Genomic DNA, 72089 nt, shown 5'->3' with positions numbered 1-72089 from the left:
CTCACGTGGAAGACAGAGAAACATAAAATACAGTGTCAGACAAAAATAAACTCTAGAAATCTCACTGTAAAATTGAGGCTACCAGAGTGGGAAGGGAAGGGGAAAGGCAGAAAACAAAGTGGGGAGGAGGCTCAGTAGACATTGGTAAAGGAATATGGGTGCCGTGTGGTGGGTATGATGTGGTAACATACCTCTGAAGATGTGTGAATCGTATACAGTGTTATAAGCCAGTGTTACCTCAGTAAATAAATAAATGAAATTTATAGTGTGTGTCTGTAAACTCCAATAATGCTCAACTAAGAATACTACTTATCCTGGATATTCTCCCTGTGCAGCATGCTTTCATTGACTTCATCATTGAGACATGTAATTCTAGTTCCTTAATATCTCTTGCCCCCGCCTCCTGGTGGCCTAGGGGTTAAGTCTCAGCACTACCACCACCACAGCCTGAGTTCCATCCCCAGCCACGAAGCTAACCTACACATGGTGCAGCAGACCTCTCCTATCCCACCCACTGATCACCTTACCAGTGTTTTTCAGTAGATCCACCTGTTCTGCTCCCCGACTCAGTCTCTGGTGAACATCTTATACACATACACACACATACACACCCCTCTGGCCTAACCCCAGTTCTTCTATGAGTAAATAAACCTTAAAAAAAAAAAAAGAATTAACATTTTAAAAAATATATATCTTTTTTTTTAAAGATTTATTTAATTATTCATACAAGCACTGGGCACAGTCAGAAGCATGGGAGGGTGAGAGAATTCACCAGAGCGGGGAACAGAACAGGCAGACTGACAAAGTACACTGCTGAGGGGAGCAGTGGGCGCGGCAAGAGAGGTCTGCATGCCATGTGGGACCCTCGCCGGCAACCGGGCATGGAAGTGGCGCTGCAGAGGCTGTGGACAGCTTCGCAGCCCAGCACTCAACCACTGCGCCACCAGGGAGGCCCTAAAAAATATATATCTTGACCCTCTCTGCCACCAACTTTCCCATTTCCCTGCTAATTTAGGCTACGGCTCATTGACTTTAACTCACATTGAAACCACCTATCAGGAAGGGGAGAAGATGGTGGACAGACAGACACCTAGAGTCATGGCTTATCTCACGAACACTGAGGATAAGCACCTGGAAGGAGCTGCTACATCTAGAACAGAGCTGGGGAAGTGAGGCTCAGTATCTGGGCAAGAAGAGCCAGAAACCATCCAGGAAACAGTGAGGCAGGAACAGTGCCAGTCCACTGGAAGGGCTGTCAGTCCTCCCCCTAAGCCCCCCACCATTATGGGAAAGGAACAGAGCCTGTGCCACAGTTCAGCAAGGAACACCTAGGTGAAGAGACTTGGTTTGGCAGTGGAAAGAACCACTGAGTCATTGGGACATGGTCTCTGTGCTCCCAGTAGTGTCTGTGACCACGGTGGGGAACCCCAGAAGTCACTCCACTCCCCTCCCCCACACTACCTCTAATCTGCACTTACTGGGAGGCTCCAGGAGGTCACAGAGAACTGGCTTCTGGCTTGGTAGCTTGTTAGGGCCATCATGGGGCATAGCCCATAGACTTTTCCATGATGGGTTTCTAGACACATGCTTCCCAGAGGCTAGGGATGCACCCATCACTGCCCCTCCCACCTGCACAACCTGTGCTCACAAAGAAATTGGGGCAAGTGAGCCTGTGAAGGCCCAGGGCAGAAGTAAGTCCATTCATACTGCCCCCACAGACTTTTCAGCTGGGGACTTCTAGACATCAGGTTTCAGATACACTGACAACATTCCTACTCCACCCCCTCTTCCCAAAACTCTGGACCTGTATCCAGAGTCCAGGTCTTCTCTGATGACAATATTGGGGCACCACAGAAACTCCCTGGGCACACATGATCCAACCAGAAGAACTGCAGGGGAGGTAAGTCTTCTGGGATCACTTGTGGAGAAAGTTTCCCTTTCCATCCCAGATGCTTCACATTTCATACAGTCCTCAGAAGGCCCAGCAGATTGAAAGACAACAATTTGCACAATATCCATCTCCACAAGCATCTTTATGTGTTTTTCCCTGTTTTTCCTCCTGTGCCCTGTCTTACTACTGTTCTCTTGGACTCATTTCCAAATAAACTACCAATACACATGTACTTTTCTTGGTCCCCATTTTTAGGGAATCTCAAAAAAAGATCCTCAAACGCTAAAAAAAAAAAAAATGGCCATGTCCTATCATCTAATTTTTGTTTATCTTTAGATCTTTTCCAATGAAATGTCAGCTTCTTGAGGTCAGGAATATTATCTTACTCATTTCTTATGCCCTCGATCAACCACTGTGGCTGATACGTATTGGTCCTTCAGTAATGTTGAGTGATTATGTAGTGATCTTTTCTTAGCATAGGAAAGGGAAATGAAAGGAAGGATCCTTCTGTAAATGTCAAGTTAGAACACTAACTCACATTTGACACCAAAATAAAATCAATATGAATTAAAGACTAAAATGTAAAAAAAATTGTTTTAAAATACTAAGAAAATAGGGCCTTAAGCACAGCACTTTGAAGCAATCCACAGCCTCTGCAGCAGGAGTTCGATCCCAGGCCAGCCAGAGAGAAACCCACATGGCACGGCAGACCTCTCCTGTCTCACCTGCTGCTCCCCTCAGCAGTGTGTTTTGGTCAGTCTGCCTGTTCTGTTCCCCACTCTGTCTCTGGTGGATCCTCACACACACACACACACACACACACACACAGCCTGCATCTCTGGCCTGTACCCCAGCTCTTGTATGCACAAATAAATAAATCTTTAAAAAAAAATACTAAGAAAATAGTTTATAGTCTAGTTGTGGAGGCACTTATATAAGCCATGAGGGCTCCATTAGGAGAATCTTCTAAGGCCTCAGTTGGAAAAAGACAAGTAGAAATAAGCCAGAAGTGCTGCTGAAAGGGACATTGCAGGCATAGGGAAGAGCCTGTGCAAAGGCACAGAGGTGAGAGTGTCAATGGAAGAAACAAAAGTAACTGTCTAGAAGTTCTCCGTGCAGATACTACCCAACCCACAAAGATTAAAACAGCCTGGCTTTGAGGAAGGGTTGTCAAGTCTCATCAGAATGGATGCTGTTTTCTTGGGGCAAGAACTCAGAGTTAGACTTGAAGTCTATGGGGTCTTCTTGGGAGTAGACTAGGATTTTTGTGTGGGGTCAAATTGTTATTGAATCCCTGGGGTGACTATAGTCTTAGACTGAAAACTGGCATCAGATTTGACAAGAACATATAAAAACTGGTCTGAGCCACACCTGATTTCAGGGTTCAATGTTGCACCACATCTACATTTACAAACACTGTCCATTCTCTTTTGACGGCTTCTGAAAAGTTACCTTGTGTGTCAGCCCACTGTGACCAGGGCCTGTTTGAATTGCTACAACCCAGAGTGGCAGAGAAATGGAGTCTACCTCAGGATCAGAGAACATGAAATAAAGCAGGTTTGCGCTTTATTTTTCAGTCTAGATTTAAGTTAATTGGCCACTATAGGTGGTAAATTGTATGGTCTGTGACTATCAAAATTTTTTCCCATACAAAAAATCCTACACTTACATCATGTTTCCCTAAAGAATTGTTCTCCATAATAAAAGGATGGGTTCTTTGCAATTTAAATGGATACCTTAATATAACTTTAAATTTTCTCCTGTTCCAAGATTTGAGCACACTAAATCAATATACTTCATTTTATAACTATGCAATATTTCACACTATGTGAAATATTGTCTCTAAAATCCACTTAGAGTAATAAAGTATGCAATCTGCTGTGAAATCCTTCAAATCAAGAGAAGTGACAAAACACTATGATATTGTAAAGAGGACTAACCAGTATATTCCATTGCCACTTCAAGAACTATAGTGACTTGAATATGATTCCTGATAAAAGTTTTATGAGAGGCTCATTGTCATTTATAATAATGAGGAAAAGTCACTTGGCTTCAGAAACTTGGTCTGTCACCAGAGGGTAAGCATTAAAACTCCCATAGTTTTTAAATCGTCCATTAAAAACACCTGTCTTTGGTCACTTACCTACTTTTTTCAGACATCAGATAGGATAAATTGGAAGAAACTGATCAAATAAGATCACCGGTCACATACCCAAAGAATTTCTATAGTCATGTATTTCCCAAGTTACAACTGTGTTATTTATGACCCTTGTCAAAAATGCCTTGGGGCTTTTACTCCTCTATTCCATAACAGTTTATTTTCCCAAAATTGTGCCCATGTGTCACAGCAAGATCCACAGCAATAAAGCAAGAAATCAGAAAAATCAGCATTTGATATCAACAGTTCAGCATTTTCTGCTACCTGGGACAATCCAGAGGAGATCACAGAAAGGGTCTCTGTGACCTTGCAGCAGCTGCAAATCACTGTGATCTGAATTATAATAGTCTCCTCTTCAATAATATATTACAGACTCAGTACTCTTAGCTATCCTCAGGATTTCTCAGTAGGAACTAAAATTATTCCAGCACACACCACATTTTTCTTACCATACTGCTTCCATCAGTACATTTATGATCTCTTTAAAGCACACAATGGAGGGCACACCTATGCATGGTGCCCACATTTATCCACAAGTGCTCAGATAGATACATAAGCCAATAAATTCTAAATAACGAAATAAAAGAACTAATGAAAATTCTTATCCAAGAGGTAAATGCATGGCTGCTCACGTTCAGAATCGTCCCTAATAGAAACTGAGTGAGAAACCAGACAAACGCAAGCTAGTGGAGGTCAGACGTAAAGGTCAGGGAGAGAAAGTGACTGCTGTGGCGGACAACGCCAAAAGGAGGCCCACGGAGACCCTTGGCATTAGCTAAGGAAGAGTCACTGAGAGTCCCCATATTCAAGTAAGTCTCTACAGGATAGGAGGCCCTAATTAAAAATATAAAAGGCAGTAAAATACAAAGGAAACATAGTGTCCCTTTACACCCAAAAAAAGAAGAAAGTCACACCGAACTAGCAATGCCTATTGCTGGAATTCCTGGTGGGGACCTAGCCAGACTGCAGAGCCCCCAGAATACCTGCACGCGCTTCTCCCCAGCTTCCTCATGAGCTAAATGACTCACAAACAGCAAGGATATTTCAATTGTATCCCTCAGTATAACAAATCACTAGATGCCATAACTGTAAGTAATGACTGATACATATGAAGCACCAACTGAGTGCCAGACATGGCGTTAATTGTTGTCTATTTATGATCTCAATCTTCACCTCAAACGAATGAGGAAATACTACTATTGCCCCTCATTTTATAAACGACAATCCTAAATTTGGTGAATTGGACACGTTAACAATTATCTGTCCAATTCGCAAACATTTATCATCTCCTTGAATTCCTTCAGCTTCACCCCACAATCCAGAGAGGTTTCACAGGAAACAAGTTTGCACCACCTGATTCTGCATCCTGAACCATTCACCGTTCCAAAGCAGAATAGCAAGCTAGAGAGACTGAAAATTGGAGGAACAGCCAAATAAATGCCTCTGAAAATATTGGAGGGCCACAGTGCCTTTGTCGAAAAGAAGCTAATAGAAAGGATCACCATATATAACCTGTGAAAAGGTATTTATTCAGTTGGCTAAAGTGGGTCCAGCTGGCCCACTGTTTGATAAAAGGGAGCTAGTCATTCTCCTCATTGTACGGAAAAGCAAAGTTATACCTCAACTCCAGAGCAGCTCATCCTGGCTGCCGGCTGTTGAAACACTTCATGTGGTCACGGCCCAAGATTAGAGCTGACTGCTCTGACGTGTGCGGAGGCCCCAGGTCATCAGCCCGGACTGACAGCACAAGGAGACTTTCGGCTTCTCAATCCTCCTATCGATGAGATTCATTCTTCTTTGCCAGAATGACAGATTGCCTCCTGTCATACTGGGGGAAGCACAGGCAAGTGCGCACACACTCAGGTGATGTCTGGCAGGAGCCAGGCTCACTCGATGAGCACCAGGTAATATCAGTTAAAGAACTCAGCTTAAATGAGGGTTTTTTTTTTAAATTCACTGGTTTTATTTTTATTTTTTATACATTTTTTACATCTTTTTTCATTTTTGAACAATATGCATTTTCATGTTGGTTATAGAGCCCATACAGTTCCCATCCCCCTTGTTTTGATCCTACTCCCTTCTCCTCCCCCCGCCCACCATAGTGTGTCTTTGGTTTGTAGTTTCTTGTTGATTTCAATTTTTACTTCAGTATAATTAGTCTTTTTCCTGGTCCCTTATTTAGGTTTTCTAAATTCCTGCTATGAGTGAAACCATCCAGTATTTTTCTTTTTCTTTCTGGCTTATTTCGCTGAGCATGAATCCTTCTAGCTGCATCCATGTTGCTGCAAATGGCATGAGTTTATCTTTTTTGATTGCTCAGTAATATTCTATTGTGTATATGGACCATATCTTCTTGATCCAGTCATTTATTTTTGGGCATTTGGATTGTTTCCATAGCTTAGCTATTGTAATAGTGCTGCTATAAACATAGGGGTGCAGGGCCTCCCTTGGTGGCGCAGTGGTTGAGCGCTGGGCTGCGAGGCTGCCGGCAGCCTCTGCAGCACCAGTTCGTTCCCTGGCCGCCAGCGAGGGTCTCACAAAAAAAAAAAAAAAAAAAACACATAGGGGTGCAGGTGCCCTTCTGAATTAATGTTTCTGTGTCCTTTGGGTACATACCTAGAAGTGGAATTGCTGGGTCATATGGAAGCTCCATCTTTAGTAGGTTGAGGAATCTCCACACAGCTCTCCATAGTGGTTGGACCAGTTTGCACTCCCACCAACAGTGCAGGAGAGTTCCATTTTCTCCACATCCTCGCCAACACTTGTTGTTGCTAGTTTTTTTAATATGTGCCATTCTCACGGGTATAAGATGGTATCTCATTGTAGTTTTGATTTGCATTTCCCTGATTACAAGTGATGTTGAACATTTTTTCATATGTCTGTTGGCCATTTGCATTTCCTCTTTGAAGAAGTTTCTTTTTAGCTCTTCTGCCCATTTTTTGACTGGATTATTTTCTTTGTTTTTATTGAGTCTCATCAGCTCTTTGTAGCTTTTTGTGATCAGTCCTTTATCATTAGTGTTGTGTGCAAAAATTTTCTCCCATTCAGTGGGTTGTCTCTTTGTTTTAATTACTGTCTCTTTTGCTACACAGAAGCTCTTTAATTTGATGTAGTTCCAGCTGTTTATCTTTGCCTTCACTATCAATGCTTTGGGTAATGTGTCTTTAAAGATGTTACTGAGGTATATGTCATGTACTGTTTTGCCTATATTTCCTTCTATATATTTTATGATTTCAGGTTTTATGTCTAGTTCTTTAATCCATTTTGAGTTGGTTTTTGTGCATGGTGTGAAGTAGTAGTCAAGCTTCATTCTTTTGCAAGTAGCGACCCAGTTTTCCCAGCAGCATTTATTGAACAAACTTTCTTTGCTCCATTGCATAGTCTTTGCTCCTTTGTCAAAGATTAGTTGACCGGGACCTCCCCTGGTGGCACATCGGTTGAGCGCTGGGCTGCGAAGCTGCCTGCAGCCTCTACAGCGCCGGTTCGATCCCCGGCCACGGGAGAGGGTCCTACATGGCACGCAGACCTCTCTTGCCGCCCGCTGCTCTCCTCAGCAGGGTATTTCGTCAGTCTGCCTGTTCTGTTCCCCGCTCTGGCTCTGGTGAATTCTCTCACCCTCCCATGCTTCTGACTGTACCCAGTGTTTGTATAAATAAATAAATAAATCTTAAAAAAAAAATTAGTTGACCGTAAATCTGTGGGTTTATTTCTGGTTCTCTGTTTGGTTCCATTGGTCCATGTGTCTGTTCTTGTTCCAATACTGTGTAATTTTGATTATTATGGCTCTGTAGTATATAGCTTGAAGTCTGGGAGTGTGAAACCTTCATTTCCTTCTTTATTTTGAGGAGACCTTTGGCTACTCGAGGTTTTTGGTGGCTCCATATGAATTTCATCAATATTTGTTCTATTTCTTTGAAGAATGTCATTGAAATTTTTATTGGAATAGCATTGAATCTGTAAATTGCTTTTGGTAGGATGGCCATTTTGATAATGTTAATTCTTCCAACCCATGAGCCAGGGATGTCTTTCCATTTCTTTGTGTCTTCTTCTGTTTCTTTTAACAGTGTTTTACAGTTTTCTTTGGATAGGTCCTTTACCTCTTTTTTTTAGGTTTATTCCCAAGTATTTGATTTTTGTTTCAATAATAAAAGGGATAGTTTTCTTGATTTCTTCTTCTTTAGATTTATTGTTTGTGTATAGGAAGGCTACTGAATTTTGTGTGTTGATTTTGTATCCTGCTACTTTACTAAACCGATTGTTTAATTTGTTTTTCTGTGGAGTTGTTGGGGTTTGCTGTGTATATTATCATATCATCTGTGAATAGCAATAGTTTAACTTCTTCCTTCCCTATTTGAATTCCTTGTATGTCTTTCTCTTGTCTTATTGCTCTGGCTAGAACGTCCAGTATTATATTGAAAAGCAGTGGTGAGAGTGGACATTCTTGTCTTATTCCAGATCTTTTTTTTTTTTTTTTTTTTTTTTTTTATAGAGGCATGTTTTATTTATTTTGTTTTGTTCGTTTGTTTGTTTTTTTTTGTTTATACATGCACTGGGTACAGTCAGAAGTGCGGGAGGGCGAGAGAATTCACCAGAGCCAGAGCGGGGAGCAGAGCAGGCAGAAGGAACGAAGTACACTGCTGAGGGGAGCAGCGGGCGGCAGGAGAGGTCTGCGCGCCATGTGGGACCCTCCTCCGGTGGCCGGGAAGCAGCCGGGGATCGAACCGGCACCGCAGAGGCCGCGGGCAGCTTCGCAACCCAACGCTCAACCGCTGCGCCACCGGGGAGGCCCTATTCCAGATCTTAATGGAAATGCTTTTAACTTTTCACCATTGACAATGATATTGGCTGTGGGCTTGTCATATATGACCTTTATGATATTGAGGTATGTTCCTTGTATCCCGAGAATTTCAAGGGCCTTTATCATAAATGCGTGTTGTACTTTGTCAAAAGCTTCCCCAGCATCTATTGATATTATCATATCGTTTTTATATTTCTTTTTGTTGATGTGTTGGATTACACTGACTGATTTTCGGATGTTGAACCATCCTTGTGTCCCTGGAATAAATCCTACTTGGTCATGGTGAATTATCTTACGGATACATTGTTGGATTCTGTTAGCTAAAATGTTATTGAGGATGTCTGCATCAGTGTTCATTAGAGAGATTGGCCTGTAGTTTTCTTTTTTTGTGTTGTCCTTGTTCGGTTTTGGTATTAGTTTAATGTTGGCTTCATAGAACGTGTTTGGTATTATCCCTTCCTTCTCAATTTTTTGAGTTTGTGAAGGATAGGCACTAGTTCGTTTCTGAATATTTGGTAGAATTCATTTGTAAGTCCATCTGGTCCTGGGCTTTTGTTTTTGGGGAGGGATGTGATTACCATTTCAATTTCACTGCTTGTAATTGGTCTGTTTAGGTGTTCTATTTCTTCTTTATCTAACTTTGGGTGATTGTAAAGTTGTAGGAATTTGTCCATCTCTTCTAGATTGTTGAACTTGTTTGCATATAACTTTTCATAGTAGTTTCTGATTATTCTTTTGATTTCTGCTGCGTCTATTGTGATTTCTCCTCTTTCATTTGTGATCCTATTTATTTGTGCTTTCTCCCGCTTTTCCTTTGTGAGCCTGGCTAGGGGTTTGTCTATTTATTTTTTTCAAAGAACCAACTTTTGGTTTCATTGATCTTTTGGATTTTTTTTTTTTTTTAGTTTCCATTTCATTTATTTCTGCTTTGATTTTTATTATTTCCTTTCTTCTACTGGTTTTAGGATTTTTTTTTAAAGATTTATTTATTTATTTATACAAGCACTGGGTACAGTCAGAAGCACAGGAGGGTGAGAGAATTCACCAGAGCCAGAGCGGGAGGAGAACAGACAGACAGACATAGGACACTGCTATGGGGAGCAGCGGGCGCAACAGGAGAGGTCTGCGCGCCAAGTGGGACCCTCTCCCAGAGGCCAGGGATCAAACTGGCGCTGCAGAGGCTGCAGGCAGCTTCGCAGCCCAGCGCTCAACCACTGCGCCACCGGGGAGGCACTGGTTTTAGGATTTTTTTTGTTCTTTTTCTAGTTCTTTGAGATGTGAGTTTAGGTTGTTTCTTTGAGTTCTTTCTTGTTTCTTGATGTGAGCCTGTATTGCTATTATTTTCCTCTTATTACTGCTGCATCCCATACATTTAGGAAATTGCTTATTTTCCAATTTGTCCTACATGTTGGGACACTGTGACACTGGTACTGGCAGGCATCTCTTTGGTGTGCTCTTTCTGGAATGTCAGGAACTGGTGGTCCAGTTGAGTCCAATACTGTTATGCCAGAAGTCCAGTAGGGCAGTGGTATGATGGATATGTTAATGGTCGCTGTCCCTGAAAATCTCCTCCTTCTGTATTTGTTTAATTCCAGAAGTGGGTCTTGAGGTCCTATAAACTGCCCTAGCAGTGGCTGGATCCCCCTCTGGGCTCCGACTCATTGCCAGGCGGGGCCTGGCTTGTGGGGGTCTTCAGCTCACCTCTAACTGTGAAGACAGCCCTTTCAGTTCCACACAACAGCTTTGGTGAGGTCCAGACACATGCAGAATTCCCTGTCTAAATATGGCGCATCTGCCAGGAGCTTCCCTACATCTTGGGTCTGCCCCTGCGGTGGCTGGATCCCTCTCTCTTAAATGAGTTTCTAATGGGAAAAGGCAGTTGGTTTTCAGTCTTAAACCAAGGGATGATTTAAAGCATGTGAAAGAGCTGGCAACTTCACTATAAAAGGAATCAACATTTTGTCAATACTTGCCCTCAAAACTATTAAGTCAGATGTAATTCACTGGGGATGGGGGTTTGGGAGGAACCAATGTCATTTGCAAAGAAAGTACAGGAAATGCCCAAACTCTTAAGTGTACAGAAGAAATAGGAGTGTTGGTGGAAAGAAAGTCAGGTTAGCCAGTGTTTAAAGCTGGTCTCATAGCAAATCGAGGTTTCCCCTGCTACTCAAAAGTGGAGTGGCCTATGAAAACTTCCTCAGCTGAAGAGGCATGAAGGGCAAGGAATTATTCATTTTTATAGAAAAATTTTGAGCATTCCCAGACCCTCCCCTCAAAAAAAGTAACCTACCCAATCGTATCAAGTAACACATGAAACTTAAAGTCACACTGACACAGAAGCCCGGCGACATGACACGGCCTGTGAGGCCGGCCCCCTAGGGCTTGTGCTGTCTCCACAGTTGTCATGAACAAATGGAAAAGTTTTTGTTGTAAAAGTGAAACTTTTTGTTTTGAATTTCTTTATGGTAGTGAAAAGGAACTAATGGAGATCGCTCATTAAAGCAAAGTGTGTTTAACTCGAAACTTCAAAACTCAGCGATACCTGTATCTACAAAAGAGAAGGTCCATGTTTATAGCAGAGCCAGTCTCAGTGCCCTTGGCTTGCGCAGCCCTTTGTTACCCAGCTCTTGCCTGCCCGGCTCCCCATCCTGACTAAGTACCTTTCCCTTTGGCTTTCAGACTCTTCCCGACCCTTTTAAACCACCTCTGCACACAGCAGAGCTGAGTCCATAATGCCTGTGTCAGTGAGTCTCTGCAAGTGTCAGAAGAAGTGACAGCAAGTTTAAAGGGACCCAGAGGTACCCAGCTGAAGAGCTCTTTCTCATACCTCTTTTCCATTTTCCCTCTCCTCTTCAACTTCAATTTTCTCCATCTGATCCCTTGCTGTCAACACATTTAGGATTTTTCATTGATAAATATGAAATCTGTCCCCCCGCCTTGGCTACCTAATGGATATTCAGGACAAGCTGCCAGTGGACAAGAAGGGTATAAGTAAAAGGCAATTCATTCAGAGGACTCTACATTCAGGCAGATTATTAATACATATCATTGCATTTCCATAGCAGCTGGGCAGATGTATCATCCCATTTTTCCAGACTTTGCTCACGAATTTAAAATGTGCTGCAGTTTGCCCCATGGGGGACCTTAAAATGCATATGATTTTAGCCATTATAATATTCACATGTGTCTGGTTTCTATCAATAAAGGCTGACAATAAATTTGGTTTACTAAATATAGCAAAGCATGGCACTGTTATCTGCAAATATTGCTCACAGTAGTCAAAGGATCACATAAAATGAGAGGAGGACAGTCATTTTCAAAGTGGAAAATCAAATACTTTTTCTGGGCAGATAAAACACTTGGCAAGAGGACAACACTGCTTTGCATTTCAACCACAAGGGTCTATTCTCCTTAGAGCTGTGCATGATCAAGACCTAACATAGGGCCTCCCCTGGTGGCGCAGCAGTTGAGCGCTGGGCTGCAAAGCTGCCCGCAGCCTCTTGCAGCACTGGTTTGATCCCTGGCCACAGGCGAGGGTTCCACATGGCGTCGACAGACCTCTCCTGCCACCCGCTGCTCCCCTCAGCAGTGTATTTTGTTGGTCTGCCTGTTCTGTTCCCCGCTCTGGTGAATTCTCTCACCCTCCTGTGCTTCTGACTGTACCCAGTGCTTGTATAAATAAATAAATAAATAAAATCTTTAAAAAAAAAAAGACCTAATATAACATAAATAAAATCAGAAACCATTTGGCAATAAGAGTCCTGAGGGATTTTTCTTACCTAATTTTGTCCCACACCATGTAAGTTAACCAATGCTCCGGAAAAACCCTAACCCAATCAAATTTTTTACCAGCCAAGGTCACAGTAAGTTCCCGTGGCAGTCCTACCTACTTCCTGCACAATCCCGACTACCCACAAGTTGCAGGAAGGACTACTATTAGGAAGTCCTGTACCCACTGATCCGAACCCAAATAGGTATCATGATCAAACTCTTTAGCACCCCAGAGATAACCTCAAAGATACTAAACTCTAGGGTCTCCTTAGTGGTGCGGGGTTAAAGTCTCAGTGCTATCAAGCTATCACCTGCCACTGCGACATGAGTTGGATCCCTGGCCAGGGAGCTAACCTAAGTGACACAGCAGACCTCTCCTGTCTTGCCCGTTGCTCCCCTCAGCAGTGTATTTCAGTAGATCTGCCTGTTCTGCTCCCCACTCTGTCTCTGGTGAGTCCTCTCACCACCACCCCCACCTCTGGCCTACACCCCAGCTCTTGTATGCATAATTTTTTTTAAAAAGTAGAGTTGTGCAGGGGTCTCCCCAGTGGCCAGCAGGTTGAGCACAGCGCTGTGAAGCTGTCCACAGCCTCTGCAGCGCTGGTTCGATTCCTGGCTGGCCAGGGAGATACCTACATGGCGCAGCAGATCTCTCCTATCTCACCCACTGCACCCCTCAACAGTGTATTTCAGTCAGTCTGCCTATTTTGTTTCCCACTCTGTCCCTAGTGAATCCTTTCACCCTCCTGCACTTCTGGCCTGTACCCCAGCTCTTGTATAAAATTAATAAAATCTTTAAAAAAAAAAAAAAGTAGAGTTGTGCAAAAGGAGTCACTTCTGTAAATTCTAAGAATGTAAAAATGAAAAAATTAAGAATAACTTAAATTTATAATAATTTCTGGTTAAATATATTTCATGTAATTGATCACAATTTAAAGCATACTATAGAAGATAATTAAATAGTATGGAAATGCACCATGTTTCAAGTTAAAAACCCTAATTTTCAAAGTAGTATGCAAAGTAATTCATATACATAAAATGCTTAGAAGACTGGAAAGGTATATACATCAAAATGTTGAACTCTTTCAGGTTGGTGAGACTATAGATCCTTTGTGTTTGTTTGATTTTCTCCTTTTCCCCACATTTCAACAACACTTTGATATCAGATTTAAAATAATTTACTTATATTTTATTTATTAAGAAAAGTAAATTACGAGGCTGAACATAGGATGTGATTCCAATTGTATGTATGTATTCACTACACATACACACACACACACACACACACACACACACTGTAGTTTTAAGACCTGGATAGAATGCAAGGGTCAACAATTTAAGGACAATGAAGTAGCAGGACAATTGGGGAAGACGATCAGGAAGATTAGCATTTGAAGTACCTCTGAATCAATGAAGAGTTTACCATGTTTTTAACTTCCGTATACCTTTGCCTAGACTCTGAGGGATTGAGGGGTGATAAAGACCAGTGGCAAAGAGGGGCCAAAGGGTGCATCCAGGAGAAAGCTTCCAACTCTGGATCTAGGAGCAGTAAACAGGTGTCCTGTAATGATAATGGTGGCTAAGGCCGTCGACACCTAAAAGTCTGAGGAGTCTTCTTAAACTAGAGGAACTGTACTCCCAAAAGATAAGGCAGGGGGCCTCCCCTGGTGGCGCAGCGGTTGAGCGCTGGGCTGCGAAGCTGCCCACAGCCTCTAGCGCCAATTCAATCCCCGGGTGCTGGCGAGGGTCCCACATGGTGCGCAGACCTCTCCTGCCTCGCCCACTGCTCCCCTCAGCAGTGTATTTCGTCAGTCTGCCTGTTCTGTTCCCCGCTCTGGCTCTGATGAATTCTCTCACCCTCCCGTGCTTCTGACTGTACCCAGTGCTTGTACCAATAAATAAATCTTTAAAAAAAAAAAATGAGGCAGGGCCTCCCTGGTGGCGCAGCAGGTTGAGCACAGCGCTGTGAAGCTATCGCAGCCTCTGCAGCATGGGTTTGATTCCCGGCCAGCCAGGGAGATTCCCACATGGTGCAGCAGACCTCTCCAGTCTCGCCCACTGCTCCCTTCAGCACTGCTTTCAGTCCGTCTGCCTGTTCTGCTCCCCGCTGTGTCTCTGGTGAATCCTCTCACCCTCCCACGCCTCTGGCCTGTACACCAGCTCTTGTATAAATAAAAAATATATATATTAAAAAAAGAAAAGAATAAGGCAAATCCCTTGTTTTTTTCTGTCCTCCTAGTGCTGGTCCTGCATTCAGACACAACTGTGGGAAAGCACAGCAGAGCAGGGTAAAACAGTCACAGTTTCCCAAGATCCTCCCCACACCCCAGGGACCTGGCAAGTACATAAAAAATCAGAGGGAAAAGGGCTTGAAATCTCAGTCCCAGAAGTTGTGGATGAAGCCCTGCACTTACCGCCAAGCAAAACAGGTAAATTGGCAAGACTGTGAATTAGAGTGCTAAGAGACAGCCCCAAGTATCACGCTGTGGGTACCTATATGAGTCAGGCTGACAAGCACTGCAGGAGCTTTGAAAGGAACTGGCACTGAAACCACAACGCACAAAAGGCTGATAAAGAAGTTGTAGTCTGAATCCAAATGGGCCGATTGCCTTCTAATAGAAAATACCAACAACCCACAGATGTTAAACACCCAAAGTCTCATAATACTAAAAATGTCTGATATATAAACCAAAATTATTTCAAATTTTCAAATATGAAGGACAATCTCAACTTTCATGGGAAAAGATCAGCCACAGAGATAACATGGATGTTGGAATTATCAGATAACTTTCGAATAAAATTACTCCACCAAGTAAAGGAGAACATTCTAGAAAGTGCCAGCAAAGCATCAGAAGATAAAAAGTAAAGCTAAATAGAAAATTTCAAACAATAAAAAACTCATCAAAGGGACTGATTAGCAGAATGGAGATGATGAAGGAGCTGGTGTACAGAAAGATTAATGAATAGAAAGTCTATGATTTGAGCAATAAATAGAAAAAAAGATTTCAAAAGAATTAATTTGTGGGTTAAGAGACCTGTGAGACAATACCGAAAGGTCTAGCATTCATGTGATGGGCACTCCAGAAGGAAAAGAAAAAGAATGTAGTGTAAAAAAAAAAATTGAAGAAATAATGGTCGAAACATTCCTGAATGTAGTGAAAGACACAAATCTACTGATTTAAGAAGCTCAGAAACCCCAACAGGTTAAACCCAAAGAAATCTGCAGCCAGACACATCATAATTAAATTGCTGAAAACTAAAGACAAAGAAAAAAATCTTGAAAGCTGCAAGCAAAAATGATGCACTCTTTATAGGGAAATGCAATTTGAATAACTGTGGATATCTCCCCAGAAAGCCTGGAGGCTGGAAAGAAGAGAGTAATATTTTTTAAGTCTGAGAGGAAAGAACTGTCAGAATACTATATGCAGGTTAATATCCCTCAGGGTAGAAGACATTCTCAGATGAAGAAAAACAGAATTCTTGCTAACAAAACTGCTGCTGAAGAGTTGCTAAAGGAAGTTCTTCAGACAGTAGGGAAATGATAACAAAAGGAAACTTGGATCTTTAGAAACAAAGGGAGGGCATCCCCAGTGGCGCAGCTGTTGAGCACTGGGCTGTGAAGCTGCCAGTAGCCTCTGCAGCACAGGTTCGATCCCCAGCTGCCAGTGAGGGTCCCACATGGCGCACAGACCTCTCCTGCCGCCTGCTGCTCCCCTCAGCAGTGCATTTCATCAGTCTGCCTGTTCTGTCTTCCGCTCTGATTCTGGTGAATTCTCTCACTGTCCCACGCTTCTGACTGTACCCCGTGCTTGCATAAATAAATAAATCTTTTTTAAAAATGGTAAATAAATAGACCATAGACCATTTTTCTCCCCTTGAATTCTTTAAAATATGTATGATAGTTGATAATAAAAAAAAACTAACATTGTCTGATGGGGGGGTTTGTTGATATATGTATATATAGGGATAAGTACTTAGCATATAAGAAGTTGAATAAAGGGACCTTATTCTATGTGAGAATAAGAACTTAATTAATGGAAAAAAAAATCATGCTCTGGATGTGGATTAGGAGCAAGGATCTGTGACCTAAAGACCTGTGCCCTCTTTCACCTGCTAACTCCATCAAGGCTTAATGAAGTCTTTCTCACTTTCTCCCATGGCACCTCCTTAACATTTGATTTATAACTATCTAAGGGTCCTCATAATAAACATGTAATAGTAATAATAGTAGTAGTAAACATTTATTAATCACCTTCTGTATACCGGATACAATATTAAGAACAAGCATTAATTTTATTTTTTTAAAGATTTATTTATTTATTTATTTATACAAGCACTGGGCACAGTCAGAAGGTGGGAGGGTGAGAGAATTCACCAGAGCAAGAGGGGAAAACAGCAGGCAGACTGATGAAGTACACTGCTGAGGGAAGCAGCGGGCGGCAGGAGAGGTCTGTGCGCTATGTGGAACCCTCGTCTGGCGGCCAGGGATCGAACCAGCACTGCAGAGGCTGTGGGCAGCTTCGCAACCCAGCGTTCAACCGCTGCACCACTGGGGAGGCCCACAAGCATTAATTTTAATTCTTAGCAAACCTCTGTGAAATCGATATTATACCTGACAAAAGAGGAAAAACAGGTTCAGTGTACTACATCTGCTTTATTGACAATAATTAGGCTTAGAAGGGCGCTGCTAAATTTTGTCCAACCTGGAACATCTTCTGGTCTCTTAGAATCTGAGCTGGAATGACCTTAGTCAAGTGTTTTTGTTTTTGTTTTTTAGGTAACATTGGTTTACAACACTATGTATGATTCAATGAGAAAAGTTTCACATCCTCTCAGATGGATGTTACCACACCACACCCAGCACCAAGGGAGCTATAGGTCCTTTATCATAGATGATTGGGCCCCTCCCTGCTTTGTTCCTATCCCTACTCTCCCTTTTCCTCTAGTTACCTCAATTCTGCATCATATTTTTAGGTTTGTTTTGGTTTGTTTGCTTTGTTTTGGTTCATTTCCTTTGTTTCTCTAGATTCCACATGAGGGAAATCATTCAGTATTTGTCTTTGTCCTTCTCACTTATTTCACCTTGCATAATTCTCTCCAACTCCATACATGTCACAAAGGGCAAGATTTGTCTTTTTTATAATTGAGTAGTATTCCTTCATGGAGACATACCACAGCTTAATCCACTCCTCTGTCATTGAGCACTGTTGTTTTATTTAATAGTTTTTCACTCTTCAGAAGTTTTTAGTTTGATGTAGTCCTATTTGTTTATTTTTGCTTTTGTTTTTCTTGCAGTTGAAGTCAAGTCCCCAAAGACATCCCTGAAGTCAATGTCATGGAGTGTTTTGCCTCTGATTTTTCCTGTGTATTTTATGGTTTCCAGTCTCATATCCAAGGTTGTAATCCATTTTGAGTTAATTTTTGTCTGAGAGAGTAGTCTAGTTTCATTTTTCTACCTGTGGCTGACCATTCTTCCCAGCTCCTTTCTCCATTGTGTCCTCTGGGGTCCTTTGCCATAGATCAACTGTCCATGTAAATGTGTGATTTTCCTGGGTTCTCAATTATATTTCATTGGTTTGTGTGTCTATTTTTATTCTCTTACCATACTGTTTTGAGTACTATATGTGCCTCTACTTTAATCCTCTAATTCTACTTCTGACAAAATTGAGCTAGTTTGGTTTATTTCAAAATTGAGTTCAACCCATAAGGAAGCACGAGCCAATAAAAAGTTTGTAAAATGGTTGCCTTTGACTAGGGCTCTTAAGCTTCCTCTTGGTTGCCAAATAACATCCAGGAAAAGGCTACAAGGACTGGAGGCAGTTTTGTGCAAACTGCAGAGCCATTCTTAATTCTCACTGAGACCAGAATAAAACAATTTACGTTTCTGAGCATCAATGACTTCCACTGACCTTGCTGTTGAATGTTTGTGATTTCAGTGCTGCAGCACATTCTAAGTTCAAAGTAAGATGGATATATCTTAGTAATACATGTTGGAGAAAAATCAATTTCTATGATAAATGGTGTGATTCTGGTCTTGTCTTGGGGCAGTGTGGGCAGCCCTGTCGGAGCACAGCGTCCACTCCTAAAAGCCTGGCGCTCTCTCTGAGCACCATGAAGTGCTTGTTCCCTTGGAAGTTTTTAGGCCTGATTACAGTGCACAGAGAAAAATGGTATCTAACCATGCAATTATAATACCTGATATGGTCAGAATACATCCACCAACATTCATATTAAAATCCTTGCCCCCTGGGCCTCCCCTGGTGGCGCAGCAGTTGAGCACTGCAGCCTCTGCAGCACCAGTTCGATCCCCAGCCACCGGCAAGGGTCCCACACACAAAAAAAAAAATTCCTCACCCCCTCCCCCACAAATATGATGGCATTAGGATTTGGAGCTTTTGTGGTATGCTAAAGTCTAAGGGTGGAGTCCTCATGAATGGGACTAGTGTCCTCACAAAGGAGGTTCCAGAGAGTTCCTTAGCCCCTTCTACAGAGACAGTGGCCACTATCAACCAGGAAAAAGGCCTTCATTCAACCATCTTGGCATCCTGGTCTTTGACTTCCAGGCTCCTGAACTGTGAGCAGTAAATGACAGTTGTTTATAAACGACCCAAACCATGGTATTTTGCTATAGCAAATGTGTCATGCTGTCCTGAGACCAATTTCCCAGCACCAACAAGCAACATGAGCTGCCCGAAAATTCAACTCAATTTTGACAGTATCTACCTGGAGATAACATCAGACTCCACAGGCTAAAGGATCAGTTTCCCAAAACCACCCTACACATCAGACACCAGCAGCCAGACCAGGATGCCACCTGGGCTTCTGGTCAACAGGTGGAGGTTCCCAAACTCCATCCTCATACTTCAGGTTTCCAACCTAAGCCCCAGATTACTATCCATGCTTCTGACTGGCTGTAAGTTTCCAGGACACCCCTGTCAGGTTTGATTAATTTGCTAGAATGGCTCAGAGAACTCAGGAACCCTGTTTAGTCACAGAATCACCATCTATTACAAAGAACCCTACAGGATATGATTCAGCGGACAGATGCATAGGGCAAGGTATAAGGAAAAGGCAAAGAACTTTGGTGCTGTCCTCCAGGCACACCATTCTAGCGAAATGCCCAAATCACCAACCTGGAACATCCCATAAGTCCCCTTCTGGGTTTTTATGAAGGCTTCATTAAATAGACATGACTGATAAACTCACTGGCCAGAGACAATTCAAGCTCCAGTCTTCTCTCCTCCTAGAAAATCAGGGGACAGGACTGACAGTTACACCCTCTGCTTGTGTTGATTTCCCTGGCAACAAGCAACGCTGCCCAAACCCCTCCCATCAGGTGGTCTCCAAAATCACCTCATTTACAAAACAAAAGATATCTTTAACACTCTCAACACAGAAAATTCCAAGGCTTTGGGGGGTGGGGGAGCTGTGGTGTTGGAACTGGGACTGAAGACCAAAATGTGTGTGTGTATATATATATATATATATATATATATATATACACACACATATACACATAGAATTTATACAAATATACAGACATATATATTTCCCATAAATCACAATATTGCCCACCAAATAGACTAATACATTATCTGAGGGAGCTCTCAAAAACAAGGTCTATTGAAGGACTCCCTGGTGGTGAGACACAGGGCAAGCTAGGAATTAGCAGTTTTAGGGACAGTGCAGGAGGGGACCTCTGAAGAATTTAGGGAGGCTTCAGAGATAAGGACAACCAAGGGAATGTAACCAATTCCACTGGGAAAAACAAACATCTCAGGACCAAGAACAACATTGTTAACGCTGGTCCTGGTTTCCTTTGGGTGGTAAAGGGAGGCAGAGATTGGAGAAATGGAGAGTGGTTTAATTTATGGTCACATTAAAAGGGCAGCTGTTTAACTTCAATGCAGGGATGCCCATCCAGAGGACTGGGCCATAAAGATAAAGATGCAACAAATGGGGAAAGACAGACCTGCTAGACAAGGAATGTGAAGATCCCCCACTCAGTAGCAAATTAAGTGAGACAGCCGAGAACTAACCAATCACAAAGAGGCTGGTGGAACTTTAGAATAATTAGGGAAAGAAGGTATATATTCCCTGAGATACGACTCCACTTTGGCTTCCTTGCCCCTCCCAGGCCTGGTTTCCTGGCCTGGGAGTCCCACTTTATTTCTGCTCTTTTTCTCCTCAATAAACTTTTTCTTTCTCAAAACAAACCTTCCTCTTCTTGCTTGCTTGCCTGAGCATCTGCGAAGTTCCTGCTGCGGCTTCGTGAGACACCAACCCGTGGGGGTCTAGTGACTGGGACTCAGCGCTGCCCTGCAGCCTGGGATCCATTCCTGGCTGGGAGACTAGGCCTGACAATTCCGGTATCAGTGGTACAAGGAGTTAAGATGCAACCTATGAAGCTATTTGCAGCCACTGCAGCAGAGTTCGATCCCCAGCAAGGGAGCTACCCACATGGTGCAGCAGACCTCTCCTGAATCGCCCGCTGCTCCCCTCAGCAGAGTATTTCAATCTGCTTGTTCTGTTCCCCACTCTGTCTCTGGTGAATCCTCTCACCACCCCCAACCTCTTTGGCCTGTACCCCAGTTCTTGTATGCATAAATAAATCTTTCAAAAAGCAAAACAAAAAAACAAGGTCTATTGTATTGGGCACTAAAGTGGAGATAGAATTTGGACTTGTAGAAATGAGACTGTAAGGGATGGGGTAGGGGCCTCCCTGGTGGCGCAAGGAGTTAAGCCCTGCACTATGAAGATATCCGCAGCCTCTGCAGCACAAGTTCGATCCCTGGCTGGCCAGGGAGCTACCCACATTGCGCAGCAGACCTCTCCTGTCTCGCCCACTACTCTCCTCAGCAGTGTATTTCAGTCAGTCTGCCTGTCTGCTCCCCACTCTGTCTCTGGTGAATCCTCTAACCACCACCCCCCCCCCACACACACACATCTCTGGCCTGTACTCCAGCTCGTGTATGCATAAATAAATCTTAAAAAAAAAAAAAAAAAGGTATGGGGTATAGATGTTATTCCAAGCTGAGAGGGCAAGAGCAGAAAGGGGGACCAAATAGCAGGGAACAGAGTTTGACTAGAGCAAAAGAAGAAAAGCACAAAGCAGCCTGGTAGGCCTGAGGCAGGAGAGCAAGATGTGAGAAGAGACAAGGGAGAGAGGCAGGCAGAGTCCTATTCAATCTTCCCTGCTTGTCTCCCACATCCCTGTGGGGGCCACTGAAAGATTTTATATGCAGAGGAACTGGTCAGTAGCCTTGAGTTTAGAAAGACTACTGTGTACAAAAGGTAGAGGGGGGGGAGAGAGATAACAGGTTCCTGAACAAGAACAGATGAGGCCTGAAACAAGGCAGCAGTTGTGAGGACAGACATGATTTCTGGCATCAGTGAGAACTATTTACAAACTGAGCACAAACTGCTGGGAGTGGGAGTTGGGTAAGCTGGGGCCTACTGGTCACATTGTTCTGCTTTGAGCTGCTACTGGATGCTGGGCTAAGGGAGATCTTTCTTAATGCCAAGTCAAGTTCTACGGTCTTTACCATTACAAACCAACCCCAGACTACTGCCACGCTGGGCTTTCAGAAAATGCCCACCCTCTCCTGGCGAGTGTACTACTTACGGCCTTGGAGAAGGCACTGCCCTCTGGACCTCTCAAGGAACACGAGCAGGAAGCTCTGCTTTCCACCTGGTTAAAACTCTCACCCGCGTCTGCAGTGGCAGCCAGGCCCGGAGCAGGCTCTCTATTGATTCAGGCCAATGGGTAAAGGAGGAGTTCTCAGGCCTTCAATGGCTTTTTCAGGCTTTTAATGGTTTTTCTACACCATTTGTAGTGAGGCAACCAGGTGCAGGGCAGGCGGTGGGGCTGCGGGGCCTAGCAGGTTAGCAGGCCTCTTAGCCCCCCACCCCCCTACAAATCTACTCTTTCTGGGCTCTCTGGCATTCTCTGGTAGCCTCTACTGTGCCCGGCTGCACAGGCTCAGTCTCCGGCTCAGGTGCACCCACTCACGTATGCCCACACCCCGCTCCAGGTGCTGCCATCAGGCACACATGGGAGACCACAGGTGTCGCTCATTGATGCTAATGGTGGGAGGGCGGCAAACACCTGATCACTTCCATTTACCCTACAGCGTCTCCTAGAGCAAGACAGCAGCAGCCAAGCCCCACCCTATGTCTTTGCCAGAAAGGCTCCCGTATCAATTGACCCTTTCCCAGTACTGATATCCTCCCAGCCCCAGTGCTCCACCCACACTTAACTAAGGTCAGGTCCTGAGGATGCCTAACTCCGAGGTCTTGGCAATTCTTTCAGAATGTGTGATCTCTTCTCTGCATTTGGCTGTTTTACTCTGATTCTGGTTCTGGTCTGGAAGCAAATCATGGTGCGGCAGATCTTAAGAAGGATAGAACCCTCTTGCCAGATCATACTTGCAGCTGTATCTGGCAGATTCCTGTCAGTACCACATGCCGTGAGCTAAGAGAATTATGAACCAAAGCTTAGGAAGCACCCAACACCAAAAGGCATTTATTTGCTGAGCAATTTCAAACATAAGCACAATATTTAAGACAGCTCAAGAATGCTTTAGAATTCAGCCATTGTTTGAGAGCATTTCCTCAAGCCTCTGGCCCACCCTTTCTGGCCCTCCAGGCCTTCATTTGCCTCCTCCTCACAGCTAAGAGCATTAACAGCATTGGCTCCCAGCCACAGTTCTGTTGGCCTTGGTCTGGAAAATGAGGAGCCAGTCCTGCTTAGAATACAAAGCAGGAGACATTGGGCTGCGTGAAACCTGAGAGCATACTCAGTCATTTTAAAATCTTGTTATTTTTGCAGCCCCAAGCTCAAGAAATGGATTCAGAAAGAAAATGAAAAAAATAACAAGACAGATAGCAGGAGTGCAGCCTCCCCTAAGAAAGGCCATCAGCTGAAACCGATTTGGACAGCTCAGTTCAGTCTCAGCTCGTGAACTTCCCTTTACCTCAGAAAAGCCGTCAGCACAGTGCGGGTGTAGACACACAGACACACACGTTTCAGTGATAGTCACCATGAAAGAAGTAAAGGAGGCTTACTTCCCTCTATTTTTTTTTAAAGATTTATAAATAAATTTATTTATACATTTATAAATAAATTTTATTTATGCAAGCACTGGGTAGTTAGAAGCACGGGAGGGTGAGAGAATTCGCCAGAGCCAGAGCGGGGAACAGAACAGGCAGACTGACGAAGAAATACACTGCTGAGGGGAGCAGCGGGCGGCAGGAGAGGTCTGTCGCGCCATGTGGGACCCTCGCCGGTGGCCGGGGATCGAACCGGCACTGCAGAGGCTGCTGTGAGATTTAGCCACTATTCCTCCATCTTGTGTATAACCGCCATCTTAGTATTTCAAGTTTTGCTTACTCAAGACTAAATAGCCTGCATTCCAAAGAGGGTTTATGACCCCCCCACCCCACTCTGGTCTTATCTCAGACGGCCAGCCGCAGCAGAGCCAAGTAATGGGTCTAACTGGCCATAAAATAGAACCGAGCAATGCAGGCCACCAATGGGGTCAAACTAGCCATAAAATAACTGTGTACCCACCATTGTTAAGAAATGCACCTGTGTAAGTGTTATAGAGCAACCCCGATATTAAACGGGTTCCTGGCTGTGGGTCCTCACCCGCGCGCTTTAAAGGGACTTATGAATACTCTACTACAGACACACACAAAAGGTTAATAAAAGGTTTATTTACAAGAGAAAAAGAAATAAGGAAAATGTACAACTCAGGGAGAAAATAGGGAAATAAAGTCTTTAATGCGTCCTACCCGATCCGACGACCTGGAAACCCAAAGTCACTCTCCGAGCTGGCCGGACGCTGCGAGCTGGCGGGAAGCCCAAAAATGGAGAGCCCCCCCAAAGCTCACGTGTCTGCCTTTTGTATCCACCTGGCTGCTTAACCCCACCCTCAGGTCCCAGCCACCTTCCCTTTGGTGGTGATGGGATTTGGAGTTCCCAGTGTCTTTGGCTTTGACCTGGGGTGGGGGTGGAGTCCACAAAGCCTATATGGAATTTGCTTTGGGACATCCTTTTCCCCCTAACATAATCAATGAATGATGCACCTATGTAACTAATGAACGATTGCCAACATGATTTAATTTTTAGAAATCTACTTGTACCCCTATATAAGATCCCTGTTCCCTTGGTTCAGGGCTCCTGACCTCCGCCGTTACATCGGTGTGTGTCACGAGCCCAGACTTGAGCCCGTAATAAACTCCTTTGTGTTCTTACAGCGGCTGTCTGTGTGTCCTTGGGGGCTGCACTGGTCGAAGTTGGGCACAACAGCTGCAGGCAACTTCGCAGCCCAGCACTCAACCGCTGCACCACCAGGGAAGGCCCTTGCTTCCCTCTATATTTAAGTGATAATCTCTGGGGATTTGATATCTGAAACTTACCATCTTCTGAAGAAGTCTTAGGTGAAACTAGTTGCTCAGTTATCCTGAGCCTTCAATATGAATTTTTAGGAGACACTTTGGGTTACTGAATCTCAGGAGAAAAGAGGAATATTCCAGAAGCCACTCCTGGTGCCCTTGTTTAATTAAAGGAGCCTCTGAATTCTTACACACCTCATATTTTAAGTGTGACAACCATAGAAAGGGGAGGTTCTAGTTTCCCTGCCCTGCCCAAGGAAGGGTGGAGCCGAGCAGCAAGAAGCTAGAAAAGACTGGAAGAACTTGGGAAAAGGAGAGATGATCTGGAAGAGGTACATGGAGCAGAGAGACAGGTGAAGAAGCCATCCTTGCTTCTCAGCCTTGGATGTGTAACCAGGGATAAGGAAGGACACATTTTAAAGAGACAGAGATGTGGGTGAGAGACCCGTGGGGAGTCTGACATTGGCAGCTTTTATCTTGACTTATAGTACCATTTTGCTCTTTTCCTCTGGACTTTCCTGATCCCATCTGCCCCTTTTCTATGGTTCCCTGCCAGAAGGTGCCTTTGACTTGTGGCAAGCTTTCTCAGGTCTCAGTGGCCCTGCTTTGAGCCAATCATGTTTGGGCATTTACCCACGGGGGAGTGGGTAAATGGGGTTTCATGGGGGAACTATTTTAACCATATTCTTTCTCCTCTCTCAATTGCATACTAATTGTATTAAAGTTCCTTTCTGCTGAACTTATCGCTAAGAGTATGTTTTGACTTTATGCAGTGGATGGTCCTGAGGTGCACCTCAGTCTGCCACTAACAGTATCTCTCTACCTGCCTATATTTTTCTAAACCTGGACACGAAGGATTTGAAGCCCTAAAATATTTGAAGAGCCATGACCCAGAGCTCACCAGAGTGCCTGCTCCTGAATGTTCTAAAAATAAAGTGACTTGTGTGCACCTCAGAAAGCACAATCTTACCTTCCAGCCAGCACATTCACCTGGTGGTGGAGAAAACAATGAAAGGCATATTCTTGAAACCATAGTGGTCATGATAGTCATTTCCTGTTTTTTTTTTTTTTTTTAAGATTTATTTATTTTTATACAAGAACCGGGGTACAGGCCAGATGCGCGGGAGGGTGAGAGGACTCACGAGAGACAGAGTGGGGACCAGAACAGGCAGACTGAAGAAATACACTGCTGAGGGGAGCAGCAGGTGAGACAGGAGAGGTCTGCTGTGCCATGTGGGATTCTCGCCGGCCAGCCGGGATCGAACCCGCACTGCAGAGGCTGTGGACAGCTTCACAGTGTGGCGCTCAACTACCTGAACGACCAGGGAGGCCCTCATTTCCTTTTTCTGCTTATCTGACAAGAGCAGCTGCAAGATGGTCTTGCAACAATGGACCAAAAACCCCTACTCATTTTAAACATGAGAAAAAAATTGATTTTTCATCAGCTGACAAGATGTGTTTCAGAGCATAGGCCCAAAAGAGTACTCACTGCCCTTGAGGTGACCTGTCATTCCCTGGATGGACAACAGCCTTGGACGTTGGAACTAAGATGCCTGAATTACAGAAGTAATTCTTCAAATTTTGAACCCATGGAAGGAGGAAACTTTGGAGACAGACGCTCTACCCCTATGGTGGTAGAGACCAATACTTTGCCAAACCATGAAACCAATGTGGATATGGTGATTCCAGCAGCAGCAGCAGTAGCTCCTCACAGAGGCAGGAGGTTTTAATTAACTGCCAGGAAACAAAGCTTAGCAAGAGAGGAGAACCAGAGAAGTGACAGGGAAGCTATAGGTTACAACAGATTTGTGAACTCAGCCAAGCAGTGGTGGCAGGGCCTAACTCCTACAAAAAGGGCATGTTTTAGATAACACTCATACACATGGGCAAAACCTCAAGGACTGCAGATTTTTTTTTTTTGCACCCATGCTGTTGACTGCTAAATGTAGTAGTCTGATCATGACAATGAATAAATTTGTTTTTTAAAAAATGTATAAATATGTAATAGCAACATTAGATTAATCTTTACTGGTACCATTTATAGGTAGTCCTACTCACATATACACCACTTACTTACGCAGCATCTTTGTTTACATTTCAAAATTTCACCTCACTAAACCACAGCATGATGTAAACAAGAACACTATTAACCTAATCAAGATTAAGAAGGATATTAACACTCCTGTCAAAATCAAGGAATTCCTTATGTTATTTCCCCCAAAAGTCATCTAGCAGCAATATTAAACTGGTGAACTCAAACTCTTCAAATGCAGTTCAGAATGATTTTCATGAGTTTGAACTTACATATACAGTTAAATTATCTATAAAGCAAATTAAGAATGAGTGAACCATGGGAAAACACATCTTAGTTGTAAAATATGTGAATATTCCTATAAATGCAAACTTTTTAAAAATTTATTTATTTATACATGTAAGAACCTGGGTACAGATGTGCGGGGGGTGAGAGGATTCACCAGAGACAGAGTTGGGAACAAAACAGGCAGACTGACAAAATACACTGCTGAGGGGAGCAGCGGGCGCCACAGATGATGTCTGCCGTGCCATGTAGGACCCTTGCCGGCTGGCTGGGATCGAACCAGCACTGCAGAGGCTGTGGACAGCTTCACAGCATGGTGCTCAACCACCTGCACCACCAGGGGAGGCCCTAAATGGACACTTTTTAATTAAAAGGTTGGCTAGATACAGGGTAAATTTTAAAACCATGTCAACAGACTAAAAACCTACTTTCAAAAGCCATTAAAAACTGTTATAAACTAGTACTTACAGTCAATTGCTAGAAACTATAAAATCAACCTAACAAAAAAAATCATTAATAGATTTAACTTTATTTTTGAAAGTCTTTTAGGCAGAATCAGTGAAAGTGTATTTAACAAAAACAAATTTACCAACAAACCCAAGATTAAGTAGGGAAGCCAATTATATTTTAAAAGAATTCTTTTATTACATTTATACTTGACTCCTGCTTCCACAATTATAATTTCACCCTTTTAAGAGCACTGACTTTTGAAATTTGAAAAAATTTAATTTTAAAGATTACATTAGTAAATAAACATGAGAAAATACTATACAGATAAGTAGTGAAAATAAAAAATTTAAACACAAAAGGAACATAATTTTGTGGAAATGGTTCTATTTCATAACCCACAAAATTAGACATTGAAAATATAAATGACTCATTGAAATGTTGTTATTAAACCATCTCTCCAAAAGGATTCATTTTAATTGCTAATTCAACTACTAAAGATTTAAATCAAAATCATATTATTTCTAATAATTTCTTTCAAGTTTAAAAGCCTATTATTACATATCATAATCCTTAAATTTGAGTATCTTCAGTTCAGAGCCAGTTCAGGGTTTATTTTTTTAAGTTGTTTTTTTTTTAAAGATTTATGTATTTTATACAAGAACGGGGGTACAGGCCAGATGTGCGGGAGGGTGAGAGGATTCACCAGAGACAGAGTTGGGAACAGAACAGGCAGACTGACAAAGTACACTGCTGAGGGGAGCAGTGGGCGAGCCAGGAGAGGTCTGCTGCACCATGTGGGACAGGATTGAACGGTCGCTGCAGAGGCTGTGGACAGCAACACAGCGAGGCGCTCAACTGCCTGCGCCACCAGGGGAGGCCCTATTTTTTTAAGTTTTAAGGTAATGACAGCAACATATATAGGAATAAAAAAATGAGTATTAACAAATTTTTTTTTAAGATTTATTTTTATTTATTTATGCATAGAAGAACTGGAGTGTAGGCCAGAGGTGTGGGGTGGGGGTAGGGGGCGAGAGGGTGTGTGAGAGGATTCACCAGAGTGGGGAGTGGAGCAGAACAGGTGGTAGCAGTGGACATAGGTACAATGGATTGGTAACAATGGAAGTGATTTTGGAGATGGTGGAAGCTACAACAATTTTGGCAATTACAAAAGTAATTCTTCGAATTTTAAACCCATGGAAGAGGAAACTTTGGAGAGAGACGCTCTAACCCCTACAGTGGGCCACCAGGGGAGCACCTGCAGTTCAGCGCCTCGCTGTGAAGCTGTCCGCAGCCTCTGCAGGGGCTAGAGCCCCAACAGTGTACTGAAATACACTGCTAAGGGGAGCAGCAGACGAGACAGGAGAGGTCTGCTGTGCCATGTGGATTAGCTCCCTGACCGGGATCAAACTCATGCTGCAGTGGCTGGGGACAGCTTTATAGCGCTGAGACTTTAAGCCCTACGCCACCGGAGAGGCCCACAAATTATTTTCTTGGGGAAAAAAACCCTGATTCTATACATTTTTAATAGAGCATGTCAAAATTTAAGCATCTTGGGCCTCCCTGGTGGCACAGCGGTTGAGTGCTGGGTTGCGAAGCTGCCCGCAGCCTCTGCAGTGCCGGTTCGATCCCCGGCTGCTCCCCGGCCACCGGAGGAGGGTCCTGCATGGCGCGCAGACCTCTCCTGCCGCCCACTGCTCCCCTCAGCAGTGTACTTCGGTCCTTCTGCCTGCTCTGCTCCCCGCTCTGGCGCTGGTGAATTCTCTCACCCTCCCGCGCTTCTGACTGTACCCAGTGCTTGTATAAATAAATAAAAATAAATCTTAAAAAAAAAAAAGTCTTTAAAAAAAAAAAATTTAAGCATCTCACAACTCCTGGAGATTAACATAGTATATACTGAACCTTTTGGGAAAAAGCAATCTGAATAAACACAGGGGAACTAGCATCTGCAGTTATAAGTTAATTAGATTAAATGGAACCTAGTAACTAAGGAGACAATTTCAGAAGTTAAGGATTTGTACTTGTTTTCTCACATGAAACTTGCTACCTTGAAGGACCATCTTGTATTACTAGTTCTGTGTCCATTGCTGAGAAGCAAGAACAAGAGGACCAACAGAATTTTTCTAGAATGATGAAGAACAATTACAATTTAAAGAACAGACTATACTCTCTGCATAATCAAGCTACAAAAGGATAACTTCAGAAGGTATCAAGAGTAAAATGGCCGTCTTCTTGGCCTTACCTCAAGTTTTCCTCACAACATCTACCTGGGATGAAAAAGTACACTCTTAAAAACAAAATACCTTGAAAGAAAAAAAAAAAAAAAAAAAAGAAGTATATCAGTTCTTACAAGAGAACAAAGAGAAAATGTCTCCCCATATTCCACCCCAGTATCTTTAGACTCAAGAAAGCTTTGCTTCCTTAAGCCCATTTAAGAAAATGATTTCACTTTCTCCAGAGTTCTTGTATTTCTTCTCATGCCCAACTTTTACAAATCAGTCTCTAAAATTAGCAGGATTAGTTCAAAGCTAAGTATCATTAGCAAGAAAATAATTAACAGCAGGAACCAAGTTAAATATGTTAATTACTAACATAAAAAACATTTAATAGAGTCCAGAATACAAGAAAACACTCAAACTTTAAATGATTGTTTTATAGACACCACACAAACATGCACTCTCCATGGTGAAACAATATCTACCTCAACTAAGACAAGGTGATAAAACTAATGCTGTTTTGAAATGCATAAACAAATACTTTCCTCTAAAATACTTAGCTTTATTAGAGAAATGGTACTAAAAATAACAAAGATTCAAACATTTGCTCTATTCTACTTACATATCATAAATAAGACAGTTGTTGAAGCAAGACACACTCCTTTCACATTCTTTCCATATGCACCCAAGCATTCTTGTATCAGAATAAGCTGTTTACCAGCCAACCGTATGTGGTTGAATGATTAAAATGACCATCTATACTTTACATAGTAAAGCATTTTCAAAAATTTTAATATACACAGTGACAAAAAAGGAAAAAAAAAAACACAGTAATTCTGAACACATGAAGTGTAATTAAGCAGCTTCATAATCAAACCAGGCTTCATTACTCGCAATAAGGGCAATTCTTTCCATTCTTCACCAAATACTCTCAATAGTATTAACATTAAAAGAAAACTCAAGTTGAAACCAAGTAACTGACCCGCTACTCAGTTTTTTAAATCTATAAAGTAACTCCATGAGGTAAGGCAACTGAGTAATTTGATTGTATTAGGATGCATTAAAATTATACTTGATTTTTTTAATAACATGCTAATTAAGAGGTCTAACTTTGAAATATAATAATGAAAAGTTCTGAAACTATGAGTTATGGATTTTAAGGGAAGTATCAGCAATGTTGTCACTTGCTACTTGCGTACTCTGCAAAAAAGTGAGCCTCAGAATGATGGATGACCTATATTTTAAACTCAAGTAAACAGAGCCTTACACATAAAATAATCTCACGCATTCTCTTTAAGTACAATTTCTGCACATCATTTGAGAAGATGATTGAGAGGTAATAATTAAGGCCATCCAATGTAGACAACTAAAGAGTTTACTTTGATTTAAATAAAATGTTTCATTTTCAGTTATCACAGTATAAAACTGATGGTCCCCAAACTGCAGTTACTTTAAGCTCTGAAGTCATTCCTGAACACAGGACTTCCCTTTCAGACCAGGTGAACAACGAACGAAGCTCTTCTGACATAGTACTTGCACACTTCTCTATGGGAGTGAACGGAATATCCATCTACAATCCATATGAACTACGAGTGACTAGCACATATAAAATTCTAGAAAACCACGTTGTAGAAGGCACTAAAGCTTCAGCTTGTGCTCCCATAGCCCATTGTGAAAACCCAGTTTTCTTTTTATAATATGGCACCTTTGCCATCTACAGCTGACAACACACACTGCAATATTATTCATAAGCTTGGAAATGTCCAGAAAGTTCAAAAAAAAAGCTTACTTGGTGGGGAGACCCAATGATTCTAAACACAGAATACTAATATGTTGTTATTAGTATTCAACACAGTTGCTCTTCTTTTTGAAACAGAAAAGTAGCATGCATTGTCAGTTGTTTTTCAATCCACTTATTTAAGCAATTTTTAATCTGTAAAACTATTTTAAAGAAAAACTGCTGTCCTAGACAGTGAGCAAAAGAAAACACAATAGTGAGAATTTAACAATCACTATAAGTTCTGTGAAATAATGTTAAAACTTCTTATATACTCTGCACTTACAAGGGTGTGTATATATTTGCACCGATTTCAAGCACATCATCAATCTATATATACTGAAATTAAATGACAAAAGTAAAACAATACAAAATTCAGTAACTAGCATTTGTTTTAAAGAGCGTCCAATGCTTATCTCCAGTCTTTATGGACAGGACAAATGTGGATCTCTGATGTCCCATTTACTTATAATGATTCTTGGCAAACACTAATAAACCACATGACAAGTGTGTTAGCCACCATGGAAATGCAGATTTCAGATGAGGAATTTGGGAAACATCTGTTATTTTTATGATGTCCATTCTTTTTTCCCCTACTCAGTAACAAGATGGCCACAAAGTCACATAACAACTAAACAAGCTGTTAGTGCTATCTTTTTACTCAATAGGATTCTTCACTGCTTAGCATCTTGTTGAGAGAATTAAAAGCTTTGGATTTTATTCCAGCGTGTGTTTAGAGGTGCATTTGTCACTCCTATACTGCTTCTGTTTTGGTAGAGAGGTTTTCTTCATTTGGCTGACAATTCCCATTTTGTTGCACTTTGTTTTCCTCAGTCCTAGGTGCATCCTTGTCATCTGCTTCTTTGCCCACACTTGAATCTGGTTCTTTATTGTGCTCCTTCTCCTACAGTGAATATTAAGGGATACATTTAATATATGCCACAGGAGTTGCCTGTTCCTTACCTATGGTTATGACTAAAATATTTAACTTTATCTTTTGTGAATAAAACTGGATATTTTCTTCCAATACACCTTTTCATATAAACAGGATATATAAACATTGTCAATATGCCCCTTACCATTCTCAGGAAAAATGAATCAATAGAAATTAAATTAGAATACAATAGGTAAGCAAATTTCTAAACAGTGTTATGTTATGTTATGATGATGCTAAATCTCTTTAAGCGTAAATAAAACTCTAAGATGAAAGCTCAAAAACTCATAAATTGACTTAAAAACATATATTTTACCATATAAAGGAGTTAACCCAATCAAAAGTACTTGAGATATGAATCAAAAAAAAATAAAATCCCTTATTTGGTGAATGTGGTTTTCTAACTAATAAACCTAATTTTAGTATATATTCCAAAACCAATGAAAATGAAACATCTATCAAATTTGCTAGAGCGAATATACTGTGGAAAACAGAGCAGATATCTTAGTAAAATTTTTCTTATGGTATGCCATTCTCTAAAGCAAGAAATGCACCGTTGGTTGTAGATGTGTTGAGATCTGATACACTACGTTCCTGAATCCCATACTACATTGTAAACTGATGTTTCTGCAACTCAAAAAAAAAAAAGGCCATGTATTTAATAAAAATAAGGAATATGACTTTAATTTTTAGCTCTTATCCCCCCAAAAAATTGAAAATTATCAATTTATCAAATATTAATTGAAAAACAGAGTATATAGGCTCCACTCAAGGAACTTTTAGTTTAAAACTAGTTCCATGCAATAAGGAAGAATAATTTCAATTATTAAACACTAATGACTATTGCTTACTTTAAGTGAAGTATTGTTCTTCTCCAACTTTTCCTTCCCATCTCTGTCATTAGAACTCTTTCTTGTAGAGGTTGAATGTTCTCGTTCTCTTCTTTCACCAATGTGGTCCCTTTCTTTTTCTCTCTTTTTATCCTTCTTATTTCTGCTGTAAGGATATTGGTACTATGTCAGTTGGCCTCTAAAAAATTGAAGACCTACTATATTTTTATGTGATGTGAATGTATTATAAACAAGCATCTCAGTAACCTGATTTGAACAAGTTACATGAAAGGCTCCTATAACTTTATCTACTTCACCCCATACTCCAAATAATTTTTAAGAAATAAACAATTTTGGGGCTCCCTGGTGGCACAAGGGGTTAAGTCTCAGCATCAGGAAGCTATCAGCAGTCACTGCAGCACAAGTTCCATGCCAGGCCAAGGAGCTAACCCACTTGGCACAGCAGACCTCTCGTATTTCTCCTACTGCTTCCCTCAGCAGTATATTTAAGTCAATATACTGTTCTGCTCCACTCCCCACTCTGTCTCTGGTGAACCCTCTCACCACCCCACCTCTGGCCTCTCACCCCATCCCAGCTCTTCTATGCACAAATAATAAATCTTTTAAAAAAATTCATTTCTGTAGAGGCTATCAAGTGTTCACATAAAACACAATTTGGTTCTGTCAATTTACTAGTTTTGAAATATTCAAGATTCATTTTCTACTATAATTAGAATAAAATAAAGCTTAACATAGTGCTTTCTTACCCACCTTCTCAAAGCAAAAAGTGAGTAAGCAAAAAAAAAATGAAAAGAATACTCCCAAGTCAGGGCTGAGTGATTACTGGCAAAAACTTGAAACTTCAGATAACCTGTGTTATAAACCCTCACTTACCATTACAAAAGGGTCCCACCAATTTAAAAGTAAAAATTAGACAGAAGATAGAACAAGTTCCATATATAAAAATAATATACCCTTAATACTGGGGGAAAAAATGATGCTTTCATATCATAAGCAAAACACATAGCTTCTATTTAAAAGAGCCCTTTTTTTTCTTAATTATCCTTAGTTTAGAAATAAATACAAAGACCAATAGAACAAATAAAAGACAGGAAATAAACCCAATTATATGTGACATTTAGTATAATAAAGGTAGGATCTCAAATCTCTGGTGAAAAAATAGTCTTTCATAAATAAAAGATTTGACGTGCAACTTGATTATCATTTGGGAAATAAAAGTGAATCTTCTTCTATATATAGAAGACTTCTATATATAGAAGTCCAAATTAGAGACCTCATAAACAATTGCAATAAATAATACAAGTACTAGAAGAAATCATGGATGGATTTTTTAAAAACTCAGGTGAAAAGATTTTTTAAACCAGTCAAAATTTCAGAAAAAAGATTGATAAATTTGCCTACATAAATTCTTTCAAAGCAAAGAACACCAGTAGCATAAAGAAAAATGATCAACAAAAAATATTTCCAGCATACTTTTATCTTTATATATAGCTCTTAAAAGTCAAGGGAGGGCCTCCCCTGGTGGCGCAGCGGTTGAGCGCTGGGCTGTGAGCCTCTGCAGCGCAGGTTCATTCCCCGGCCGCCGGCAAGGGTCCCACAGGAAAAAAAAAAAAGTCAAGGGAACATGTACATCAAACAAAGCTAAAAATTCTCAATAATAAATTTAACCAAGGAGGCAAAAGATTTACTGAAAGACATTAATAAGTGGAAATACATCCCATGCTCATGGATCAGCAGGCATATACATTAAGATGCCATTCCCCAAAAGCTATCTACAAATATAATCCCTATCAAAATTCCACTGACATCTTTATTAGCAGAAATAGAAAAACCCATCCTAAAATTCAAATGGAACGTCAAGGCACCTCAAATAGTCAAAACAATCTTAAAAAGAACAAAGTTGGAAGTGGGCCTCCCTGGTGGCGCAGCGGTTGAGTGCTGGGTTGCGAAGCTGCCTGCAGCCTCTGCAGCGCCGGTTCGATCCCCGGATGCTCCCTGGCCGCTCCCCGGCCACCGGAGGAGGGTCCCACATGGCGCGCAGACCTCTCCTGCCGCCCGCTGCTCCCCTCAGCAGTGTACTTCGGTCCTTCTGCCTGTTCTGCCCCCTGCTCTGACTCTGGTGAATTCTCTCACCCTCCCGCGCTTCTGACTGTACACAGTGCTTGTATAAATAAATAAATAAATCTTAAAAAAAAAAAAAAAAAAAAAAAAGAACAAAGTTGGAAGATACACAATACCTGATTTCAAAACTTAATATAAACACTCACGTATATAGTCTAAAGACTGCAGATAAGGGTACCCTTCAATGGAGAAAAGTGTCTTTTCAACAAATGGTACTGGGAAAATTGAATATACACATGCAACAAAAGAATAAAGTTGGACTCTTACCTTAGTAAGTCAAAATTAACTCTCAATAGATAATACACCTAAACATGTAAGATAAGACTATAAAACTTAAAAGAAAACATAGGTCAAAATTTTTCATGACATTGGATTTGACCATGAGTTCTTGGATATGATACCAAAAGCACAAGCAACAAAAGAAAAAAATACATTGTAACTTCATCAAAATTACAAACTTTTGTGCAATAAAGGATACAATCAAGAAGAAACAGTTCACACAACGGTAGAAAATATTTGCAAGTCATATATCTGGTAAGAGATTAATATCCAGAAAGTAAAGCACTACTATAATTAAAAAAATCAAATAATCCAATTCAAAATAGACAAAAGACTTGAACAGACATTTCTCCTAAGACAACAAAGAAAAGCTCAATAGACGCATAGAAAGATGCTCAACCCCACTAGTCATTAGAGAATTATCAATCAAAATGAAGAGTTACAAACCTACACTTCTAAATAACATGTAATGGTGTAAACCAACATTACCTTAATAAAAAATTAAACAAAAAACCCCACAATGAGATGTCACCACAAACCCATTACATGCCTATAATCAGAGATAGACAATAAAGTATTGGTGAACATGTGGAGAAATAGGAACTCTTGTACACTGCTAGGGAATGTAAAATGGTACACTCTGAAGACAGTCTGGCAGTTTCTCAAAAAGACAGAAAGCAATTACCACACTAGGTACATGCCCAAGATAAATGAAAATATGGGCCTACACAAAAACTTGTATATGAGTGTTCATAGCAGAGGATCCGCAACCAATGAATGGATAAAAATCATGCTTTTAGCCCATATAAAGGAATGTTATTCACCCATAAAAAGGAATGAGGTATAGTCATGCATTGTATAATGACTGGAATATACTCTGAAAAAAGCATCCTTAGGCAATTCATTATGTGAATGTCATGCAGTGTAATTATACAAACCTATGCTAGAAGGCTTAGTCTACCACATACCTAGGCTATACATGATAGCCTACTGGGACCACTGTAGAATATGTGGTCTGTTGTTGACTGAAATACCAGTCAGGTGATACATGACTACTGACTCGTGCTACCACATTAATGAATCTCAAAAACATATGCTTACTCAAAGAAGCTAGATTCAAAAGACCGCACATTTTATGGGCCCATATATGAAATGTCCAGAACAGTGAAATCACAGGAACAATACATAAATTAGTGGGTACCAGGAATTATGAGGAGAAACTGCAAATGGATGACATAATGAAAGTTCTTATTTCCAAAAGCAACAAAAAGTAAAATAACAATGAGAAAACTTAGAAAATGCATAGTATTTGTATAAAACGCTTAATTAAACCCTCCTGAAAAGCACAGTCTTAAAAGGACAGTGCTGAATAAGACATACCACAATTACTGGACAGGAAAACTCACCACCATAATGCTTTATTTATTAGTAAATCTATCAATTTTCCATGTTCATTTATAATCTTACAGCAGTGTAACACAAATCAACAGGTTTTATTTCCAGGATATTAGACAACTGACAATTCAAATGGAAAAATTAAATATTCAATGGTCAGGAAAGCTCAAAAAAAGTGCAATGCGACAGTATGTGGGGGAGAATGGCCTTATCAGATATTAAAAAGTACTATACAATCTGAATAATTAAAAACATGGGAAACTGGTACAGGAATCATCAATGAAAGTAATTCAACAGTATAGAATGCCCAGAAATAGATTCAAACACAAACAGAAAACTTGGTGTATGACAAAAGCTACATATCATATTAGTGTTAGAAATACTGAGTTTGTAATTAACAGTATTAAAATGGGAAGGCCTCCCTGGTGGCGTAGAGGTTAAGTCTCAGCATTATCTCCTGAGTTCAATCCCTGGCCAAGGAGCTAATCCACATAGGGTACAACAGACTCTCCAGTCTCGCCGGCCACTCCCCTTAGCAGTGTATTTCAGTAGATCTACCTGTTCTGCTCCCCACTCTGTCAGTGGTGAATTCTCTCACCCCCAGCACCTCTGGCCTACACCCCAACTATTCTACGCAAAAAAAAAATTTTTTTAAAAAGTATCAAAACAAGAGAAGTATTGGATTCATATGCCTAAGTATACATAAGAATAAACAACAGGGCCTCTCCAGTGGCGCAGCGGTTGAGCGCTGGGTTGCGAAGCTGCCCACGGCCTCTGCAGTGCTGGTTCGATCCCCAGCTGCTCCCCTGCCACCAGAGGAGGGTCCTACATGGCGCGCAGACCTCTCCTGCCACCCGCTGCTCCCCTCAGCAGTGTACTTCAGTCCTTTCTGCCTGCTCTGCTCCCTACTCTGGCTCTGGTGAATTCTCTCACCCTCCTGCGCTTCTGACTGTACCCAGTGCATGTATAAACAAAACAAACAAACAAAAAAAAAGCCTCTATATATATATTAAAAAAAAAAAAAAACACAAATGGATCAAAGATTTAAATGAAAGAACTAAAACCATAAAAATACAAGAAGAAACAATGAGGAATTCCATCAAAACTCTGAATAGGAAAAACCTTTCTAACTTTATAACTTAAAATCTAGAAATCACAAAAGAAAAAAATTGAGAAATTTAATGCCATAAGAGAAAAATTAAAATCTTATAAAATGAAGTCCCACAGCAATTTCTAAAAAGAATGACAAACTAAGAATACTTGAAATCAAATCACTAATTACTTCCCTAATACAAAAAGAGCATCTTGAAATTGAGGAGGGGAGTGCATAAAAAAGACCAACAGAAAAATGGGCAAAGTATAGACAATTCACAGAAGAGAAAATACAAATGGCCTTCAAATAAATGAAGAGCCAGTAACTCTCTGTTATATGAGACATGCAACTGAAATTTTAATATGCTCATACAATTTGTCATCTATCACAGCACAAGAATTTTGATGATCTGTTTAGTTACAGGGAAAGAGGCATTCTCTTATATAGCTGGTTAAAGATCAAGTAGCTGTCAATCCTAATGAAGAGCAATATGGATAAAACTCTCAAAATTACAAAACATACTTACTCTGACCTAAATAATACCATGTCTGGAAACATTTCATACATGCTATCACTACTAAATGGTGTTAAGTCTAAAGTAATTCATTACAGCATTGTATAATTTATAATAAGAAATTATGTAATTTCTAATAATACATACTAGAATAAGAAAACCTATCTTTTTCAGGTTGGTTAAACAAACTAGGTATTGCCCTATCACAAAAGCCGATGTAGTTACAAATATGAAGACGTGTTCTCTGACAAATATGGAAACATCTGGTAGTTAAGTGACAAAAACAAGTGCATAACAGTACATATTTTGTGCTACCTTGTGTAAGAAAGGTGAGATAAAAAATTAGATATTATCATCTTGTATCCATACATAAAACTGGAAGGCTATACAAAAAAAAAAAAGTCATTACTTACAGAGTAGATGGGTACACTGGTAGAAATTAGGATCTACCAATATATAACATGTTTTTTTTGAAAGAAATATTTTATTTATGCATAGAAGAGCTGGGGTACTGGCCAGAGGTGTGGGGTGGGGGAGCAGAGTGAGAGGATTCACCAGAGACAGAGTAGGGAGCAGAACAGGTGGATCTACTGAAATAAATACACTGCTGAGGGAAGTAGTGGGCAAAACAGGAGAGGTCTGCTGCACCATGTGGGTTAGCTCCCAGGCTGGGGATCTAACTCATGATGCAGTGGCTGGCAATACACTGAGACTTTAATCCTGTGCCACCAGGGAGGCCCCCAATATATAACATTTTATACTGTTTTAATGATGCTACATATTTTGCCTTCAAAACAGAGTATTTAAAAAAATAGAATGAAAACAATTCCTCCCCCTGCTTCCTTCCTAAGTTTCAGGAAATGTTTCCAACCTACCTCCTAGGAGATGGAGACCTAGAAGATTTCCTTTTTATGGTTTTTGATGTTCTTGGTGATCTGGAAGAACTTTTGCTCCTCCTCCTACGCCTTTCTCTGAAAGCCAAAAATACATCATTTAAAAAACCCCAGCAATTTAAATAAAGGGCGATTCAAATATACAAAAACAAGAACCTTTATGCTCTCAAGTGAATAGTATTCTTTAGAGGTCATGTTCTTTATGAACAACATTCTGTTATCTAATTTTAGTGTGGATTGAAATTATGAACCCTAAATTCCAAAGGCTGATTAAAACATCCTCCAAGCTTTTGTATTAGGGTAAGAGTAAAGAACTGCCTTTGATCTGGTTTGTTTGAACAACTGCTTGAGCAGAAAAATTGTTTCAGATTCTCTCAAGTTTAAGTCTTCTTCTTCCTCAACGTCTATAACATATTTTGCTTATAAGATCTTCTATCATACACTTAGCTCCTTGCTGCCCCACTGTGGATTATTTTATAACAATAGGTCCTTTTATAAGAACTGAAAGATAAATGAATTGCAAATATGAACTTTCTAGACCCACTTTTTTTAGATTATCTCTAGAAAAGCATTCATATTAATTCATGTTAGAGAGAAATACTTTTTACTTTTCACCTATCATTTTATCATTGCTCTATTAATTTAAAATTGAGTGGACGAGTCACTTAAGCATATGTAAAACAGTTAAAACTTCGGGTTTGAAAATGACAAAGTAAAAAATAATCACTGAACAGATTATCAAGAGTTTAATATTATTAAAAACTATTTTGCTTAACAAATTAGCAAATAATGCACACTCTATATTTATAAGGATAATCAACTTAAAAACAACGATTTTAAGACATTCGTTAAGTCAGGGGATGAGGTACTTAAGAAGAGATATTTATTCAATGATTAGTGTATCCAATGCTCTATCTTACAAGGAACTCTGATAATCGATGGTCACACAAGCTGAAAAAAGAAATCCTCCGGAATTCAAGTTATCCTTAATATCTCAGTGAGTTATCATAAGGTAAAGGAACATTCTGTCTACATTTTCCATTTATAAAACAAAAACTACATAAATGCTCACAAGTGGTATATATGCTAGATGTGAAGTTGAAAAAAGTTCAAGAACTTTGACAACACAAATAAATCAATCCCAATTCTACCTAAGGCTCCCTCTTCCATTACCCAATTTCCAAAACATCCCCCAAATTATACTTTTGGACTACTGTGATATTAGATATTGATATTTCACTCAACCAATGCCATTCTGTAACAATTCAGCACAATAAGAACTACATTTTTCAGTGTGGGAAAATCAGATTTAAAAGTTTAAGCAAAATAGCTCTGCCTGTAACTTGTGAGATAGAAATAGTAACTGTTCAAGGAAGCACTAAGCACAGGTGAACATCTAACACTAACAGCTGAAAATGAGTTAAGGCTGGATAGACATCAATTTAAATGTCAATGACGGAGAAAGATGGTAGCTATAATATAAAGAACTGTTGCCTAGACCTAGGTTTATATTGTAGCTCCACACTTCATAATTTGCACAACTGGAGGCCTATTACTTAATCTGGGTTTCAGTTTTTCCAACTGGAAAATGGAAATAACTCAAACCTTGCAGCATTGTTTTGAGAACTTAATATCTTTTTTTTTTTTTAAGATTTATTTATTTATACATACATACATACATACATACATACATACAAGCACTGGGTACAGTCAGAAGCGCGGGAGGGTGAGAGAATTCACCAGAGCGGGGAACAGAATAGGCAGAGTGATGAGATAACTGCTGAGGGGAGCAGCGAGCGGCAGGAGAGGTCTGCGCGCCATGTGGGACCCTCCTCCGGTGGCTGGGGAGCAGCCAGGGATCGAACCGGCGCTGCAGAGGCTGTGGGCTTCGCAACCCAGCGCTCAACCACTGCGCCACCGGGGAGGCCCTGAGAACTTAATATCTTTAAAGTAGCAAGTATAGAGCCTCCCTGGTGTCAGCACAGGGTTGAGCTCAGCGCTGTAAAGCTGTCCGCAGCCTCTGCAGGGCGGGTTTGATTCCCGGCCGGCCAGGGACATACCCGCATGGGGCAGCAGACCTTTCCTATTTCACCCGCTGCTCCCTTCAGCAATGTATTTCAGTCAGTATGCCTGTTCTGCTCCCCCACTCTGTCTCTGGTGAATTCTCTCACCCTCCCACACCTCTGGCCTGTACCCCAGTTCTTGTATAAATAAAATAAAAAAATAAATCTTTAAAAAAAAAAAGTAGCAAGTATAGTGTCTGGTATATAGCTGCTCCACAACAGATATTTTTCTCCTCTTTCTTAGTCTCAACTTTACTGATGGCATTGAAAGGTTTTTACTTATCAAAAATTTCTTTTAAAATGTAGATTAGAGGACAATGTTGAAAACAAAAGTATTAAGTACAGTACTGGAGAAGTCAAAATATTTCCCATTTATTTTATTAAACAAATACAAGTACTTGAAAAGCAGGGAAATGCAAAAAGATTTTTAACTCTTTACCTCGCTCTTCTAAAAGCATGAAATAATTCCAAACTGCTGAATCTTTATGAACTAATGTTAGTCAGCATTTATTCTCTAAGATCCAGAGGTTTATTTAAGATCATTTTTAAGACCGAAGGTGAACAAATGAAGTTTATTAAGTATCAAGCAACTTAAAAGTGGCCATTGAAAAATTTAAGCATTTCAGAAAAAATAAATTCAACTGAATTTAAAAGAATCAAAACATTATTTGGTATTGTGGAGGACAACATAAATGGTCACATAAACTTAAAGACATGTTTAACACAATCGACCAGCTAAGTCTGATTAAAGATGCAACTGCAAGGCTGAATTGCTACCCACAGCAAATAAGGTTAAGCTAATTATTCAGTTTCGGGTCCAATGAGCTTAAATCTGGCAGTGATCTGTTTACTTTAGGCCCCATTTTAACATCTCCTGTCACTGTCAACTTTAGCGAGTTCTCAATTAAATTTAGTCTCCACAACGAAGGGAGAGAGCTACTAAACTCACAGTAAAGGGCAGAGCAGATGAAAGTTTTTCTCCAGTATTCAGTTTCTTCATGTTTTAAAGATTTATTTATGCATGCATGCATGCATGCATAGACGAACTGGGTGTAGGCCAGAGGTGTGAGGGAGGGGGGGAAGGTGGGGACAGCACAAGGTGAGAGGATTCACCAGAGACAGATGTGCAGAATAGGCAGACTGACAGAAATACACTGCCGAGCAGCAGGTGAGAAAGGAGAGGTCTGCTGCGCCATGTGGGTCAGCTCCCTGGCTGGGGATCGAACTCAGGCTATAGTGGTGACAGCACAGAGACTTAACTAGGCCACCAGGGAGGCCCACTCATGTTTTAAAACAGAGATAATAGTCTAACAGGCTTATTGTGATGAATTACATAAGCTAGTCATGAAAAATTCTGCTGAGATGTAACATCTGGCATTCAGTGAAATTCTTGCAATTATCCCTTAATTCCTAACCAAAGGCTAGTATTAAGAATAAATTATTAAAGCACGAAGTTTAAAAACTAGGAAATACAAACACTCTTTTGTCTCCTATTATTTTCAAAGAAAAAATATTTCCTGGTTAAAATATCTTTGTGATGTTTTATAATATATGTATTTTTTATATTTTTAAGATAAAGATTAACACAAGTTAGCAACTTTCATTTATAGTCACAATACAATGAAGTTTAAATAATCTGGAATCAAGAAGGATCCTCATTTTATAACTATTACATTAGTAACCTGCTGCCACCTGGTGGAAGTGTACCTATTAATAGAGAACAGTCCTCAGAATAAATCAAACCCTTAAAACTGACCAAACTAAAATTTAAAGGTTACACAGCCAATAAAATAGAGCAAAAAACAAACAAGCAAAAAAACACAAACACTGCAAATTTTGAAATTATTTTGTATATTAAAATTTACCACAACATTCTTAAGCATTAGAAAAGCCTAACAGGTCAATTCTTCTGTATTATATTATCAAACCCCCCCACCCCCCCAAAAAAACAACCACAAAAAACTTGGTTCCCGGCACCCCATCCTTTAAGAAAAGAGGAGGAGGAGAGAAGGAGGAGAGAAAAAGGAGGCAGCAGCCACTGCCAGGTTAAAACAGTAAATTACAAAGGATTGTTAAAACTTTTAAAGAGTTTTGCCCAGTATCATCATTACTTCTCATGGGTTTAATACTGCTAGAGAAATGTATACTCTGCAATAGCAGGAAATGGTCTGCTATTGTTGTACTACTTGTATAGAATAATGTTTCCCCCCCATTAAAATCTGATTTGTTATAGTAAACACCTTGGTAAAAATTACAAGCCTTAACAAACCTGCTGGAACTACGAGATCTTCTTGATGCATTGTAACTTCTGGGTGGTGTTCTGGATTTCTTATCCTTCTTTCTTTTCTCATCTATATCTTTGGATCTGTCCTTTTCTCGGTCCTTTTCTTTGTCTTGTTCCTTTTCCTTCTCTTTGTCTCGCTCTTTTTCATGTTCTTTTTCCCGTTCTCGCTCTCTGTCCTTTTCCTTGTCTTTTTCCCGGTCCTTTTCCCGTTCTTTGTCTCGGTCTTTATCTTTGTTTTTACCCCGTTCTTTTTCTTTTTCACGTTCCTTTTCCCTGTCTCTCTCTTTTTCCCTTTCCTTTTCTCTATCTTTTTCTTTCACTCTTTCCTTTTCCTTCGTCTTTTCTCGGGTGTCTTTTCTCTTGTCCCTTTAAAAACAAATAAATTCACAACTACAACAATTCTACTCCACAAAAAGGATCTATCTTTTCTTTCTTCAACAATTATCAACACAACACAGTATAACAGTTACAGACTTTACACATAAATTTCCATATAACTCAAGTATACATGAGACAATTACGGGAGCAAATTAAGTAAATAGAAACCTCATGAGTTGTACTGACCTGACCATGAGATTCAAATCAATGGCAACCAATACTGATCATTACTAAAACAATCATGGAGAAAAGTTTTATTTCTCCCACCAAAGCCTAAAGCACAATTTTTTAAGAAATGAAGCCATGAAAAAATTTTCCTAAAACTCACCGTGAACGCGAACGACTCCTTGACTTCCGTCTCTCTCTTGATTTAGAGCGTTTTTTATGTGGGCTCTTAGATCTACGCCTATCTTTTTGTCTTGAACGTGACCTATTATGTGATCTACTCCTAAACAAAAAGAAATTGTTAATGTTAAAACTTTTTCTAAGAATTTCAATTTCTGAAAAATCTAAGTATCAACATTTTAACTCTCTGGTATGTAATGTTTCAGTTGAATTATGAAGATTTCTCCCATAGTTCAAGTTTTCATGTCATAAATTGTCTTCAACTCCTGATTTTCATGAAATGTGACTACTTGTAATTTTACCTTATCTTGACTGGGAGTAGTGATTATATGGTTCAATAGTTTCTATAAATGGCTGTGAGCTGTTTATCTTAACAAACATACTAAGAATGTATTAGGAAGCACAGTACTAATGATGGCGCCAGTGTGACAGAAAAATAAACATCATTATTCACGAGTGAAAGCTAAATATAATAAAATGTTGTGTATGCAAGTCCTTGATTTTATAACTATATAAACACAGCTATTAAAAGAAACTTTTATTGGGCCTCCCCGGTGGCGCAGCGGTTGAGCGCTGGGTTGCGAAGCTGCCTGAAGCCTCTGCAGCGCCTGTTCAATCCCCGGCTGCTCCCCGGCCACCAGAGGAGGGTCCCGCATGGCGCGCAGACCTCTCCTGCCGCCTGCTGCTCCCCTCAGCAGTGTACTTCGGTCCTTCTGCCTGCTCTGCTCCCCGCTCTGACTCTGGTGAATTCTCTCACCCTCCTGCACTTCTGACTGTGCCCAGTGCTTGTAAAAATAAATAAATAAATCTTTAAAAAAAAAAAAAAGAAACTTTTATTACTGGAATTCTTGAAGGAAAAATAACCCCCTGAATTAACTGCTTATATAATATGATTTTTTTATAATAAGGTACTCTGGAACTATTTGTTAAAATGTAACAAAATAGAATGCACACAACTTAAATAACAAAGTGATGAGGCTCACCGGTTTGTCAGTCAGACAATCTAGCTGTGCACTCAACTCTGCCACACACTACGTTGGAGAACTCTGGCCAGGCACTTAACCTCTCTAAGCCTGAATTTCTTCATCTATAAAGTGGAGTAAGAATCATACCTACATCTCCTAGGACTGTCATGAGGATTCAATATTAGGTAATGTATGAAAAATTGCCTAGCAGTCTCTGGTATTTAACAATAGACATAAATGAAAACTTAACTGTACACTGATCTTAACGCTACATTTTGAATCTAAGAAGGTAATGCAGTTTGTTGAAATCTTTATCACTAATAACTTAAGAAACTTAAGTGTCAAACAGTAACTATAAAGACAAAACTGCAAAATATAGATCACTTTTAGTCCCTGTTCAGATATTCATATAAAGGGCAATGGATTTTTTTTTGTTGTTTGCCTTAGTTTTTTAATTTAGATGTAATTGAGATACAACATTAGTTTTGGTTGCACAGGTTTATGATCTTAAAAGCACTTGCTTCTGGGCCTCCCTGGTGGCGCAGCGGTTGAGCGCTGGGTTGCGAAGCTGCCCGCGGCCTCTGCGGCGCCGGTTCGATCCCCGGCTGCTCCCCGGCCACCAGAGGAGGGTCCCACATGGCGCGCAGACCTCTCCTGCCGCCCGCTGCTCCCCTCAGCAGTGTACTTCGGTCCTTCTGCCTGCTCTGCTTCCCGCTCTGGCTCTGGTGAATTCTCTCACCCTCCCGTGCTTCTGACTGTACCCAGTGCATGTATAAACAAAACAAACAACAAACAAATAAATAAAACATGCCTCTATAAAAAAAAAAAAAAGCACTTGCTTCTATACACTTAACAAAAAATCTTAACCTGTGTTCTGCTCTAGTTAATTTGCTGAAAATGTAAAATTTTGCTTTCCTCAAAGCAATTCTTTCCAACCTTAATTAAGCAAAGAAAATCCCTTTCAAAAATGAAAAATTATTTTGACATTAAATATGTTCATGTCTTTTAATCTCAACTACAAGTTGGCTGATTAAGAATGCTAAACGTTTCAAGTGCAAATTTAATCCAAACAAAGATAAACATGAGTTATTGTTAGCAGCTCTCATTTTTGCATAATGTGGAAAATTATATTTATAAATTAACTGTAAATAAAGGAAAACTTACCATTATGTTGCATCAAAGTTCATTTTTAAGTCAGTTGTTTCCCATTAAAGCATTATAAAATGTCTTATTCCTATGCTGGTCTGTAAAGGTTACTTAACTTTATAATTATAGTTCTACCCACTTTTTCTAACACTGTCCCTATGAAAAAAACATAAAAAATTTGGACAAAATGAAAACATCTCACCAGTCTTAGCCCAAGGTCACAGCGACAAAAACCCCTCCTCCCTCTGAAATGTAAGGAAAGGAAAGGAAGAGGGAGAGAGTGTGAGGGAGGTTCTAGAAGTCTCTGCAGGTGATGAGAAAGGAGGGTGGGCCAGCTTCAAGAGCAAGAAATCCTGCAACCCACGTTCTTGCTTAGTTTAGCCTAATGGATCAAAGCCTGAGTGGAGGGTTATCAGACTTCATTAGCAGGGGAGTCAAAGCCAAGAAAAACCTGTCCTAATCCTCCTTCCTGGGAGTCAGTCCTTCCATGTAAGCTCTGTAAGTCAAATGTTTCTAGATAAAGAATTTTCCCCCCTTTAAAGAGAACGCATTCACTTTTGTGTATCTTTATTAGTCAAGGCTAAATGTTTCTATATTCCATGGAAAAAAATAGAATATGGTGACAAAAGATAAAAATATACGTAAAAGAACAGAGAATGCCAAGAACAAGTAATTTCTAATACTGCACAGATCTACATGAAAGTACTCCCATGATGAACAAAAATTAACATATTTCACTTCAGAATGAATAACCTTCCGCCACAAACCCAGAGAAACTAAAAATGACTATATATATATATATATATATATATTTAGAATAAGAACAAAAATATTAAAGTTAAATTGTCATAATTTCAAAAAAACAAAGAGCAATTCATAGAGATATGAAAATGATGTTAATCATTAAGTTTCACTTTTTTTTGAATCTAAGAAAACCAGGAAGGTATGAGATTGGGACATGGCTCCTACCATCAACACAATGTAAGATTCGGATCATTGATACATTATTTTTTTTCCAGAGGAAAAAATCTCTTCAGCTGAATTTTAATTTCCTTGATATCCTCTATAGTTACCACATCCTGTCAACCTTCCATAGCCTAGTACTACCATTGCTAAACCACTTTCCTTGTCTAATTCTGGATTCTGTTGCACTGCCTTAATGCCTATACATGAAACAACCAACTTCCTTCACTTGGCTTTAAATTTGCCTAATTGTAAGGTCTTGAATGAAGGCAAAAAAAAAAAAAAAAAAAAAACATTATCTCAAAAGAGATTTTGGAAACTAAAAATAGAGAAGTATATAGCTGGAAATATAATCACCAGAGAACAAAAAAGGAATATTGTTTTCCTATCTCATTGCTTCAATTCACCTGATCATCACAGAAAAACAGAATGACCTAAGCTTACTGTAAGATTCAACATACAGGATACTGGCTTCTTATTTTCCTCCCCTAAAACTCTGCTTTTCAATATCCCAACACCATGCAGACACATACAGGCATATTTTTTCCTATCTCTTCCTTTAAGCATAAGCATGAGAATACATCTTATGTACAAATAGGACCCACTCTACACATCCTTGCATTTCAAGAACAGCCCTTTCCACACCTTGAAGAATGATGTTGCAAAGTTACATTTTGGGTGCCCTTTGCACCAAACACAGCAGATTAGAAAAAGAAAAAAGAAAGAACAGAAACAGGGCTTAGTCGCAATACAATAGCTGGAGCCAAAGTTACAAATTTCTCCCACATTTCAGGTTCCCAAAAAGGCTGCAGAAGGCCACTGACAACATGTACCAAAGTGCCCCAACATGATTCATTGTAGAAGAGATAGATAACTACTTGAAGCCAAGACCTGGGATGATGCTCCCAAGCTCTTGAGTTCACTGAGACGAAAAAAGTCACAATGTCACAGTATTTTCAGCTTTGCGATAGATGTTACTTCCTTTTCTCATTAGAAGAATGAAAATTTTCTGCCAATTCTGTAAAAAGACTAGTTTAACTCTTAGGAAAAACAGGTATAGGTGATATTTAGACAGAAAACCAACTTCCAAAACTGAAAGTTAAGTAAAATTCAAAACTTAAACATGAACTAGATAAAAGTTTATTCTTAACTATAGTAATAGAAGTAATATTTAATGGTAATCATGTTTCCTGGTAAGCACCACTAAAGTTTCCAGGTTCTGACAAAAACTCATAATTAAAATCAGGCCTCCCTGGTGGCGCAAGGGGTTAAGACGCAACCTATGAAGCTATCGGCAGCCACTGCAGCACAAGTTCGATCCCCGGCCAGGGAGGCAACCGACATGGTGCAGCAGACCTCTCCTGACTCGCCTGCTGCTTCCTTCAGCAGTGTATTTCAATCCATCTGCCTGTTCTGTTCCCCGCTTTGTCTCTGGTGATTCCTCTCACCTCCCACACCTCTGGCCTATACCCCAGTTCTTGTATGCATAAATAAATAAATCTCAAAAAAGAACTCATAAAATCTTTATTTAAATACAAAACCAAAAAAATAAAATTATATGACAGCAAAAATTCTCACCTGTGTTTTGACTGCGATCTTTTCCTTCTAGAATGGGATTTTGAACTAGACCTGGATTTTGAACGAGTGTGGGAACGAGATCGACCGCCTTTTCTTTCATTGCTCTTTCCAGACTCTGGGAGGAAAAAACCACTTTGCAGTGTAAGCTCAGAACAATTAAAGATCCCAGTTAATAATCAGGCACAAGTGGAATATACCACATATAGTGCAAGGGGCCTACTCTCTGTACATCCTCCTCCTGTGCAATTATCCTTCAGAAACATCCAAGAAAGTCATTGCATAAACTCGTTGAGTGCAGCCACCCTGCAGCAGTACATATAAACCAGATGATTATAAACAGCTGTTCGTAATATTTTGTTGCTGCCATAATGTACGATTATAACATGTCTGTAATTCATGACAGTGAATTTCTCCATTTATTTTGCTAGAATTGAAACTTAAATTCTGAGTGCTAATTTAGAAAATTTCCTTAAATGTTAACCATCTAGACATCTGTAGGCTGGATTTTTAAATCATTTTAGTTAGCAACATATAAGTTTAACTTGGTGTTCCTTTATACCTTGCTAAAACAGATTTTCCTAAATAATGAGCTCTCTTCCATTTTTAAAATTAAAACTTTGAAGGAAAGTACATCTGCTTAATCGTAACATCTTAAATATATTTATTCTTGTTTTTAGTCTCAAATAAAATTTAGACTTTAAGTCAAACAGCTTTAAGCTATAAAAATATAAAGAATCGATTAACTGAGACTAGTATGCCTCTAATTGGTTTCATGGGAAAAGACAAGTTATGCTTAGCAGTTCTTTAAACTTTGACACTAGTAAGTCACTTACTCTTTGAGTTTCAGTCTTCTTATTTGTAAAATGAAGGGGCTAAACAAGATATTTTCTAAAATTCCTTCCATTTCTAAAATTCTATGATTTTAACTGTGAACTGTGTAACAATGCTATGGCCTTACCTGGTTCAATAGCTGCTGAGATAAATGACTGAGCCTCTCGAACTCGCTTCATTACTTCTTCTAATTCCTTAGCTGCAGCCTGAGGTGTCATCTCAGGGGGTTTTACTATTGCATTGTTGGAGTGATTTATTCTAAATTAAAAATATTAGCATATCACAAATACATAATACATTTTACAAAACATGAAGTAAATGTTTTTATGACACATGCATTTAAACATATATCTGGGGACATTTTGAAAGCACACTAATAATAATACAGCTAAATAACCAAAAACTACCTCAAAAATCATGATTCATCTCATTCCTACTTGCCATTCATTACCTCTTTTTTTTTTGTTTCAAAGATTTTATTTATTTATACAAGAGCTGGGGCACAGGCCAGAGGTGTGGGAGAGTGAGAGGATCCACCAGAGACAGCGCAGGGAGCAGAACAGGCAGACAGACCGAAAGCACTGCTGAGGGGAGCAGCGGGCGAGACAGGAGAGGTCTGCTGCGCCATGTGGGTATTTCCCCGGCTGGCTGGGAATCGAACTCTCACTGCAGAGGTTGCGGACAGCTTCAGAGTACTGTGCTCAACCTGCTGCATTAGCTCTCATTAACAGAGTCCAAAGCAAGAAGGAAAAGAGAAAAAAAACTAATCCTTAGTGGTCTAATATACTTCAATAGACCTGGACAAATCTTTTCCCACACAGCTTGGAAATATTAAAAATTAAAAAAAGGAAAAAAAAGGGCCTTCCCTGGTGGCGCAGGTGGTTGAGTTCAGCACTGTGAAGCTGTCCACAGCCTCTGCAGCACAGGTTCGATCCCGGTCAGCCAGTGAGGGGCCCACATGGCGCAGCAGACCACTCCCGTTGCGCCTGCTACTCCCGTCAGCAGTGTATTTCGTCAGTCTGCCTGTTCTGTTCCCCGCTCTGTCTCTGGTGAATCCTCTCACCATTCCGTGCATCTGGCCTGTACCCAGGTTCTTGCATAAATAAATAAATAATCTTTTTAAAAAAAAAAAGGAAAAAAAGATAATGAACTAAAAAAGATGGGAAAATGAAAAGGAAGCTGTGCAAACAATTAACCTTAGACCTTGACTGAGTCAGACATAGCTTCAAATGTATAGGCATCTGATAAACTATTCCCCTACTAGGTAAGAATGGTTTCTCTGATGAACATAAATGAATCTGCTCTGTCTTGTTTTAACCCTTCCACGCAAATCCTAGGGGCCTCCCTGGTGGTGCAAGGGAGCCACCACTATAGTAGCAGCACTATGAAGCAATTCTCAGCCACTGCAGCACAAGTTCGAACCCTGGCCACGGAGGTCACCCACATGGCATAGCAGACCTCTCCTGTCTTGCTCAGTGCTCCCCTCAGCAGTGTATTTCAGTAGATCTGCCTGTACCCACTCTGTCTCTGGTGAACCCTCTCACCCACCCCCGCCACATCTCTGGCCTACAGTCCAGCTCTTGTATACATAAATAAATAAATCTTAAACAAACAAACAAAAAAACCCAGCAGAATCCTAATCAAACTGTACAGCTAAGGTAATTACTCAGGCAATTCAGATCAAACTGTTGCCTCAATAATCCTCATGAAATAAAATTTCTGGTTTTGAGCACCTGAAAGGCTGCATCAATTTTTCATTTTGCAAAGGTATGAGCAAACTATAAAACACAAAATGTGTGACTTAAACCATCTCTGGACATTTAATATGATTGTCTTCCTGGGTTTTATTTTTACCAAGATTCTTATTCTTATTACTGTTTACTACAAGTTCAAAATATGTTAAACTGCCCATCAGTCTAATCACAATGCAAAACCAATCTGACTTGTTAAAAAGTGTATGGAAAAATTACTACAATCATTATATAGGGCATACGAATAATATTAACATTACATCAGACCTTACAAAATAGAACATAAGATGCTTTCAAATACAAATTTAGTTTGAAAGCTGATATGTATCTCATGTATTTCATTTATACTTAACACAGTCTTCCTTCCATAAATTGCCAATTACTATTAAAAAAGGAAAAAAAAACCTTAATTACACCAAAAATACTTTAAATTTTTTCAAAATCATTAAAATTTCTTTGCTGAGGATTTCTTACTTCAGTGGCCTGTCTCCAAACATAACTCCATTAAAAGCAAGGGCCCTCGGTACTGAATTTTGGTCTGCAAATTCCACAAAAGCAAACCGAGTTGGCTGAGTCTCATCACCTGCCATCCGTACAAACTTCACTTCTCCAACTTGTTTAAAAAATTCAAGCAGTTGGTCAGCTGTTGTTGTCTGAGGAAAAAAAGTAACACACACACATATATATATATACACACACACACACATATATTTGAAAAATAAAAAATCAGGTAGACCTACATTAATCCATATGATTTTTAAGGAGAAAAAAAGAATTAGTTACTACTGCTCAATTTCTTGTAAAATTAGGTTACCTGGGAATTCAAATTGCCAACATAGACTGTTCTTCTAATTTCGTCAATTTTGGAAGGATCCACATTTCCCATAAGTGGTGGTTGTGGTATCTCTCCAAGTGTTGCAATATTGGGATCCAGTGCTGCTGCTGGTATAGCTCCCAAACTGCTAAGGGAAACACCCAGCTATAAAAAAGAAAGAAAGAAAAAAGAGCACATTATTTTCTATTAGTATTAAAAATACCATTTTCTTTTTTTTTTTTTTTTTATGCATAGAGGAACTGGGGTGTAGGCCAGAGGTGTGAGGTAGGGTGGAGGGGTGAGAGGATTCACCAGAGACACAGTGGAGTGCAGAACAGGCGGATCTAGTGAAATACACTGCTGAGGGGAGCAGCAGGCAAGACAGGAAAGGAAGACAGCAGGCAAGACCCACTTATGTGGGTTAGATCCCTGGCCATGTGGGTTAGCTCCCTGGCCAGGGATTGAACTTGTGCTGCAGTGGCTGCTGATAGCTTCATAGTGCTGAGATGTAAGCCCTTGCACCATCAGGGTCAGGGAGGCCCTAAAACAGAACTTTAACACTAAGCTTGGGGGCTAATTTAACAATGAAATCACCAAGAAAAAGCATAAAAATAATACAGAAAACACAACACAAAAAACATAACAAAAAAGGATGCTTGTTTACAGTACTAGAGCTTAAACATGACAAAGCACTGCTCTCTTTGACCTCATCTGGAACATACTATCAAGCCATTTTTTTGTTTTTTCTTTGTGCAAAAACACAGCAAATACTGATTTCGAGGTTTCAAATAATTTTTAAACAGTAGGTAAATTCACAAATACAAAATTCAAAAGTAATGAGAATCAACTGTACCTTGCTCATTCAACAGCACATAGATTATATAAAGGAGCTCCTATAGTTAATAACTATAGCACCTAATTTTTGCCAGGTTATTAATTTAATCCCCTTATCAACCTGAAAGACAGGTGTTACTATCATGCTAATTTTACTGATAAAGAAAAAGATCCAAAGAAATTAAATGATTTTTTCCAAAGCTACTCAGGTACCAAGTGGTAAAGGCAGGGTACCATCATGAAAAGACTAAAAAACTGAAACAGGGACAAAAGTTAACCTACAAAGAGAAACCAAAAATAAAACCCTTGCTTATACTATGTTTAGAAAAGGACAAAAACAGGGGCCTCCCTGGTGGCGCAAGGGGTTAAGTTGCAGAACTATGAAGCTATCAGCAGAGGGAGGTGACCCACATGGTGCAGCAGACCTCTCCCGTCTTGCCCGCTGCTACCCTCAGCAGTGTATTTCAGTAAATCCACCTGTTCTGTTCCCCACTCTCTCTGATGAATCCTCTCACCTCTACCCCCTGCCACCTCTGGTCTGTACCCCAGTTCTTGCATGCACAAATAAATCTTAAAAAGAGAAGAGGACAATAGCATTACTAAAGTCAGTTTCCAGTCAAGCATTAAGGAACCTATTTTTAATTGACCTTAACTAGCAAATATAGAAAAACTCAGAATTTGAAAAATGAAAATTATACAGAAGACCTTTCAAAGAAAAAAAAAAAAACCACTATAACTTTCACCTGTAGTTTGAAGAGCACATTTTATAAATGCCAGTATGTTGCAAAACTACAAAGACTTAACAAATGTTAAGTAACAACGCTTCCTAAAAGTGAAAACACAAGTTTATGAAACCAGTATTACTTATGTTTGTCATAACAGCTAGTGGGTATTTTTCAAAACATGTCAAATTATGCCATACCCCTGCTAAAAACCCATGAAATGCGGGCCTCCCTGGTGGCGCAGCGGTTGAGCGCTGGGTTGCGAAGCTGCCCGCAGCCTCTGCAGCGCCGGTTCGATCCCCGGCTGCTCCCCGGCCACCGGAGGAGGGTCCCACATGGCACGCAGACCTCTCCTGCCACCCGCTGCTCCCCTCAGCAGTGTACTTCGGTCCTTCTGCCTGCTCTGCTCCCCGCTCTGGCTCTGGTGAATTCTCTCACCCTCCTGCGCTTCTGACTGTACCCAGTGCTTGTATAAATGATAAATAAATAAATAAATCTTTAAAAAAAAAAAAAAAACAAAAACCCCATGAAATGGTCTCCAATTACCCTTAGAATAAAATTTAAAGTCTTTTCACTGACCTAAAAAGTACCATATAATCAGTGCCCTAGCTATCCCTCCAATATTAAAACACATACTATCCTCCCCTTCACATACTGTACTTCAACTGTTCTAAACCATTCTGTACCCTGAGCACTTAGGATTTTCCCAGGGCTTTTTAGTGTTCTTTCTGCATGGAAAATTATTCTCCAGCTTCTACCAGATCAATTAATCCCTCCAAGCAATTTTCCTTGACATTCAACAGAGCTTCATTTGCTCTCTACATATCACTTGGTTTTCTACCCCTGAAAGTACAACTGACTCTTAAACACAGGCTCAAACTGCGCAGGTCCAGTTATAAGTAGATTTTTTTTCAATAAATACAGTTGACCTTCAGTATGGACAGGTTCCACTTTCATGGATTCAACCAAACTGTGATGTCAAGTGGAACATCCTCAGATTTGGGTATCCTTGGCGGAACCTTTAACCAATCCCCCAAAGACACCAAGAGACAAAGATCAAGTTTGGGGGAGGACTCAAAAATTGTCCTCTCCCTAATCCTTTTGTTGTTCAAGCATCAACTGTTTTTTTATAATCTGTGGTTATTTTGCTATTAATAGACCTTAGATTTGCTGCTCACAATCAACATTTCAAGTTATATTATAAAAAAAATCTTAGTTCAATACGGGTGAGTGATCTCTAGTGAGTCAAGACTATGCTGAACCTATCTCCAAGAGTTGCTTCTCTAATCATACTCCCTCCCCCCTGTCTTCTATCTTATAAAATATACAGATGACTAAGGATTAGACCTATTTTTTTTTTATGTACAGGAGAATTATTGCATTCTGTAGCTAAAATATAAACATGAGTCTTATTACTTGTTAGTTTTGCTTGGATTTAAGCATTAAATAGGCCTTTCTAGGTGGTCCCAAGCAGTCAATGCCTTTGACCTATACATTTTTCCACCAGGATATATAATTAGAGCTCTGGAATACACTTTTCCAAACCATTTATTCAACATCTTTGTTTTTCAAATTTAAGGATCTTTCAAATCTTTTTTATAAACCTTTTCCTGTCTCCTTACTATACCATTCTTCTATAGTTGTGCTATTTATTTAATATGATGGTCAGTAGTTAAAATCTAATTAATGAAAATGAAATGCCTCACTCCCACTAGCCACATTTCTAGTGCTCAGTAGCCAAATTACTAGTGGCTACCATACCTGATAGCAAAGATACAGATATTTCGATCATAGTGAACTTTTATTGAATATGGCTGCTGTGTAATAATACAGCTACTCTTCTTTAAGTAAGTCTATTTCCTACCCCTGAGCTAAAGGACTTAAGCTGTCCTGTTAGTCTCTGATGGGTCAATGACAATCAGGATGCCATATGTTAACACTTTAACCTTCTGAAACACAAATCCTGGCCACCCTAAAGATGTGGCTTTAAAGTAGAAACTTCATGAAAGGCTTCACTGTAATGAGAGAAAGAGGAAAACTTTTTAATATCTGGAAAAGAAATGTTCTAGGCAGATAAGTACATAAAAAGCCCTAAGGCAGAAATATGCTTGGCATGTCCAAGAAACAACAAAGCCAACAGAACTGAAGCACAGTGAGCCAGGGAAAAAGGTAGAAAGAAAAGGTCAGAAAGGTAGTCAGGAGATAAAACAAATGGTCAACTTTGCCCTGTTTTCTAACTGAAATTATTTTCCATGAATTAAGTTTTGTAAGAATTGATAATGTATAACTGAATCAAGATAAAAACACTTCCCCTCAGGGCAACAAATTATATAATAAAAATTTTATATAATTGATAAATAAACCCAAGATAATATTTTCTGGGCAATGAAAAGATGATGACCCAGGAACTAACATGCTAAAACGTACCCAAAATAAAAAATTCAGAAAGCCTATTCCAAATGATGAGATGAAACATTTTCCCCATGGATCACAATACAGGTCTCCAGCGGAAAAATGTAATGTAAACAATTAAAGATGTTAAAATTTTGCACTTCAAAGTTTCAAAGACCACTTATAACTTAAATTAATGACAATCATAAAATTTATCAGTTCACTCTCTATTAATCCTGTGCCACAAAGCTAGTCCCAACTTTCAATTAAGGTTTTATATTTTGCCATGGGTTTATTTTTGAAGAAAAATGACCCCTCTTTTAAAACAAATGACCAGAAATTTTATATAAAAATACCAAGAGCCAAATCATATACATAGCATTGTAAACTAATGTTAACTCGATTGGGGAAAAAAAAAAAAAAAAGAGTGAAGGAAAAAGGAAACCACCAAAGGCTTGTAACAGCAAAATCTTTTTTAACCCCACTGGAAATCACAAAGGAGGCAATAAACTACTATTTAATCCCAGTTAATGAAAAAATACGTTGGCATGGTTTTACCTTGCTACATTTTGTCAATCTAGGACAAATCCTTCTCAGATATCCTTTCCCACTACTAAGGCCGTGGACCATTTATTTTTCAAATGGCTTTAGTTCTACAACCTAAGAAAAAGTTTCCCCATGTTATCTAAAGTATGGCAACCAAAAAGTTTATACACAAAAGTGATAACCTAGGGGTTATCCTCTCCAGAGGTTTTTTAAAAAAAAGATTAAAATACACAATATTGGGTCCTCCCTGGTGGCGCAAGGGGTTAAAACACAACTTATGAAGCTATTATTAAGTCACTGCAGCATGAATTGGAGTTTGATCCCCAGCTGGCAAGGGAGCTACCCACATGGTGCAGCAGACCTCTCCTGACTCGCCCACTGCTTCTCTCAGCAATGTATTTAAATCTGCCTATTCTGTTCCCCACTCTGTCTCTGGTGAATCCTGTCACCCTCATCACCTCTAGCTGGTACCCCAGTTCTTGTGTGCATAAATAAATAAATCTTTAAAAAAATAAAATACATAATATTTTAAACTTATTCCTCTGAATACACATTTCAACGCTTACCCCTTTTACAAGAGGTTGTATCCAGTACTTACTGTAGTCAAGGGATTTGGGGTTGGTATGGGAAGCAAGCCTGCACCAGGCATCAGACTTGTCATGGTTGGAGCAGGAGCCAATAAAGAAAGAGCTTTGGATTCCTCTGGGATTTTACCTGCAGGGGCAAGTTCAAAACATTACAAAAAGCAGAAACACCACGCAAACTTTACACTATGATTTTACAATTACCCTTGCACTTAAAAAATAATAATAATAAATGAATCTATCAGATCCGTATAAAGAAATAAATAAGAACTTAAGTCTTTCCTTTTATCCTGCTCTACTAGGAAAAATAAAAGTGAGCAAAATTTCAAAGACTAACAATCTCATTAATGGAATATTATTTTAAAAATTGAATAATGTAGACAATTATTTAACACGTTGAGCTATGGGTCACCTGTACTGGAAACTTAATGTTCATGAACCAAACGATATCAAGCATGGAGGCTTTCCCAGGACGGTGTTTTCGCGGTGATCGAAAGTTGTGTTACACATGACAACCGTTCGTGTTGGCTGCATCACTAATAGCACACAGAACATCAGATACAGAAAAGAAGAACATTTTTTAAAGTTTAATCCCCAGAAATGGCAAATAACCAAATTAGTCAAAAAAAAGAAAAAAGAAAAAACAAATATGTGCGAATTGAAATTTGTTCCTTATTGAGTGCTCCTACACTGTTATTGAAACTACCTATTTGTGATGCAAACAATTTTGATAATCTTCCAATAGACTCCATTCAATCTCAAGTAGACAGAAAAAGATAAACGCCTACTGCATGTGATCAACTTCAATTTAAACGGGAACCTAACCCATTCAGTTAACTAGGCATCTCACCAGTATCAGAGATTCCTACTGAATCCAATTCCAAAAGTGCCTTGGAAAACCTCAAATTTTTGAGAATGATTAACCAAAAAAAAAAGTTCCCTGGTCTCACTACTGACTTTTACAATCAATACTTATCTGAAAAAGGGTGGCTAATGCCTCAATGTCTTGCTCATAAACATTTTAATTGCCCAGTAACAGTGGCACTAAAGTAATCTTACACACTAGTAAGAAAAAAATCTGATGACTAAAAAAATGAAAAATTTACTCTAAAATGAGCACATCAACTTGCCATATATAATTACTAAATTCTACTCTATTCATTTTCCTGGTTGTCTCTTACCCACCCCACCCCCCAAATATTTCTTTAAAAGCTGACTACACATGGCTATTTTAGAGAAACTACTCATTAAGTATGCATAAGTATGTGGCAGCTGGCTATGCATTTTCACTATGAATTCTTCAAAAATAATTTAAAACACAGTGTACAAAATCATGCGAGACTGAAAATAGCATATGGAGTAAATTTTCAAAAGTACCATGCTGGTTTTCAGCGGTAAAATCTATTTAAAACAGATCTGTAGGGATAAATTTCTCAACAATAATATCTGAATAATCTCTAAACATGGATGGAATTCAAGACAGATCTTAAAACTTGCTTTAAATAATGCTTAACTTCAACTTATAGAAACAGAAAATTACATTTTATTAACTAGCAAATGTCTACTTTTTTCTAAGCTTTGCAAATTTCCTACATCTATATTACTTTACTAATGTAAAAAACAAAGTTATTATTCAATGTAAATTCTGCACAAGCACAGATTTTTAAACATGCATAAATAAAGGCAGGCCTTATTGAAGACATCAAACAACAATCTATATTTATTAGTTACTATTAATATATTAACACATGTATATGTATACCAACATATATACTATACTATTTATATTGCTACCAATTTTGTTATTTTTTTTTAATGTTTGTGAAACCTGAACACATATTGATAAATCAATTGAGGTCCTGAGGTGTAATCCTAATTTATACAACTAAATAAAAAACTGAGTTCCAATCCAGTAGATCCAATCCAGAAATGTTCCCAATTTAACATTACTTGTCAATTAAATTAGAACTATCCATACAAGACAGTGTAGAAAGACTCCACAAACAAAAAAGTATTCAACACAGGCCAAAAGCTGATTAGTAAAAATTATAAAGTCTTTCACTTTTGGCTTTAAAAAGTAAAAATTGTATGCTTCTCCCAATAGTAATAAACTATTATAAATATTAAATCTAACTGTAGCACAGTATTTTTTCTTATTCTAATTACTATTTGAGATACCTTAAGGGAAAAAAAGGGCATTGCTTAATTTCCAAGATAGAATTTTATCAAATTTACCTTGCAAATACTACCAGAGTGTATATAAAAAGCATTTAGCAGACTCCCCAAAAACAACTGAGGGGAAAAACATCTCTCACATTATTAAAGGCCTGTCCTAATCTCAGTATTCATTTGGAGGTTAGTAAGCACTAAAATGTTTTCAACAAAAAATTCAAGCAGAGAAACACTAGTAAATTTCTCAAATATCCATTCCCCACATAGGTAATGAAGTCTTTGTAAATCAAGGAAGTTTGTTTCTACAATGAGTGACCATCACAAAAGTGAAAGGCTCTTTTTAATCTCTACCCCCAGATTGTTGTTATAAGAAATTTATGTATCTTCCTTGATTTTGCATGCCTAAAATTCTAAGGGGAAGGATAAAAAAATAGAAGGTTATCAGTTGGTTTTTACAAGAGTTGTAGACTTTGGGAGAAAAAACCTGCAAAAATGTTGCACTGAGATCACAAAGTGTTCCTAAGAATCTTACAAGTGTTTTAATGTTTCAAGAACAGAATGTACCTGGATCAGTCTATAAAGACCAATTAAACTCACACTGGGTTTCACAACTCTGCATTCTAATTTACTGAATGAAAATTTATTTTCTCTTTTAAGGTTAAGCTCTGCTAATTATCTCCCAATAAAATTTGTAGCACAATGTTATGTACCCTTAATGGAATACCATTTACAAAGAACTGGAAAACCAGCTCACAAGTTAAAGTGAAAGAGATTTAACAAAACAAAAACAAAAACAAAAAAGGGACAAAATAAAGAAAAAGAAATGAAATTAAAGTAAAACAATAAAAAACAGAGACAGGGCGTCCATCTTCTGCGGTTCAGACTCCGATCTCATTTCCCCAATGAAGTTTTCACTTGACGGCAGGTTTAGTGGCATGGCAAACAATGCCTAACTCAGGCAAGTGTAACAGGTCTGCCTTGGCCAGTCTAGTCATCTAATAATGCACAAATATCACATAGAGAAAACATACAAAACCAAATTAATAGTCAAAATCCATCTACCAGAAAATGTGGACATAAAGTTATGACTGATGATTAGGCTGACACCCTGTTATGTTTGACCTTATCTTTCTCTAAGTGTTAACATTTATAAAAGGAAATCTGAGATGCACGAAACAAAAAAGGTCATGAGTATTATGAAAGCATATTTTATTTTGATATGGCATGGTTTAATAACAGTAGCTAATGCTCAATATGTAGCAAATTATTACACATCAAACCTTACTTATAACAGCTTAGGATCTTCTCACAATACTGCCTGCATTTAAAAAAAAACAAAAAACAGCAAATTGAAAGAAATTGAAAAATCTTTTCTCAAATCTTTTCCTATGGTTTTCTTATTTCTTTCATAATGCTGTTTCTGTAACATCAAGGAAAGAATGCAGTCAGTGAAGTGAACAAGGATGACTGCTTACAATACCACAGTTATTTCTTCTCTCATAGACCTTACTATTTCGTTGGACCTTTTGTTTTGGTTTATTTCAAACTCACTATGCTTTTTTTTTTTTAGGACAATAATGTTATTACTTTGCTTGTAGTGCATAATCAGATCTCCAACAGCTCACTGTGGCATACTTCAGGCTCCATATTCATCTCTGTTGCATTTAACTAATGAAAACCATGTATCTGAAAGTTTTTCTAATACCAATTGTTTTATCAGTATTCTAAAATATTTACTTGCAACTAAATTACAAAAATATGCTTAAATCTCCTCTTCCCAAAATAATAAAAATCTGTCTCAAAATGGAAATATTAAAAATATTTAAACTATTAATATAAACGTGCATTCATCTCTCTCAAGTAAAATAAGCAAACAAAAAGGAACTTTACATGTTCAAAATCGTAAATATATGACAAATCACAGTAAAGGTTTTTCAGATGTATGAAAAATTCTACTGGAATACTCAAGGTTCCAACAAAGCAACAATAATAAAATTTTTACTTCTATTAACAAGATCCTATGCTGTTGGTGGCCTAATTTTCTGGTAGTAATATTCCAATTTAATAAATCCTCTATTGAATTTATTTTTTCCCATGCAATCTACTTGTGTGAAACTGATACGAACCTGGTGTTCAGAACTGAACCATTACCAGTTCTTTTCCAACCTTACTCTCCATTTTGGGCTCTTTGACCCTTACAGAATAGTAGATAACAACAGAGTTATCAAGTAATTAATTTCAACCCGTTTTTGTCTCCCTACCCCACACTCTAACCCCTAAGCATGGGAAAAATACTCTCAAATTTATCTGAAATATTTCACAATGTCCTATTCTGGGATGTCAAAAAGAACAGAATGGTACTTGCTGTATCTGACTGCAATGTTTTTGATATCCCAAAATAGATGTTCAGAAATAAGCATAAACCTTGAAAGTGCAACAAACTGTTTATTATACATTAGGTTATTTTAATGTTAGACTGGTTTCTAAAAGATTTTAAAACAGTATATATGAAAGCTCATTAAATTGTTTCAGGTAAATTTTTATGTTGTAAAACAAGTTATATCCCCATTCAAAATATATTTTAAAGTTATGTGAATTATAATAACCCAATTTTAAAATCCATGTATACATGCCATAGTCAATGCTCTGAATAAAAGTTAATTACACACCAGAATTGTCAAATTCAGCACAGTCTACTAAATGTGAGTGGCTCTGAAAATAGAAGTTACTAAAAAATAATTAGTAATAATTAGCTTATAAATCAGGTTAAGTCATAAAATTTAATGAATAACTATAAGGCTTTTTGGCCTTGCTCCCATCTTCAATAACTATTTCTTTAATGGAGGCTTTAGAAACTGTTTTCCATGATTTTTCTTCAATTACCGAAAAACAAAAATAAAAAAAGTGAAAGAAAATGTAAATTCCATTGCACAACAAACAATTATACTGAATATGAAATAATGATCTAATAACTAACAATTAAGGTAAGTTAACTCAAGAAGATATGAAAATTTTTGTTATAAATATCTCTTAACCCCAATTTGGCAAAATGTGTACACTTTTTAATTTATGTAATATCACTAATACTGTACACATAAGGACAAATGTTTACTCATCTATAATCAGTTTCCCTACCAATAAATATTTTCCTTAAATTTCAGAAAGCTTTCTCTACCACTGACATTAACCATAGAAAGCCAGAACAAATCAGAGAAACCAAGTAATTTAAGAATCTTTTCCAGTGTTTAGTTATAAAACCTCAAACATACATACATTATTAACCATTTTAATATACTAGGTAAAAATTCTTTCCTTCTCAAACTTCCATTCTCTCTCTCTTTCTCTAGGATGCCAATTTCTAGAAAAGTAGTAACAGACAGGACAGAGATTAAAATAACAGGAAAAAAATGTGAGATACCAACCTTCTGCACAAGGAACAACTATCAGAGCTCTGTCAATAAAAACCGTGTTAGTTAGATGCTGGGCCACGCCAACACTTGATGGGTCACGAAACTTAACATAACATACTTTGGAAGAGAAAGCAAGAGGTGCGTTGCTGCAAGATAAAAAAAAAACAACAACAATTGGACTAATAAACATTTTGATTGGTTTTGTTATTTTCATTCAAAATTTGCTTATTAGAGCTTAAGAAATTTTGTTGGTGGGGGGGTTAAAGGGTACAAACTACAGCTAATAATGCTATCTTGCATAATATTCTGACAAAAAAAGTCTGTAACTATGTATAGTGACAGATACTACTGGACTTATTGTCATTACTTTGCAATACATACAAATATCTTAACATTACGTTGTACACCTGAAGTTAACATATGCTATATATCAATTATAAGAGGAATAAAATAGGAAAAAAGTTAATGATCATGAACACACAAAATAGCAAAACAGTCTTTTAATGCCGATTTGTCTACAAAAAACTTATGGTTATCTAGGCAAGTCTATAGCCTTATTTGGAAAAACTTGAAACTTAAATTACTGAATTCTTAATCTGAGTGAAATGCAAAAATAACTGATTCGACCCAAGAGTTCAACCATATCAATAGACAAAATTTTGTAACTCAAATTTGTAACTACTTACAGCCCTTCCTAATGTTATTCTCCAGCATTTAAACTACAGAACAGTCTGAGAAACAATCAGATAATAAGGAATTAAAATCAAGATCTTTTGCATAGTCTGACTGCTTCAGGTTAAGATAGTATCATGATTTTCTAAAATTATTATCTTTTATATGCAAAGAGTATAGATTATGGCAAATCCTACTTGAGTTCAATCAAGAAAAGCATGTCCAAAAAAAAAAAAAAAAGACAGCACACAAGAAAGTTACGAGTGGCCATACAACTTACTTTGGCCAAATAACAATGAGTAGAAATGACAAGTGTCACTATTTAGTAGCTTTAAGCATCACCTTTTGGCTCTTTTCCTTTGCCACACTGACAGGCAACATTTGAGATAGGTGGCTAATACATCAGCTTCATTCCAGAAAACTACTATGAGTAGTTTAATACTACTGCCCAAACCCTGCCCATCCTAATAAACAATCCTTGACCATTCCCTCTTCTTTAGTCAGTTGGTCATTTATTCTATCAAGACTGCCTCTCAAATATTTGCCTATTAATTTTTTCATTATTCTCATTATCAATGCCTTAATTCAAGCCCTCCTTTCCCATTTGGATTTTTAAAATGGCTCCGAACCAATCACACTATCTCCAGTCCAACTCCTTAGTAATGGTCTTCCACAAAGATGCCAGAGTGATCTTTCTAAACCCTAAATTTCACGTCACTCCACTGCTTAAATTTCTTTAAAGGTATCCTTGTGTTATTGCTTATTCAACTAAATGTTCCCAAAAATTCAATTAAAAAAATACTTGTTCCCAAAACATATCCTGACCATCTACATCGCCTTTGTACATACTGTTCCATTTGACTATGAAGTCTTCTGTAACTCCTTTTTTTTCCCCCCAAATTTTTTTTAAAGATTTATTTATTTATTTATACAAGCACTGGGTACAGTCAGAAGTGCGGGAGGATGAGAGAATTCATCAGAGCCAGAGCAGGGAGCAGAACAGGCAGACTAGCGAAGTACACTGCTGAGGGGAGCAGTGGGCGCAGCAGGAGAGGTCTGCGTGCCATGTGGGACCCTCGCCAGAGGCCGGGGATCGAACCAGCACTGCAGAGGCTGTGCAGCCCAGCGCTCAACCGCTGCACCACCGGGGAGGCCCCTCTGTAACTCCTTTTTGAATGTCAATTCCACTTTTAAGTGGAAAGTCATTTTAAGATAATCAAAGTGAGAGGATATCCTTTCTGTATATGCTAGCAAGACATTCTACATACTTTCAGCACAAACCTTATCAATTTATGTGAAATACCCACATGATGCAAAGGCTCATTTCACTAACCTACCACCTAAGATTTGGATGTCTTGATGAAGTAAACTTGAAACAGTGAAAAGTTCTCTCAGGCTACCGTCAACCAGTCAAGGTTTGGGCAGATGGCAGATGCCAGATGAGTGAGTATAGAACAGGTGTACAAAGAAATGGGTTAAATGCACAGAAACAAAGTTGTCTTTGAGAAACAGTCACCTTGGATGCTGATAACCTTTCTGGTTCCCAATCCCTGTTGCCATGAGGCCTGGATGTCTATTATTCAATTTAAGGAACTCTCTAAGTTTTTATTAACTTCTCTCCTGGAGCTAGACTGGGCAACACTGTTTCTTCCTTTACAACCAAAAGAATCTGTGATTACAAAGAACCACTGAAGTCCCAGGATTTGCAACAAGTATATTCTCTTTGAGCACTAAATTTTCAAAAGGGATAGAAGCCACCACTGAAATGAGATTTTCTAAATTGACAGATCCTTCTGTGAAAAAATGGTGATCTAAATAATCACTTTTAGTTGAAAACTAAAAACACATTTTCAAATAGACCATTTGTAACCCACACCATTTCAAAAGTGAAACATCCACAGTATAAGAAATGTGGACCTGGTTAGTAATGCAACTATACCATTAGAAAATGCCATCAAGATTTGATTAGACCAGGAAATGGTCAAAAATTTTAAATGCATTATCACAGGAGTGTAGGTTCTACGCATGACTAGACACCAGTGCTTTAAGCAATTTTCATCTTCATCTCCAATTGCCTTCCTTAGAAGAATATCAACTTATATTTATAAAAATATAAACATTTGGGCTATTAGGAGAGGTACTAACACTATGTTATATTCTAAACATTACAGGCTAAAATACGACACAGTGTCAACCCAAAATATCAGATAAACATTTCAGCAAGTAAATGCATATTTGTTAAGTCAATGTTTGAAAATCTTACATGCAGATCTTCCTCTGTGTTATATCTAAGGTATTAAATGGTTCATTTTTTAAAAAATTATATAGGTTTGGGCCTCCCCAGTAGCACAGCGGGTTAAACACAGAGCTGTGAAGCTGTCCGCAGCCTCTGCAGTACTCAGGGGGGCATTCGATTCCCGGCTGGCCAGGGAGATTCTCACATGGCACAGTGGACCTCTCCTGTCGTGCCTGCTGCTCCCCTCAGCAGTGCTTTCAGTCTGTCTGCCTGTCCTGCTACCTACTCTGTCTCTGGTGAATCATCTCACCCTCCTGAGCCTCTGACCTGCACCCCAGTTATTATATAAAAATAAATAAAATCTTTAAAAAAAGTTCAAAAAATTAAATAGGATTATTATTTTAAAATATGATTCTGACTTAGTTTTAATTTTTTACCTTTTTTTTTTTTAAAAAAAGATTTATTTATTTATTTATACAAGAATCAGGGTAGGGCCTCCGCTGGTGGTGCAAATGGTTAAGCGCTGCGCTGTGAAGCTGTACACAGCCTCTGCAGTGCCGGTTCGATTCCAGCCGGCCAGCGAGGGTCCCACATGGCATGGCAGACCTCTCCTGTCTCGCCTGCTGCCCCCTTCAGCAGTGTATTTCAGTCAGTCTGCCTGTTCTCCTCTCTGGTCTGTCTCTGGTGAATCTTCTCACCCTCCCGCGCATCTGGCCTGTACCCAGGTTCTTGAGTAAATGAATCTTTAAAAAAAGAACAGGGTCTTTACCTCTAAGGGGAGTTGCAGTATCCAAATAGATTACTACTTTCACCTCATTTATTGAATCAAATTTTGGTGGTTTTTAAAAAAATATATTAAAAAACTGCATTATACTTTCAATAAATCAGAATTCTCACTAGGAATTTAATGCAGATATCACAGAACCCACTTTCTAAGCCTCACTTATATTTCCTGGCCCACAATTAGTTGTTTTTTTTTGTTTTCTGGTTTTTTTTTTTAAAGATTTATTTATTCATGCATACAAGAACTAGGGTACAAGCCAAAGGTGTGGAGGGTGAGAGGATTCACCAGAGACAGAGAGGGGAACAGAACAGGCAATTGACTGAAATACACTGCTGAGGGGAGCAGTGGGAGAGTCAGGAGAGGTCTGCTGCGCCATGATGGTTGCTCCCTGGCTGGGGATCAAACTTGTGCTGTAGTGGCTGCAGTTAGCTTCATAGGTTGCGTCTTAAGCCCTTCCGCTACCAGGAAGATCCTAACTAAATTAATTCAAATAGCAGATTTTACCTTTCTTATTAGTACTTTGAAAGACCAGAGAAGTGAAGAAAACCAGCCAAAAAAAAAAAAAAAAAAATCAACAAAGTTGTTGATCTTAAAAATTATGTTAGAAATTAGGATTGTCCTTTGCAGATAGGTCACGTGAAGGGGGCTTAAGAGAACTTTCAGGATGAGATAGTGCTGATTTGGTAGCTGGTTGCACAGGTATGTTGACTTTGTTAAGATCACTTAACTGTACACCTCTCCATACATTTTTTGTGTCCACATTATACTTTAATAAAAAGCTTACTGAAAAAAAACTACGAAGATTTCTTACTGTTGTAAAAGGTTTTCTCATGACATGAGATTTGTTTACTGTGCAAAAAATTTAAATAGAGATTCTGGATACTATTACCTGGCAATGCAAAAAAGATGACAATTAAGAATTCTGAATGTTTACAAAGAAAGTCTACACTGACTTTTAATATTTAAAAACTAAAGAGAGGGCCTCCCAGGTGGCGCTATCGCCAGCCACTGCAGCACCAGTTTGCTCCCAGGCTGCCCAGGGGGCAACTCACATGGCACAGCCAACCTCTCCTGCCTCACCTGCTGTTCCCCTCATAGCAGTGTATTTCAGTAGATCTGCCTGTTCTGCTCCCCACTCTCTCTAATGAATCCTCTCACCACCCACACCTCTGGCTTACACCCCAGTTCTTGTATGCATAAACAAATAAATCTTTAAAAAAAATTAAAGAGAAATTGAATCATTTCCCCACACTGAAAGAATTAAATTTAAAATCTTAATTTTCATATTACCAACTGAATTCTTATAATGTTAATGAGAAGCTATTTTTCACATTCTATTAAAGATAATATTCCAAATTTAAAATAGAGATTTCCACTCAATTTCAAAAAGATTAATCATAAAATACCATTTCCACAGCACTGCAAAACAATTATGACTTCAATACAGCTACACTGTTGCATTTGTAATCCATGTCAGTCAAGTCTGCAAATTATCTTCCCTGCAAGAGTTATAACAATGTCATTACAGAACAAAAAATGTGCAATTAGTCAAGCATATTTACATTTTTGAAAAATAGGAATGAAGGATTGAACTTAGGAAAAATTAAGAATTTCGCTTGACCTGTACATATTTGTAAATGTGCACAGTTGTTACAACTAACTTCATATTAATGCACCACGTTAAAGGAAAGAGTTTTTTATTTTTTGACTTAAACTCCACTTAATTTCAAGGCACAGGCCATTACTAAGTACCAAATTCAGTTTTCAACTAAGTGGTATTATGCTGACAATAAGAACTATTCTGTGATGTGGGCCTCCCCGGTGGCACAGCGGTTGAGCGCTGGGTTGCGAAGCTGCCCGCAGCCTCTGCAGGGCCGGTTCGATCCCTGGCTGCTCCCCGGCCACCGGAGGAGGGTCCCACATGGCATGCAGACCTCTCCTGCTGCCCGCTGCTCCCCTCAGCAGTGTACTTCGGTCCTTCTGCCTGTTCTGCTCCCCACTCTGGCTCTGGTGAATTCTCTCACCCTCCCGCACTTCTGACTGTACCCAGTGCATGTATAAATAAAACAAACAAACAAACAAACAAACAAATAAATAAATAAATAAAACATGCCTCTATTAAAAAAAAAAAGGACTATTCTGTGATGTATTTTTTCTATTTATAATTCACATTATCACAACCTTGTGTACAATATATCTTACTAATTCCAATTCTGTAGAATAGTTTTCTTCCAAATACTTCTCAACTATTAAGAACTATTTTAAGTGCTTAAGTGAAGAGACAGCTAAAAGCATTTTCAATAGTTAATTAACAGTCACAGTTATATATGCTACAACTAATTTAAAAAACCTATGTGTGGGGGGGGCCTCCAGGGTGGCGCAGCAGGTTGAGCACAGCGCTGTGAAGCTGTCCGCAGCCTCTGAAGCACCAGATAGATTCCCAGCCAGCCAGGGAGAATTCACACACCGCGAGGCAGACCTCTACTGTCTCATCCGCTGCTCCCCTTAGCAGTGTCTTCGGTCCATCTGCCTGTTCTGCTCCCCGCTCTGTTTCTGGTGAATTCTCTCACCCTCCCATACCTCTGACTGTACCCCAGTTCTTGTATAAATGAATAAATCTTAAAAAAAAAAGGAAAAAACAAAACCTATGTACACGAATAATGAAATATTCTTGACATACGGTACTTAAATCTAACCATATAGAAACAATCTGTATAAATCCAGATTATGAGTCATTCTACAAAATGAACTACAATATGAACTACAAAAAATACCAATGTCATGAAAGACTTCTAAAAATGTGACATAACTGTTCTTGATTATAAAGGAGATAACTATATGCACCGGTCACTAGTTAAACTCTAGATCAAAAAGAGAAAAAGCACCAGAATTGGAAAAATTTAACTATGAACTACCTGTTACCTATTCTTTTACCAATGCTAAAATTTCTTGGGTGTTAATACTATTGCGATAATGTAGGAAAATGTACTTGTTCTTAAGGGATACATGCCTAAGTGCTGAGGGATGACTCACAGTGTCTGCAAATTTCAAAATGATGGTGGTGAGAATGAAATCAACTATGATAAAATGGCAAATACAGGTAACGCACATGGGTGTTCAGTGCAATGCTGAATTAAGTATTTTAAAGCAAAAAGCAGAGGAGAAAAACTTAAAAAGTAAAATTTTAAAAATCCACGACCAACCTTTATCAATATCTACACAATAGCAATGCGACATGCTTACAGACAGAAAACTAAAGAAAAAGATCTACATGCATCACTATGAAATAAATAAAAAGATCAAGTCAAATGTTTAATAAAGTATCCTGAGCAACCACTTTTTGATATAGTGAACAAAAAACTGAGGATTTTAAGATGCTAAGCTCTATCTTTGGGGGAAAAAAAAAGCTTTTACGAGTTAACAATGTCAACAGCCCGCAGTCCTCTAACAAATCCTCTGAGAAGGTGGTATGGTACGAGAGAAACCTTTCTTCAAAATACACGAATTGGGACGAGTTCGCGACCTGGGAATGCGGGCCGAGATCTGGACTTTGAGAAGTATACAGCAGGGCCGATTGTGCAGTGACTACTAAATATTTTGAAAGGTTTAGGGCAGTGTAACCTTCCAGGAGGAAATTTTTATCCGTAGCCAAAAGGACGCATAGACATGATCTTTAACACGGATAGGTTCAGCTTAATCAAGATGCTGAATTTGTGAACACCGCCCTGGGGTACAAATACAGCCCTAATTCCATTTTGCCATCAACTGCAGGATTTCTCGCGGGCAATAATTCCTGACACTGAGCCTGGATGAACTGGACGGCTTCTCGGGCGCAGTCCCCGCGGTTATCAGGGGGAAACACTATCAGGCGTTTGCCATGAAGGCTGTTCCGGGCCCACCTGCGGCCATCTTAAGTTCGGGAAAAAAGGGGGGTCGCGGGGACGGAAATCGAGGAGCGGGCAGCCAGCACAAATCCGGAAGGCACGAAAAAGGCAAGCTCTCTAATTCCTTTGTAAGGGCTCCGGGCAGAGGTTAACCCCCGAAGTCAGAGGAGCGAGTAGCGCAGCCCCGCGGGCTCCAGGCCCAGGTGCCCAGAGCAAACCGGAGCACCGAGGTAAGTCCGGCGGTCACGTGACGGGCGCCGCGCGCCCGGGTCCGCGCTCTCCCCCACGCCTCGGCTCCCGAGGTCTCCACGGCGCCCGCGCCCCTCCCCCAGCCGCGCTCGCGCACTTACTCCGGGGGGTAGAGCCGCAGCTCCTCAATTTCTCCTAGGAAGGAAAAAAGCGTCCGCATCTGCTCGCTGGTCACCGCCGACGACAGATTCGTCACCTGAATCACCGCCGTAGGGGTAAGGCCGAAGCCTAAACCCAAACCGAAGCCACCGCCGCTGTTCATCCCGATCTCACTGCCGCCGCCTTCCCGCTCCCCAACGTCTACGACGCGTCAGCGACGGAGCCGGGAAAGCTGAGGACGCGCGGCCGCGAGCGCGCTCCCGCTGGCGAATTCACGGCGGCGGGCAGGTCTAGCCGCCCATTTCACAACTCCCCTGCTCTCGGGGCGGTGCGCGCCAGCCGGAAGCGTCGCCCGGGCAACCCGGCAGGTCTCGCGAGGCTGCCGCCTCCGGGATCTCTGAAGCTGTTGCTCTTGCTTTTCTAAGCCCCGCCGAGGGTTTCTCAGTTTTTGCTGCCCCGCAGCTCAAATTCTTGTATGTCCATAAGCATGGAAAACCCAGCTCTTTCGGGTCTTTACTGTAGGTAGGACCGGGG

The 72089-nt window shown here is 39.5% G+C and overlaps 1 protein-coding gene across 2 annotated transcripts; it reads right to left on the bottom strand.

The window, feature by feature from the left end:
* Positions 1 to 29523: 29523 nt before the first annotated feature.
* Positions 29524 to 71842, bottom strand: SREK1 (splicing regulatory glutamic acid and lysine rich protein 1). Of its 2 annotated transcripts, none has more exons than XM_054688477.1 (12): positions 71558 to 71842; positions 63644 to 63777; positions 58064 to 58179; positions 52973 to 53137; positions 52633 to 52811; positions 50535 to 50665; positions 49577 to 49691; positions 44908 to 45027; positions 44187 to 44567; positions 39837 to 39932; positions 33560 to 33701; positions 29524 to 32678 (listed from the first exon to the last, which is right to left on the bottom strand). In XM_054688477.1, the coding sequence occupies exons 1-12, from the start codon at positions 71716 to 71718 to the stop codon at positions 32529 to 32531; spliced, it is 1890 nt and encodes a 629-aa protein (XP_054544452.1). In that variant the 5' UTR covers positions 71719 to 71842; the 3' UTR covers positions 29524 to 32528. The 2 variants fall into 2 exon arrangements, with proteins under 2 accessions (XP_054544452.1, XP_037386650.1); XM_037530753.2 differs by having other exon boundaries at positions 29525 to 32678; positions 33560 to 33704.
* Between the last annotated feature and the right edge of the window lie 247 nt (positions 71843 to 72089).

Source organism: Talpa occidentalis, unplaced genomic scaffold (assembly GCF_014898055.3).
Source record: "Talpa occidentalis isolate TD23 unplaced genomic scaffold, MPIMG_talOcc4v2.1 talOcc4.6, whole genome shotgun sequence".
Classification (NCBI taxonomy): Eukaryota; Metazoa; Chordata; class Mammalia; order Eulipotyphla; family Talpidae; genus Talpa; species Talpa occidentalis.
The sequence above is the reverse complement of the archived record's forward strand: the minus strand, read 5'-3'. Positions and strand labels throughout refer to the sequence as shown.

Bases quoted from the DNA above. Each gene is read 5' to 3' on its own strand.
- SREK1 (XM_037530753.2), bottom strand. From the start codon at position 71,718: ATGAACAGCGGCGGTGGCTTCGGTTTGGGTTTAGGCTTCGGCCTTACC. The intron at 63,778-71,557 runs GTAAGTGCGCGA...TTTATCTTGCAG, and splicing joins CTGCGGCTCTACCCCCCGGA to CAACGCACCTCTTGCTTTCT. The intron at 53,138-58,063 runs GTAAGTACTGGA...TCTTTTTTATAG, and splicing joins CCCCAAATCCCTTGACTACA to CTGGGTGTTTCCCTTAGCAG.